General features: G+C 41.5%; 2 protein-coding genes across 4 annotated transcripts; both read right to left on the reverse strand.

Annotated features, from left to right (window-relative positions):
* Nucleotides 1–290: 290 nt before the first annotated feature.
* On the reverse strand, nt 291–19,280 carry LOC121685575 (cytosolic phospholipase A2 zeta-like). Its single transcript, XM_042066178.1, is given in 12 exon segments — nt 291–851; nt 853–944; nt 1,227–1,442; nt 2,012–2,132; nt 2,134–2,150; nt 2,324–2,446; nt 2,640–2,857; nt 3,389–3,522; nt 3,847–3,963; nt 4,217–4,358; nt 18,813–18,902; nt 19,003–19,280. Coding segments are annotated over 11 exon segments (1,371 nt in total). The 5' UTR covers nt 18,857–18,902; nt 19,003–19,280; the 3' UTR covers nt 291–704.
* Nucleotides 19,281–37,818: 18,538 nt separating this feature from the next.
* On the reverse strand, nt 37,819–46,997 carry pcgf5a (polycomb group ring finger 5a). 3 transcript variants are annotated; one of them, XM_042064842.1, is made up of 9 exons: nt 46,837–46,997; nt 45,292–45,549; nt 44,345–44,441; nt 42,945–43,000; nt 42,644–42,703; nt 42,334–42,491; nt 41,565–41,663; nt 40,730–40,819; nt 37,819–39,305 (listed from the first exon to the last, which is right to left on the reverse strand). In XM_042064842.1, exons 2-9 carry the CDS (start codon nt 45,401–45,403, stop codon nt 39,258–39,260), a joined length of 720 nt encoding a protein of 239 aa, XP_041920776.1. In that variant the 5' UTR covers nt 45,404–45,549; nt 46,837–46,997; the 3' UTR covers nt 37,819–39,257. The 3 variants fall into 3 exon arrangements, with proteins under 3 accessions (XP_041920776.1, XP_041920777.1, XP_041920778.1); XM_042064843.1 differs by having other exon boundaries at nt 46,798–46,997; XM_042064844.1 differs by lacking the exon at nt 46,837–46,997 and adding an exon at nt 46,199–46,618.
* Nucleotides 46,998–59,531: the final 12,534 nt, after the last annotated feature.

Raw genomic sequence — 59,531 nt, forward strand, 5'->3', positions numbered from 1 at the left:
TAGAGGACACTGCAACTTATGCGTTTCAATATCTCAACAACCGCTTCAGTGACAATTTTAAAATTTGGCATGCTTAGATCAAATTCCAGAATAACTCACATTTCCTAAATCTTAATTTGGCTCTGTCATCAAAATAGGCGCCAACGACCTGGCTGTGACCGATATCTTTTCACACAAAGGTTCAAACTTCATGAAATGCTGCATCATTACCACATTCTGGATAAACGGCAATTTCATGATATTCCATAGGGGTTGCTGTAACTTACACATTTCAATAGCTGCTTCTGTTCGAGGCTTTACAAAGATACTTTATTAATTTCATCACACAGGATTAACATATTTCTGGTTCCAAATTGTCCAAATGAAATTAGTTGCTATATTAATCAATGACTAAACAACAATTACTTAAGCTTAATATTTCCATGGTGTTTATCTTAATACATTTGCATTATTTTAATCCAATGAAGTGACTAATAGACCCTAAGAAAATGATTACCTGATGTACTGCAGTCAACAAATTTGGATGTTTTTGTTGTTGTTGTTGTGTGTGACCAGTCACAGGAAAATGTACAAATGGAATATGTTTCAACCAGTGTAGCCATACGGTTTGACATAAATTAAACATCTATGTATAAACTTCATCATCTATGCCTGTATGTATAATTTCTATTTCCTATCAAAAATACACAATTTGGAGGATCTGTTCAGGAGCAGGGGTGGTCCTTGCGTGCGTCCCCGTCCACATAGGTTCTCTCTCTGTGTAGCGCTCTGCGTAGAGCTGACCGCAGGATGTCGCGGTTGTTCAGGACGTTGTAGCAAGTAAGATCCATCAGCTTCTGGAAGTCCTCAGGCTGGTAGGCCAGTTTGGTAAGCGAGGTGAGGTATGGCGAGTCCTTGGTCCACCTCTCCCTGTTTCAATTCATCTTCCCCTTCTCGCTTGACTCCTTCAAATAACAAGCAGGAAGATGAGGTTATGATACAACTGGGCTGAAACATCCACTGGTTTGCTTTTCCAAAACACAAGTACACCCAAGAGCTTAACGAGGGGACGAGGGTGGACACTGAAAGATGCAGGGAATCTAATATATGAGAGTGGAGACCCTGGATCTTGCCAGTCAATGTAAATGTCTGATATTAAAACAATATGCCAGGGAGCCCAATATTTCTATGTTCATAGTCCAACTATCAACAACGTTAAGAATGTAGTTGGGCTGGTGTCCACTAACCTGGGGCTTTGAACTTTCTGAAGGTGAGGTTGACCATGGGGAAGTGAACCACAATGGGAGCTTTGGGATTGTTCTTGTCCTCAAACACATACACCTCCTTCATGGGCTCATTCTCCACACGGCTGAAATCGATGTGAGGGAACGGGATCCTGTGGTCAGTGCAGTGCTTCTGGGTTTTCTTCAGCACCTGAGAAGCAAACAGACAGGTTAACAAAACTGCGGTGTTAACAGAGTCGCAATTCTGCTCATTACAAGTTTGTGGATCATCAAAAGAGTTTGACATCATTATTTAAAGGTAAAATAACTACATTGTGTTGCTTTAATTCAAGCTTTAGGTTCAGGTATGTCCAATAGGACTGCTGAATATTCCATGGATGTCAAAAGCCTCTCGTATCAACAACAGCATCACAAAACCAGTGTTCCACACAGTGTGGCTGGAGATTTGAAAATTATTTCAGCATTTGTCATAGTCAGGGATGGATTACTGCACGGGCATTACCGGGCCCAGGTCCAGGGGCCCAAGGGGTCAGGGGGCCCTGAAGCCCAAGCCTTTGCATGGAATCATTGCCCCAATATCAAAAAATCAGGATGTAGGCTATAAATCTGATTGAATTTAGTATTGGCCATACCCAAAATGCACCAGAATACAGGAAATCACATCAAACTAATTAAAATAATTCTGGGGGTGCAAATCTAATCTCTCTCTCTCTCACTCACTCACTCACTCACACATACACACCCATCCTCCCTTGCTTCATTCATTCATTCATTCATGCTTCACTCACCTATCAGAAAAGGCAGACGATTCTCTGGAAGGTTGTTGAGCTGGTGACCCAGGAAGTACTCACTGCCAAAGCGCTTAGTAGGCACAAATGCACCGTACTTTGGAATACCCACTTCAAAAGGGGCTGAATTCACACCATTCTGCAATACAAAGACACAATGGTGGTACAGAGCCACACAGTTCCATAGATGAAGAACTACACCGTCTGTAAGATCTGCAAGCACATTTGGCTGTAGCTGTGGAATGGTCTTTCATGAGCCAAGTGAACATTTTCGTTAAAAATAGAAAACAGAGATTAAAACTAGAAACTTGCCGGCCTCTGCGTTGATGCCTTTCTGGCTACTCTTCATGTTCACAGCTGTGTAGATGGGCAGAGGATTCTGTCCCTCTGATACCGCCCTCTTCTGGTCAGAGAGGGTACTCTCCCATTTCTGCACTTGCAAGGAGCAGACACTTGGCTCTAGGATTTGCATTTCATCATTTACATGTCACATACGTGTGTGTGTGTGTGTGGCGTGTGTGTGTGTGTGTGTGTGTGTTATGTGTGTGTGTGTGTGTGTGTGTGTGTGTGTGTGTGTCTTAGTGTTTGTCCTCCTGTGTACACTCTGCCGTACCTTCCCATACCCTACCATAGATGAGGTGTTCGATAGCCAGACCCCACATGTCAATGTAGGACACTGGATGTCCCTCCTTTTCCTTCTGCTCCATCTCCTTTCTGTAGTAACCGATCTTCTCAGTGGACAGTATGTCCTTGTACCTCTGGATCATCTCAATCTTCATTGGCTCAGTGACCACACCCATGTCCTCTTTTGACCAATCAGAATTCTCATACAGAGTGGACATGGCCCTATGAGATGCCAATGTGTCATGTGATTAGGCATATAATGTTATATGGAATAATGAATGGTAAGAGGCAGGTTAGAGTGGTAATTAAGTAAGTATAAGTATAATACTCTTTTGATCCCATGAGGGAAATTTGGTCTCTGCATTTATCCCTACAACAGCGGCGCTCGGGGAGCAGTGAGGGGTTAGGTGCCTTGCTCAAGGGCACTTCAGCCGTTCCTGCTGGTCGGCAACCGGCAACCCTCCGGTTACAAGTCCGAAGCGCTAACCAGTAGGCCACGCTGCCCTCGTCTGGTAAGCGTCAAAGAAACTGATTTCTGATTGCAAAAGCAGTGTCAGCTACATCTAATTATCAATTTTCATTTATTTATGTAGATTTACTTATTTACTTACTGTATCATAAACCGCTACAAGGAAATGTCAAACACTGACTTTGAAAGTTGTTTCTTGAGTTAATTTAACGCCATTGAGAGATGTTACCTCACTTTTTTACCAACCGGATGAATGTTCTATAATGTTTCATGAGGAGACTCACCATGTGGACCCTGAAACGCCGGTGATGTAGCTGACAGCATCCAGGATCCCCAGAGTCTGGAGACCCCTCAGGCTACGTTTATACGGTGACGATGAAAAGAGAAGACGCAGAAGTGGCGTCTCGTCTTCATTTTTTTATTCACGTTTAGACGAGCATTCTCAGGGGGAAATCTTTATCTTTTGTTTATATGAAGACGCAAGAGTATGTGATATTCGATTGGATATGCATTCCAGACCGCTGGGTGGTGGTGTGATAGAACCCCCGGTACGTCACGCGCAGACATTCTAATTTGACAGTTTAGCCAGAGAGGTAATCAAGGATCTTTGGTTTCGCCGTTTAGACGGAGACGCAACCCGGGTCGTCTTCAAAACTCTACACTCTGGAAGGAGTCTTCAGATTTTTGCGTCTTCAAGCCCCGATGGCGGGGTCGCCGTGTAAACGAAAGGCACTTATGATAAAATATTTTGTCGTCTTCCTTCGCAATCGTCCTCGTATAAACGGCCCCTCAGACTCCCAAAGATGCCAGTCATCGCCCTGGTCCCTCCCCCTGAGCAAACCACACCCACTAGGGGGGCCTGGGCAGATATCTCTTGCAAAAAATCTCTTGTTGCAAAATTGTTCAAAACAGTAATAATATAGTGTTATGTCATGTAATAATATATTTAACAAAAAATATCAAATGGATGTTTCAATACATTGGTATACGAGCTGCAAGCAACTTCTCCTTTTGCGTTGTCATATTTGTATGTGTGGTAAATGCACCATGCACACACACACTGTACCTTATCTGTGTCTGGAGGAGAGCTGACACTGACACACACACAGTACCTTATCTGTGTCTGGAGGAGAGCTGAGCTCCAGCAGCTTCTGTAGAGCCCGACCCACCACCACCACCTTCCTCTTCTCCAGGAAGTGCTTCTCCGCTGACGGGATGTCAAAGTCCAGACGCAGCGCCAGCTCCTGCCTTTGCCTACAGGGTCACAGTCACAGAACAGCAGTCAGTAGAACATCATGAACTGAGTAGTTATACAATTAATCCAGACAGACAGACAGACAGACAGATAGATAGATAGATACTTTATTGATTCCCAAGGGGAAATTGAAGGTCTCAGTAGCATACAGACATCACACACAACATGCACTTACAGCAGAAAGAGTACATTCCAGGCTCCTCAGCACTGAAAACCAGCGACATGTTATGATTCATTTTACATGCATCTGATGTCCTGCAGTGTTTCCCATACATTGACTTATTTGTGGCGGCCCACCACAATATCAACATTGACCACCATTGACCACAATGATTTTCCAGGTTGTACTAAATTGTGCTTAAATCTGGTTAGCATCATAACCACGCTATGCTAATTTGTTAAAAACTGTTGTATTCAAGTTAATTCTGCAAACCAACCACCACAAATGGAATTCAATTCTGTGGGAAACACTGCCCTGGTTACATCTACTGAAAATTATGGCCTGTAGAGACTATCTAAAGAAATAAGCCATTGATCATGTCTAACGATCAAGGCAGTTAGTTGTTTGTGAAACTTTCTAACATCCTTGAGGGCTATGTATGTGGTAGCATAGTGGTTAAGGAGCTGAACTAGCATGTAGTAGCCAGAAAAGTTGTGGGTTCATTTCCAGATCTCCACCGTTGTGCCCTTCAGCAAGGCACTTAAAAAAAAAAATTCTTACTTTTTAAAAAAAATCCTTTATTTGATCCATTTTAAGTAAGAACAGTACTTTAAAACATTTTTTCAAAGTATAGGTGATAATTCATGCAATAGAGGGTTAACCCTGAGTTGCTCCAGGGACAATGGCCCTCGTAATATAATACATAAGTCACTTTGGATTAAAGTGTCTGCTAAAAATGAATAAATAATGTTAATGTCCATTCTGATTATTTCCTTCTCCACAGGGACAAAGAGCACATGCATGGCTTTAAAACAGCAGCAGGAAAACTATAAATAAAATCAGACTCAAAAGTGTTGTATGTGTTTATTACAACTTGAAACTAGATAGATATTTGTAACTGTGAAAATGATTTGTAGCCTACAAGTAATTGTCAATATTACAAATATGGGTAACATTTTACAATAATGGTACACTACTTAGCATTAGTTACTACCAGTCCATCACAGATTTTGCACTGGGGTGCTCTGATAACTACCTCCAACTCAACATTGACAAGACAAAAGAACTGGTCATTCATGCATCAAAATCACCCCCTGGACTCACTCACATCACCATCCATGGCCAACCAGTTGCACAGGTCAGCACTTTCAAATATCTTGGTCTCACCATTGACAATAAGCTTAACTTCAATGAACATGTCACCATCACACAGAAACGTGCACAACAGAGACTGTATGCAATACACAAACTAAGATCACTGTATGTTGCCCCCCCCCCCCCCATCTCTTTCTGCTACTCTACAAAAGCATCATCCAACCCCTTCTACTCTATTGCTCCCCCTGTTTCTTCACCATACTAAAGGCTCTGGTATGGTCCTGCGTCACATTTGCGCGTGTCCAAGACGTGCGTCATTTTTGACGCTTACACGAAGCATACTCCAGTTTTTGATCTCTTGAATGCGCGTTAGCCGATCAAGATTAGCGCATGCGCACTACGAGCTGATCTTAAAACTGTACTTCCAAAGCTACACCAGCATGTTGATTTTCCAACAAGAGGAGATAACATCCTGGACCTGGTCTACACTACACACAAAGGAGCATACAAAGCCACCCCCCTCCCCCACATTGGACTTTCAGACCATATCACTGTTATGCTAATGCCCGCATACAGACAAAGGGTAAAAGCGAACAAACCGGTTTGTAAGCAGGTAAAAGTGTGGCCTGAGGGAGCCTCCGATGCTCTTCAAGACTGCTTTGACACAACAGACTGGGAAATGTTTAAGCAGGCAGCCACTTACAACAACCGGACAGGCATAGAGGAGTATACAGACACTGTAACCTCTTACATCACCAAGTGCATCGATGATGTGACCCACACAAAAGACATCATCACTCGGGCTAACTGGAAGCCATGGCTGACAGGGGATGTCCTCAGGCTGCTGAGGGCCAGAGATAAAGCCTACAGAGCTGGGGATGAAGCTGGCATGAAAACAGCGAGAGCCAACCTGTCCCGTGGCATCAAGGAAGCAAAAAAGGAATACACTCACAAGATAACCACCCACTTCAAAGACAGCAGGAACTCACAAAGCCTATGGCAGGGCATTCAGGCCCTCACGGACTACAAGCCCGCGCCACAGAGCTGTGAGAGCAACATCCCTCTGCTCAACAACCTGAACCGCTTCTTTGCTCGCTTTGAAGCACAAAACAGCACCTGCCCACTGAAGACCCATCCCCCTCTACATGAGCAGCCCCTGTGCCTCTCTGCCGACAGCGTGAAGAGGACACTTGCTGCTATCAACACCCGTAAGGCAACAGGTCCAGACAACATCCCAGGTCGTGCGCTGAAGGACTGCGCAGGGGAGCTTAAGGATGTCTTCACAGACATCTTTAACACTTCCCTGAAGCAAGCCATCGTCCCATCATGTTTCAAAGCTGCCACCATCATACCTGTGCCGAAGAAAACTGCTCCATCCTGCTTCAATGACTACCGCCCTGTGGCACTGACACCCATCATCATGAAGTGCTTTGAGCGGCTTGTCATGTCACATATCAAAGCCATTCTCCCCCCCACCCTGGACCCCTTCCAGTTTGCATACCGAGCCAAGTGGTCTACAGAGGATGCAATCTGCTCTGCCCTCCACCCAGCCCTCACCCACCTGGAAAAAAGAGACTCATATGTGAGATTGCTGTTTATAGACTTCAGTTCTGCATTCAACACCATAATACCACAACAACTCATCTGCAAACTTGACAAACTGGGACTCAGTACCTACCTCTGCAACTGGCTACTGGACTTCCTCTGTCAGAGGCCTCAAGTAGTACGTGTTGGCAACAATACCTCAAGCAGCATCACACTGAGCACAGGGGCCCCCCAAGGCTGCGTGCTCAGTCCGCTGCTCTTCACCCTGCTGACGCATGACTGCACTGCAACATACAGCAACAATCACATAGTGAAATTTGCTGACGACACAACTCTGGTGGGTCTCATCACCAAGGGTGACGAGACTCAATACAGGTTGGAGGTCGACCATCTGACCACGTGGTGCAGGGACAACAACCTCCTGCTGAACGTCAGCAAGACCAAAGAGATTGTTGTTGACTTCCGGAGAGGTCACACCCAACACCTGCCACTGACCATCGACGGTGCTGTGGTGGAGAGAGCGAGCAGCACCAAATTCCTGGGGGTGCACATCAGTGAAGACCTCTCCTGAACCACCAACACTGCATCACTGGCGAAGAGAGCTCAGCGCCGCCTGTACTTCCTGCGGAAACTCAGGCGAGCAAGTGCTCCACCAGCCATCATGACCACATTCTACCGAGGCACCATTGAGAGCATCCTCTCTAGCTGTATCGCTGTGTGGGGCGGAAGCTGCACTGAATACAACAGGAAAGCCCTGCAGCGCATAGTGAACACAGCTGGAAGGATTATTGGTGCTTCACTCCCCTCCCTGAAGGACATTTACACCACCCACCTCACCCGCAAGGCGACCAAAATTGTGAGTGATGCAAGTCACCCCGCTCACAATCTGTTTGATCTACTGCCCTCTGGGAAGAGGTACAGAAGCCTGCGCTCCCGCACCACCAGACTCACCAACAGCTTCATACACCAAGCTGTAAGGATGCTGAACTCTCTCCCTCCTCTCCCCCCTCCACCCTCAGCTACATAACATCCTGGACATTGGACCCACAATGGCCGCCTGCACTACTCCACTTGCACACTTGCACACTTGTACACTTTACAACTTGTTGTTGTTGTCCTGAAAACACAACACTTCTGCTGCTCTTACATAACTTGCACCACTATGCCACTTTCTTTCTTACTTAGGTCAAACAGAACTACCCAAGCCTTTTATTGGCCTGACTTTGCACTAGTATTTTATTGACTGTCTATGCACAATTTCAACCAAATTTTGCTGCTCTTATTTTTTCATTAGTATATGTGCCCTCTTATTTACTATTTACTTACTTTTTTGTTTACTTGAATGTTATGTTTGTCTGTGGACTTAAATTGGTAAAATATGTCTTGTCTTCACCGTGGGATAGTGAGAAACGTAATTTCGATCTCTTTGTATGTCTGGAACATGTGAAGAAATTGACAATAAAGCTGACTTTGACTTTGACTTTGACAGATTGGAAACAACCTCTACATTCAAGACTCTCTCAAGCAGTAAGGTGTAATAGTAGCTTTTTCAATCAGTGTCTTAAATCATTCATGCATGTATGCGTGTATCATATTCTACATATTCCCCCATAGCTAGACTATGTGTTGGACATTGATGGCGACCCACATGAGCCCATTGTCCTATTCAACTCGGTGATGCTCAGAAGGTCAGACTTTTGGACTCTCGGTCTACAAAGAGATGTGGAAGCAACGGTAAGTATTAATCCAGTACAGTATCTTTTTTTTTATTATTATTTGTATTTTACTATTTCCTTATACTTGTTGACTGTTTCCTTTTTTTAGATTGCAAATTGTTGTTTCAACGTCATTGCAAACACTGCAAATGCACATGTAAGTCAGTGGTGCAGTCATTTTAATCTTAATTCTGTAAGAAGGGACCGGTTTTGTGTGGTTAACAGTTGAATTTTATGTAGTGTTGGCAAAGTCCTTTCTATCCTTTTTTTTTTATTAAAGGGGACAGCAACTATTGCTGTGGACGCCTATGTGGTGGTGACCTGGCTTCCTCCATTTTCTCTTTGCCCTGCTGATTCCATGCTCGTAAGTAGTCATGTAGTGAAAAGAATTAGCCTCTCAGCTTCCATGTCCTTCAAGTTCCTCTTTGATCTGTTTTTGTTTTCTCCAGTGTGACTTTGCATCCAAGGATGTTGTGCTTCTCCCAGCCTGGCACCCTGGACACTGGAGTTTGTGTGTGAGTAATCTTGTGTTGGCATGTATTTCTTGAATACACAGCACAATTTTTATACAACCCTCATGCTTATTTTCTATATGGTGCTGCAGATCGCAACATTGTCATCCACCATTAAAAATTGCTTAAAGTCCATTAGATATGAATGTAATGTGTGAAAAGCATATTTTTATCAGTTGCCTTGCCTAGTGTAAGTGGAGAGCTCAGTCAAGTACATAATTAAAACATCTGTGTTATGGGGCTGAGGAGGTAGATAGTGGCTGAGTGAGAAACATCAGCTAAAAGTGCTTTATGATTGCTATTGGGTTTGCAACCAACCCATGCCTTGCTATTCCATGAAATGAAACTTTTAACAAGTTCTCAAACCAAAACAGAGGACTATTCACTATTTTTACTCCCGTGATCCTAGTGGCTTTGGAGATGGCCGCTACCTAGATGTCTTCAGGTTTTTCCTAGAAATCTGATTGCTGGTTCTCCATGTTCATGGAAAACTCTGTCTTGAAGCATTGTTCATTTCAATCTCTAAACCTTTAAAAGAGCACTTGTAGTTTTATTTTTTATTATAATGAAGATGGTTTGAAACACCAGAAGTCATTCCTGCTTAAAAGGCCTTTCGAAACTTTGCTTCAAGAAGAGGTGTTTTTTTGTTGTTTGTTTGTTTGAGGAAGTATGGTAGTTTGGTTTTAAACCATAACTTCCTTTTATCCAGATTAAATTGTTTCCCCTGTTCATGCATTCCATATGTTCCATACATTCTTAAGTCTCTAAGGAATTGCCATCACTCCCAGGCCAGTTACTATCCGATATACAGTAGTTTAAAGCCGTGGTACCCAAACTTTCAGCTGTGTACACGCATGCATGTCAGGGCAGAGTACTGGCAATTCCTTATTGGGCATCAATATTACATTTGATAGAGATGAATTGCAATTAATACTACTTCAAAATAATTTTCAGTAACCTTGCACACCAGATGGCCAATGAGGAGTGGAAAGTCCTTTTTTTTTTTTGGCAGACCATGAGGTAAAACATTAACATGTGTATTTGGAGGCCTAATGCACTGTGGTTATTATTGCAACATAGACAATTATGCATTCCTATGTGACTGTTGTTGCTGTTAAAGGTAAAATGTATTACCTGTTAAATGACATTGGGGTAGAAGGAAAGGAATGGGTTTAAATTTGCCAATACATAGGGATTATGATCACTTACCATGCTCTTTTGTTATTTTTCTAGTGCGCATCCCATCAGTATCTCAGCAACAACTGTGGGGTGTTTATGTTGATGGTGAGTTGTAGCCTAATGTTTCTGAAATGTCTGTCTTGTTGACTTTTTCAAAATGAATAACTTTCTACCCCCACTTAATATCTTAATTTCAGTATGCAATGTGTGCTACCCTCGAAAGACCTCAGAACTTCAGTGAGGTGGGTTCTGTCTCTTCAATGCATTACATTCCTAGTCATTCACTCAGTCATCCTCACCCACCACAGCTATCATTTAAAACTTTACTTTTCAGGCTGACATGACCAGTCTTCGACGGTGGTGTTGTACTCGGCTGTTTACTGTCGAAAGGTACTACTTTGTGTCCTTAGTCTGTGATTTGCCTACATTTGGTGATGTAGGCCAATATGCTAAATTCACTCTCTCCATCTCTCAGCAATCCTGAAGGACCAGGGGCCACACCTACTACAAGAGAGGACCAACACCAGGAGCAGGAGCAGCCTTACCTCCCTATAGAGATTCTGCAGAAGATTGTGGGGATTACCCTGAGAATGGACATGTGCATGCTGCACACTCTCAATAGGGTATCAAAGGTTTTCCAAGACCTAACGCGGCCTTTCCGTCCCATGATTTATATCAATGAAAGTCTGGCAGAGGATCTTGGCATTGATGACAATCCAGTGCGTGTTAGCCTTGGAAAAATATACAAGACGGCAGGCCAGGCCAGTGGCGTTGTTTTATGGTTGGTGCATTTGTTTTCAGCAAAAAACAATTGGTTAAAAGCCTGCTTAGTACTGAGGCATACAGGGTATGGGAGGTATTTGGTTGAAGATGTACAGTTTCCAGAGTAGTAGTTTCCTGTCTTATTTCTTTGCCCTGCATGTCAGACTAGCCAAGTCTCTCTCTCTCTCTCTCTCTCTCTCTCTCTCTCTCTCTCTCTCTCATTGGCAATTTGTGGTCACTTTACCTGTGTTTGGTAAGGGTCAGTCTCTGTTTTCTATCTCTGAGAGATTCTGCTCATTTTTATTCTCTGTTTAGGGCAGGGCTGTAGTACTCGAGTCCGGTCTTGGACTCGAGTCCGGACTCGAGACCGTTTTTCTATGGTCTCGGACTTGTCTCGGACTCGCTAGTATTTGGACTTGGTCTTGTCTCGGTCTCGGCCACTGGTCTTGCCAAATATGGCTTTTGGTCTCGACCGAGTCCAGGTGTCTTTAGGGCCATCAAAATTAACGTGTTAATCGCCGCGATTCATTTTGAAATACATAATGCGTTACAAAATATTAACTCAATAGTGTTTACCTTTGTGGGGGGTTGATGTCACGTAACGGAAGCCGCAAAACCTAAAACCGCAAGCCTGAGAGTTTATTTTACTGTCTGTGGAGTTAGCTGAAGATAAAGAGGAACCAACATTTAGCCAAATAGTAGCTTTACTGCAAACTGCTTTTCACTCTTGTTAGATAACGTTTACAATGTCAAAATGCACCAACTGCAACAGTTACATAAAGATGATACTTTTCGGCTCCTCTCCATTAAGATCCAACTTGAACGTATGCTACTCCATTTAATTAAGAGCGCGTCTGAACGCACACGAGAAGGAGAGAAAACGATTGGCAGGCTCCAGCTGGCTTGTCGTTGTTGATGATAATTGATATCTCCTTTTTAATATAAGAAACTTATAAAAGGAAGGCAACAAAGACGAGGTTAGAGGAGATTGCGGATTTATCCGATTTCCACTACTGACCAGTTATAAACATGTATGTAGGCTGCACTCACTGTGATTTGAAAAATGGACAAAAATATGAAGAGTTGTCTTTGCCTTTGTGTAATGGAACTGGTGAGTCTTGAAGTCTTCAATAATTTGTTTACATGAAGCACATATTATGCCGATTGAAACACATTCCATTCAGATAGCTAGGTGACTGGCTCAGGCTCATCATTCACTTTTAATTGCAAACAGAAAATGTCTAGCTAGCATCATGTCATTACATGCTTCTATTTCCAAAGGAATGAAAACTGTTTATACCAACTTAATATCATGCTTATCATTGTTAATATTGTACAATACATGTGGTACAAACAATATTAGAGCTTGTGGACTAGCTATAGGCTATATTTCAATGGAGCTGGTAAAAAAAAGATCATTATGAGAACGTGGCCACAATGGGCTTAAAGTAACAGTGCACAATTTACAAATGAGTTAAACAGCATCATATGTGTAGTATTTCTTAAGAAATGAATACTTTAAAACACAATTACTGTGTCAGTATTATCATTTAAATAATATAAAAGTGTTTTACTTTTACCTTTGTGGTTACTCATTAATTTTGTGATTTATGTTGAAGCTTTAGTCTTTAGGAACTTTTTAATTGCGGTTAATCGAGATTAATTCATTTCAAAATATATATTTTGAATCGTTTGACAGCCCTATAATAATATTGGAGAAGGGGAATGGCTACACTTACAAATCCTGGGTGTGTTCACACTGTTTTTGCTTTTAGATAATAATAATAGTAACCCAAAATGATTGTCTTGATACTGTCATGCATAAGACTTTTTTTCCTATCCTGGACTCGGTCTTGACTCGGACTCGAACCTTTTTGGACTCGGTCTTGTCTTGGACTCGAACCTCTTTGGACTCGGTCTTGACTTGGTCTCGACTAGTCCTGGTCTTGGACTTGTCTTGGACTCGACAAAGGTGGTCTTGACTACAGCCCTGGTTTAGGGCCATTGTAACATTGTAATGTTTTTTAGTTTCTTTCCAATAGTCCAGATAAGCTTATTTACATTGGTTTATAATTTGGTTTACTCTGATTTTGTTTTTGGAAAACAGTGTTGTGAGACTGGTCCGGGTGTGTTTTGGGTGGGGTGGTTAGTCTCAACAACTGATGCACACAGGAGGGGACCTTTTTTTCCTGAGTTTTATTTTATAAAAATATTTTATAAAACGTTTATATTGTGTTAATTGAGTCCAAAAATAAAGTTTACTGAAGTTGTAAATGTTAAAGTATTTGTCTTTCTTGAAAATATTATTATGTAATAAGAGAGCCCTTGTGATATGCCATCTGGTAAGTGAAATGTATCAGACTATCAGTCTGCCTATGGACTATTGAGCATTGGGAGAGGGTGCCACAGGGGTAGGGGGTCATCTGTGTGTTAGTGAGGATGAATTGGGCAACAAAGGGTGAAAGGTTTGGTGCATTGTGCAGGTTAATGCTGTGTGTGTAAAGCAGTGATTGCCAGTAATGCTGAGCTGAGCTGAGACCATTGGGACAGGGAAACTAGCCTATTTTCTGCACTGGTACTGCAATATTTTCGTTTCCAAATTTTGCTTTATGCAGTATGATATAAGTGGACGAACACTATAGGACTAGTATTCGTTATGGATGTATTTTTTTTTTTCGTATCCAAGTCATTGCATTTACTGCAGTACTGATGGATCTACTGCTGCAGTAGCCTAGGCTACAACACAGCTTTTCGTAAGGAGATGAACTATTTGACAAGTTGAACTAAATAGCATAAAGCACAAACCAACATTTTCTACAGATACACCTAATGAACACCAGTACAATCGTAGCTGGCTAAACTATAAAGCAAACTGCAAAGTCCGGTGGTTGGCTTTCCTTACGGTAGGCTTGGTTGAACGTAAGTAAAAATGTATCTAACGCTAACGTCAAAACAACCCTGATTTTGAAATCCATGCTGGACCGGATGTTGACAGTTACACATCGGAAGAGGAGGAGGAAGAGAGGGGTGTTCCCGTTTAGCTCCAAAACCGCCCATTTATGGACGCAGTCCGACGATATTGTAGTTCCCAGACCCCATCTCAATGAGATGAGGTCTGACGTTAGCCAGGCTACTGTGCACATATGATAACAATCAACTGCAAATGCTCTGGAATGTTTTCCACACACAACAATGTTGGCCTACCAATGCCTAAAATCCCTTTCAAATGAATGCCTAGCGCCGAAACGTCAGTACATCTGCCAATAAAGTGGTGACTCTGTAAAGCAGCAGTGTTGCGTTTTTCCCTTACTTTTTTTAAAAGGCCTACCAATGCCTGCATTGACTTAACATAATCAAGTGCAGTGTTGTGTTGTGTTCTTTTTTGTCAAATGTCAAAAACTGTTTCTGTTTGGGTTAGCTGCCTGGTCTATAGCTACATTCAGTGCAATAACCAAACTGCGCATGTGATGAAGCGTATGGTTAAAGGAACACACCACCGTTTTATGAAAAGAATCAGATAATTGGGCAAAAGCATGTTTGTCTCCCTGCATGCATTGTCTTAGCACTGCTACTAGGGCACAGAGATTGTCCATGCTGTGGCGAGTGAGACAAGTTACTGTATGTGTTGCGTGATATCTCTGCGCCCTAGTAGCAGTGCTTCGTCTGTGCTTCGCAAGAGAGATTCCATTCACTATGCTAACATAAGCTAGCAGTGGCGCTGCCGGACTAAGACAATGCATGCACGAAGACAAAAATGCTTTTACATAAGGAATAATGTATAGAACGCCGGTCATTATAGGGAAAATAAGTCCCGACAGGGCGAACCAGACCCCGACGCATAGACGCCCTGAAGGGACTTATATTCCCAATAATGACCGGCGTTCTATACATTATTCCGCTTATAGACGTCTCCTGAATAAGTCCCGCCTCCGAAGCAGCCGTGTCCACCCAACTTCCGGGCGTCGAATGCCTATGGGAAATAACATGGCATTTCGAAATATCATACCTGTCAAACATCTGTAGGTGGCGAAGTAGAAAAAATGGTGGGCCGATTGGCCTACACACTTCTGCCATCTAGTTTCATAACCTAGCCTATTTGTTACCGTTCATCGTGGCATTTGCTGAGAAACAAATAGTTTGAATCAACACACGCTGAACGTGAATCAAACATTCTTTAGAACACAGCTGATTAACCGTCTGCTTTCACTTTTGAATGAAGTTCCAGTCCTTGCGTAGTGATATGAAAGACGTATCAGAAGCACAAAACCCATTGCCATTGACAGCGGTAATTATATGTTTGCAGCGGTATTACATGAAAATATTTTACCGTAGAACTTTGGGAAATCCAATTCAAGCCAATGGAGCGTTCTACTTGGCGTGTAAAGAGCCGTGCAATAATCACATCTAACTCTAGGGGAGGGTTAATTTTTTGGCTGTGTTCCAGTAATTTGTTGTTTTGTACTCTGTCTTTAATTATTCTATGTTGTCTTTTATGTGTTTTAACTATTCTATGTCCTTTTTTAAACATTTGCACTGCCCTTTTATACTTTTATGTACAGTAGTCTTTGTTTTTATTTATGTAAAGCAGGGGTTTTCAACTGATTGTGAACCAGTGACCACCATTCTGGCTAATTGCACCCCAGGACCACCACTGAATAAAAATACTGATTCCCACATTGCAACTACATTACTGAATCCATGGTCACGGACCACTAGCAAAGTCCTCATGGACCACTGGGACCACTGATTGAAAACCCCTGATGCAAAGCACATTGAATTACCCATGTGTATGAAATATGCTATATAAATAAACTTGCCTTGCCTAGGTTACTGTATATCAGGTAACGTGGTGGGCAGCCGTGGCCCACTGGTTAGCACTCTGGACTTGTAACCGGAGGGCTGCCGGTTCGAGCCCCGACCAGTGGGCCGTGGCTGAAGTGCCCTTGAGCAAGGCACCTAACCCCTCACTGTTCCCTGAGCGCCGCTGTTGATGCAGGCAGCTCACTGCACCAGGATTAGTGTGTGCTTCACGACACTGTGTGCTGTGTGTGCTGTGTGTGTTTCACTAATTCACGGATTGGGATAAATGCAGAGACCAAATTTCCCTCACGGGATCAAAAGAGTATATATACTTATACTTATACTAGGCCTATAGCCTACAGTCATACATCATACTATGTTTGGTGTCGTGCTCTCGTGTGCCCTTGCTGTTTTACAAAAACGGCTGTGTTTCCCCATTTAAAAAAGAGACATATTTCACTCGCTTGTAGGCCCTATAGGCCCTTTCAAGAGAGTTCCATTATCAGCATCATAGTTGGCCCCACAAGACTTCCTTTTTAACATTCCATATGTTATCTTAATGCAGAGGAAGTAGATTGGGGCCCAAATAGAACGTTCAAGCATTGTTTTTGTTGTTATTGTTGAAAGGGTCAATAGGCTAGTCATCAAAAGCTGTTCACTTGATGCTTTCTGCGTCATTTTCATTCCAACCGAATTCTTTTCAGGAAAGCCAAGAACGCGAATGTATCCTGAACTAATTAGGATTTGCCTGGCTTGACCAGATAATGACAAGTTTTGACAGGACTTAATAAGTCTGTTCAACAACATCAGTTTTACCTTCCTGAATGGGAGCTCTTGAATGATCTTTAAGTGAACTGCAACTGAAACATGTGTAGGCTACTGTGTTCTTGAGGATGGTAGGCTGTATATTTCACATTGCCGATGGATGTGCACATGGAATGAACAAATAAGAACTTTTTGACTTCTCATGAGCTAAGTCTTGGTTCAAATATAGGCTAATGAAGTTGAATTGCGAGGCAATGTCGTACGTGCCCAATACTTAGACTATTTTATGTTCTTTTATTTACGGTGCCCTTCGGTCCAAGGGGAAAATGTAATTATAAGTTGCTTTATACATAACATAACACCATCAAGCATCACGTCCCCCTAGCTTTAACTCAGCAAATGGGTAGCCATATTACAATAAGCACGCTGATTAAAGTTAAAAGAAAAAAACGTAAAAAAAACGTAAATTATTAGTAAGATTTAAATAATTTCACTGAGCTAAATTGCTAAATGTTGTTTCAGAGAACTTTGGCAGAAGTTAGTCTGTCGTTAATAGGGCACCAATCTTTGGCTAACTGTTCATGAGGATCCGATTTAAAATTAGACTGATCAATAATATCGATGATTAGATTCCCTGCATAGTCGAATACATATTTTACAGGCTCCCAATTCGTTCATACTTTGTTTGCGATTGCTTGTTGTCTGCTTACCTTGGGCATGACAATTTTTCGATGCTCCACCAGTCTCAAACTGAAGCGAAGCTACTACAGGCTAAAGGTGTTTAAGTCGTTAGACCGGTTACGTTATGTTGTTATGAGTGCGAGTCAGTCGAATCAGCCGGCTACATGAGTGGATCTGTAGACGAGCGAGTAGCCCAGTTTCTACTCGTGTCAAGGTGATAATAATAATAATAGGCCTAATGAGAATAGTAGTAGTAGTAGTAATAATAATAATAATAACAATAATAATAATTTATTCACTGCAGTGGGGTATTCCAGAAAGGAGGTTTAACAAACACTGAGATAAAACTTAACCTCTGGGTTGTCTGAACCAGTGGCGACTAAACTCGATCTGTCGGTTCCAAAACACCGGTTACCAGTTAGTTCAATCAACCCTGTGTTAGATAACCTCGAGTTGTGCGCGTTCACGGCGAACTTATAAAGGCATCATCTATTGAGAGTCGAAACCATGAGTGAAACCGGCGAAACGAAGAGCACCGTATTTTTCAGAGGCGGAGTAGCAAGTTCTCCTCGAGGCTTACGAGGAGAGAACTGTGATAACAAAAAAAGAGCAATACTTGAGCATCTGCCAAGGAACGAGACCTTGCTTGACAGAGAATAGCCTAACTGACCGTGTAAATGCGTACGTTTAGGATAGCCTATGTCAAAAGCACAATTAAATAATTTAGTGGACATTACGTATTGTATTGACTGCTTTGAATGATGCTTTCTTAAACTAGTCTACCTTGTCACAGATTGAGTGGGCCATTTACTCCTTGAGATTCACAAATGTAATTTTCTATTTTAACGCGGGTTCTGCAGCTGTGGGTCAAGTTAAAGGAACCGTATGTAAAAAATGTATTTTAATTAATCATAAAATTGCCCTGATATGTCACTAGACATTAAGAAATCATGTTCATTTCAAATACTTATATCACTGACAACAGTAGTCTGGCCAGGATATTGTCATTTAAAAAGTGAAGTTGCAGCCCTCAACTGATGTTGATGTTGTCATGTTGTGTTTTGGCCTAATGCGCCACCCTCCACCTATCTACTAATCACAAAGTCAGTAGTGTTTCGTCATCCGGTTGCCAACTCTGCCAGTCAGAGGGGAGGGGAAGGGGATACACCGCTCTACAGTAATTTGAAAGTGATTGTAGTACCCGTTTTGGCCACAATCTTACATACGGTTCCTTTAAACCTTTGCGCTCCAGCATCGGAAGGGTGATGAATGTCGGAAGGCATGGGTAGCCTATCCTCTATCCCCCAGTAGCATACCCATCAAGTTGTCCTGTAATTGCACATATAACATTAAGTTACAGCCTACACATTAATAAGTCTGTAGTGGATCTGATAATATTCTAGTAAGGTGAAGGCCTGCCCTAACGCACCCTGTTGAAATGTGTTGCTCAAATTAGCCTCCCGGATAGGCTACATCATTCCTGGCATCGTGTAGGTCTACTGGGCCCTGCCATTTCGCCTCCACGTTTGTGATAAGATGTGAAGCATAATCACATATAAAAAGAGAAGTGGCCTATGACCTATCCATTCGACCATAAGGACATTCTGAAAAAGCCAAAGCCCGTTAATTGAAGCTCACCAGCTAAGACAGCCTATCGTCGGTGCACATTAAGTGATGCCGACCTACCAGTTGGGTACTAATGATCCTCGTGGGTTTGTGTCCATGAAAACGAACTAACTGCTTTAGCGCAAGGCAAACTTTACGCACCGACCGACACTACAAAAACTCCCACTCGGAGAGAGCGTGTGTAGCCTATTAAAAACTATTTTATCCAAAATTCCATCAGCATTCTTAACCAAACTTAGTGACAACACGCACAGCCCTACCTGCATGACAGCTGTTATGCAGTCTTTATTTAAACGTATTTATTAATTTTCTATATGTTTTCCCTTTTTTGTAGGCTACTGTACTTGTTTTAATTATATCTTCAATGTGTCTGAGATGTTGTTTGTCCATCTGTCTGGTGGGCCAAAGACAAATAGGCTAGCTAGCACCATGTGTAATGTAGGGATGGAGAATGCTTTTCAAGCCTACAGCCTATATTTAGGATTCAGCTGAAAAACTCTATGTGACTCACTCTCTCATGTGATGTCGTGGTCTTATCGCCCTCTCACGGTGAATTGCACGGATGAATATTACATGATTTTGTGCTTCTTTGTCAATCGGACCTTCGTCAAAATGAAACGCCATTGTGTGACAAGTGTAAAAATAGCGGCCTGATTGAACATGCACTAAAATAACCGAACATAATTGAAGATAACCTGAACAAAACCTACCCCCTACCAGGTTAAGTTCAGAGCCTATGTTACCATAGTTACTCACACAGCCTGATCATTTTTGAGCTTTCTGGAACTGAAATCCCAGGTTTACCGCTAACTCTGGGTTAACATACCCAGCTAAGCCAGTAAACCTGCTTTCTGGAATACCCCTCTGGGCATTTCTACGTTCCTGTATCTATGTCTACATTGAAAGTCAATTGCTTAGGCTAGGTTAAGACAATAAATAAACAGTCTGGCTCAAACTGCTTTCTTTCCCGTGAGTGGGTGGAGGTTTTGATGCTATTATATTAGGCTATTTTATATAATATTATATTATATTATATGATATTATATTAGGCTACCTAACAGTATAGCCATGATTAATAGTAATATTAGTTGCCTAGTATTAGCAGCCTATAATACTTATTAGAATAGATTCCTAGTAGCCTACTATTAGACCTAGGCAAACTTTTCTATTGTTAACAAAACAACAACAAATAATTAATTATTATAATATAGGCTACCCTCTCTGTCAATAAGATCAAAGTTTCTGAACATGAGCACCAAAAAGATGAACAATGTGTGGATGCACTTTGACCAGGAGAGCAAAACTCTAAAGGCTAAATGCAAGTGCTGCAAAAACCTGGTTTCAAATCATGGAGGATCCACATCCAACATGAGAAGGCACTTAACGAAATGAAGCACCCCATGGCACTGCTTGAACGTAGGACTGAATTTCTTTGTGATTTAGCAATACTGACTCAAGTGACTCAAGTGACTCGTTCAACCCGGATCAGTTTAGTGAGTGACTCAGAATAACCCGGATCCTTAAAAGGAATCGAGTTTGACAGGCCTACTACAGGCGCCACCCTGTATCTCGAGGGGTTGCCCCCCACCATCACGCACTACTGTGTATAGGCAGAGAATGTCTAATAAGGTAACGGGCTCTGGTATAGGGCACCAAGGGACAGACGGGGAGCATCATTTAGCCAATGAATAGAAGTAGGCTAGCTTTACAGCAAGCTGAATTTCACTCTTCCTCAGAATCAGCTTTATTGGTCAGGTTTGCGTAAACACACTGAAAAAATAAATCGCTGGACTGGCTACTTGATTTTATCATGTAGGCTACATCAGTTGCACATGAATGAAATGTCTAGAATTAGGACAGCATTTCTCTTTAGGCCTACAAAATTGATTCATGTTGTGATAACCTAATTTGATCAAGTAATTCCAATTAAATTGATTAGGCTTACATGAAATATTCATGTAATTTTAACATGATTGTCTTGTACACGCTTCAGGTTAGCCTGACGAGCCAGACCTACATTAAAATGTAGGGTCTGGGCACTCACCGTTCGCAGTGCTCAGTCCGAGGGGCGGGATAATCAGTTGTCTTTCAAATTCCCTCTGCACGCAATAGGACAGCGGCAGCGCTATGAGTCCCATGCGTTTCCCACCAGCGGAGCTAGTTGGCTAGTTCAAACGTTTGCCAACTTAATAAAAGCTTAACTCGTGTCACACTGTTCGCCAGCAGCAACATCCATCTTATTTGTTTTCAAGTAGCAGGGAATTCAAGGCAAACCGTTGCAACTCTGCCATCAATCATTATGTTAAGCCCACCTAACGACTCTATACACGATTTCATTGGCCTGATTAAGTTTCGATTTCGGGAGCTCACAAGCCAACGGAGAGTTGCTAGACTAGCTAGGGGCGCGTCTAGATTTCTAGGCTAGCTTCAGGTGGCATGGACCCTGGAAATCCAGAGCTCTCGCGAGAGCACAATGGAATTGCCTCTGCGAGACACTCTGACAATGAGCAATGATGCACGTTACTTTTACCCCTTGCATCCCGTGGAACCAATCAAATCGGCGTCGAGCTATACTGGTGACGACAGCGCTCCAACGTTTGAGGTCAGTAAACGTTGATCGTAGTGTTATTCAATTACGTTACAATTCAGAGTAAACATTGGTCTAGTGTTATCCAATTGCGTGTAGTGAGATTTTCAAATGCATGCTTGGTGCCGCCCCTCGAGTTGGGCCATTACATTGTTCGTGGCCAGACCCTTAATCTTTCTAGAAGAATATATACTCTTTTGAGGGAAATTTGGTCTCTGCATTTATCCCAATCCGTGAATTAGTGAAACACACAGTAAGGTGAAGCACACACTAATCCAAGCGCAGTGAGCTGCCTGCAACAACAGCGGCGCTCGGGGAGCAGTGAGGGGTTAGGTGCCTTGCTCAAGGGTACTTCAGCCGTGCCTACTGGTCGGGGTTCGAACCAGCAACCCTCCGGTTACAAGTCCGAAGCGCTAACCAGTAGGCCACGGCTGTATTGAAAGTAGGCATTCAGATCGGCATAGTATTGCAACATGTTAAAGGAAGATATTAGTGATATTAAAGACACCTCTGTTCAGGAGAATGCAACTAGTGTCGCGACCACCAGCGCGAGTATTTAGGTTACTGCACATTGTCGCCCTACAGGTCGGGACTCAGGAATGGCGAGTACGTAGGCGCCTTTAGGCTTCCCCTAGAGGTGACATCAGTGTCTGTTTCACAGTTTACAAAATGCATGGTATGCATTTGTCCTGCTTTTAGTAGCAAAGTGGTGTTCAGAATACCATGTAGAGTTGAAAGACGTTGTTCGTTTCGCCATATGCAACTTGGTCTAGGGCAGCAACGGCATTCATTCAATCAATCACGAGGGGAGTTGTCGCATCGACTACTTTGCGAAAAGGAAATCTGTGGAGTTTTGTGATGTCCCGTGCTACGGTGATGGCGGAGGGTCAGAAATGATGACACGTAACAGCGGCGAGTAGCCTACAGAGGCCTTGAAATGAGGCATAGCCTATGTGCTCATGAAATGCGTAGATGTAGCCTAGAATGTAAAAAAAAAAAAAAAAAAACAGAACACCATGGGTGGGATAGAGTAGTGCAATTGCTCGTTGTGCAGTAGGGTAGTGCAAAATTCAGTTGTGCGGCCATTGATGTCCCTGTCAAGGTTGATATGTTCATGGACACCTCAACAAGCACAGGCAAGGTACAATATACAATGAAGTAAGGCTGAATTTTTTCGATTCTGAGATATAAATTGATATTTTTTCTCAAGGAAGTATCGATTTGTAAGCCGCGAGTTTCAATACAAGTCCCATTCAAATCCCCCGTGTTTATCCTCGTTCGCGTTGCAGGAAGAGCGATTTGGTCAGCCAGTCGCTAGTGTCGCTGTAGAGCAAGTTACCTGTACTAACTTTACACAGACGCCAACGTCTACCTCTTCCTGTTTAGGAGTCAGAGCGAGGAGATTCAAGAAAATGGTGGTGAATATAAATCCAGCACCTTCATGCTTAAAAGCAGATGTGTGGGAGCACTTTGGGTTTAAAAAGAAGAAGGAAATCGACGACTTCTATGGAGTTAATTTCTAGTTAATTTCTTATGGAGTTAATGTCTAATTTCTCAGTTTAAACCCAATGATAACTTTTCCAGCCGTCTTTCCTGCTACTGTATGTGTTACTGTCTTTGTGTTGCTGTCGTCCATGGCAACTGATAGCATGGGATGACAACATAGCGGACAAGCTCTGAAACCTCTCAAATCGCCACGTGACAGCAAGCTACCATGACATATCTCCTCATTCTCAATACATCATAGGAGTGATTAATCTAGACTGGAGTAACTCAACATTTGACACCTCAATATTTTTAGTATTCTAAAGATGTCACATAGCCCGTTATAGTTACCAAATTGATAACCAAGGAGCCAGAAGTGAACACACATGGATAGCTATAAAAACTGTGCTTTCATTATACAACTAAAATCGACAAAATACTTTTATAGTCTTACCCAGGGGTGTGGTGTCAAACTCATATTAGGCAGTGGGCCGGATTTGTTGGAATGAGACCTCGTGGGGGCCGTCAAGGTCATTTTCTTTTCTATGCATTGGTATCAGATTGTTGTTTGATGATATACTCCTCCACTTATGAGCAAACAAGTACAAATCATCTACATTACTGACATCATATCCATCTCTTTCTCTCTTGAAACACCCTACTTCCATGTCAGTGCTAGGTTTAATCAATTTATCACATACATTGCTCATTATAAATTATTTGAAGATAGCTGCATGTGAATATCTTTTCTTTCTAATTTTCCCTTCCTACCCAAAACATCTTGGGGGCCGTATGAAACCTGCTGGTGGGCCTGATCTGGCCCCCGGGCCTTATGTTTGACACCCCTGGTCTAACCCTTGAGCCAGCTCCTTACTATGTGATCTCAAAGGCGATGCAGTGCTTGTTTGCACCTCCAACAGCATGGAGTACCTGGTTACCTCCCCAAAACGCCCTCAGACACCCACAAATACCCGTATGTTTGTGTGAAAGAATATTCGGATCTACGGTTTCTAGAGCCACAGTTGTTTGTCATCACTCTAACCCTTTATCGGAGTCAGGAAACATTTTCATTAGAAGGGCAGAGATTACCGCAAAATTGGCAGCAAGAAAAGCGGAAACTGAAATGGAAGAAGAAATTGAGATACAACGGCAACAACTGAAAAAGCTTGAAAACCATAGAGACATCAAGGTTATGGAAGCCAAACTAGGAAGAGTCAAAAGCCAAAAGTTTGCAATGTAGTCAAGCATGCAGTGATATAATGGATTCCAGTCCACCTGTCAATAATAAATTATGTCTGCAAGAGCCTAAGGTTAAAAGTGCAAGGTTGTCAAGCACACGGTGATACAACTGTAATGTCTTTAACATGACTTGCTGTTCCAGAGCCCTCCATATTCTCTGGGGACCCACTTAAGTTTATTAAATGAAGTAAGCTTCAAGGCTCTTATACAGAGAGAGACTGTTCCATTTACAAAAATATATTAATGGCGATGCAAAATCTGCTCTGGAAGGCAGCTTTTACAGAAAAGATGATCAGGCCTATACCAACAAGCGTGGGTTAAGTTGAATGCAAGATATGGTCACTCTTGCCATCAGAGAGAGGCTTAATATATGGCCAAAATTTGGCACAAAGGAGTACTGTATATTAAGTTAAGAGAATTTAGTGACTTCTTGCAGTCATGTAGTGACGCCACAACTTTACATAGACGACATCTCCCACCTCCAGCAGTAGAGAGACTCCATCAGATCCTTCTTCAAAGCCGCTGATGACTGCAGGCAAGGACAACATGCTCTCCATTTTTATAAAGAGAATCTCCTGTAGGTCTAGATGCATGACCAGAGGGTAAACCCCTCTGACCTGATGGTAATTTTGATACCATAGATTTAATAGAGACCCAGTCAGACCAATAGTATGAAAAATCAGGAACAGAGTTTATTTACAATGATGCGCATCAAGGGAGAGACAGCATGACTTCACCTAAAGATCCATCAGCTGCTCTAACTAGACAAGGAAATAGTTAGGGTTTAAGTATCCTTCCAGGCTGACGGGAGATGGCGTTGGTCATCCCATCTCACGTGGACTACACTGAATCAGGCTCTGATTAGTGGCAACCTGGCAATCCGGAGCAGATAGCTACTGACGCAGCCATGCAGAACAGTGAAACACTGCAAAGTCATAATATTCCTGCTTATCTCTAAATACAGTCACACACAGATATACACAGGGACAGTACAGATATCATACAGTCATTACATAGAATCATACTTTTAGTATCAAAGTGACCCACTATTGAGAAATGCAGAACATTAAACCACATATTGGAATATTGGATATAATGTTCTATTCCACTTTCTCTCAGACTGGAGCTGAGAAAACACCTGTAAAAGAACAAACTCTTCCTTCCCCTCTGTGATCAGACTCCTGAACAGTTGACAAGAAACCCATGCCCTGACAATGTACTTTTTGTACTTTTACACCCACCCCCACTGCACCCACCTGCATTTTGCACAACATTCATTCATTGCACATGCACATCCGACACTTTTTGTACATATCAGATACTTTGATACTTTTGCCATTGCTCTTATTACTTATTGTATTGTATTTATTGTATGTATTTCTACTCTTTCATATATAACTCAGCATCAGTGTGGACAGCAATGAAAGAATTTCATTGCACAGGGAAAACTTGTTTTCCTTGCTGTATGACAATAAACACTTTGAATCTTGAATCTACAAGTTAACATTAATATAGCGCTTTTCTCAACACTCAAAGTGCTTCGCAGTGAAGGGGGGACCTCATTATCCACCACCAATGTGTGGCTCCCACTATGCGCCAGAACACTCACCACACATCAGCTTAAGGTGGAGAGTGGGGACTGAATGAGCCAATTGCACTGAGGGATGATTAGGGGGCCATTGAGTGAGCCAGGTTGGGAATTTAACCAGGACATCAGGGAACCGTCTACTCTTTTGGGATAAGTGCCATGGGATCTTTAATGACCACAGTGAGTCAGGACCTTGGTTTAACGTCTCATCCCAAGGACGTTTTTTTTTTTTCTTTTTTTTTTGGCCAGAGGGAGTAGTGCCATCTACTGGCCACCTACCAACACCACTTCCAGCAGCAACTTATTTTCCAAGTAGGTCTCCCACCCAAGTACTAAGCAAGCCCACACCAGCTTAGCTTCAGCAGAGGCTGAATATCTGTTGGTCGAGCTGCTGACAAGAAGTCACAATGACAGAGAGAAAGAGAAAAATGTTTGGGAACACCTTAAATTACAGCCTGTGATTAACAGGATAAGCACCTGGCAATATGGTGTTAAAAAATAACTAGGGCTGTCAAAATGAGCGTTAATCGCCATGATTCATTTTGAAATACATAACACGTTACAAAATATTAATGCATTGTGAACCTATTTCCTTTCTGTGTGCAATCACTATCTACAGGCTGTGTGGTCTGTACTTAAATTGTACAGTGTCAAAAAGCAATTTTAGGAGGGTTTGGGGGTATGCTCCACCAGAGAACATTTTGAAAAAAATGACCCCTCAAATGATGTCATCTAGTGAGTTTTGAGGGAATATGGACAAATTTAGTCATCAATAGATGTAGGTTATCTGGATTGAAACAAGATTCTAATGCAATTCTAACTTGCCTGTCCTTTCCTCTTTTTGTTTCTCTATCTTATTTCCAGTCTCTTGGTTTCTCTCCCTGTCTTCTCCACCTGTGTCCAGTTCCCCCTTTTGTCTTTGGTTGGAAAAACTTGGCTATTCCAAACCTTTTCATTTCTCATCCTAAATCTGACCTGCCGTTTGTCAAACATAAAAATAGCATGTTGGTTAAAATCATGTCATACAATTCCAATTCATCTATTCATGTCAATCTATCCATGTCTTACAAAAGATGTGTTTCCTGATCAAGTGTGGTCTGTCGATGACACCAGGAGGTCAGCTATCATAGCATGTTTGTTTGTTTATTTGGTGAAATCAGCAAAAACAACAGTAATGCAGTCTTACTGCACTAAAGGCACATTTAGGCATTGCAACTAGTGTTTGTTTGTCTGTATGTGTGTACATGTGCTTATTGTGTGTTTGTTATATTGTTATATTATTGTGTGTGTGTGTGTGTGTGTGTGTGTGTGTGTGTGTGTGTGTGCGTGTTTGTGTGTGCATGCAGAACACATGGAGTCACATTTGGTTCCACCTGCTGTTAAATCACAGCAACTGCATGTGTGTACATGTAGAGTTCAGAGGAATAAAAACGTATATGAATAAATAGCCTACTGAGGACATCAGGGGGGTATTCCAAGTACATGGTTTAGTGACAAACCTGGGTAAGTTAACTCAGAGTAGGTGGTAAACCTCCTAATAGAGGAGCTGTATGGCTACATTTGCTTAACAAAACAATGCCATAGGGCTCTTGTTGTTGTTGGAGGTTTACCACTTACTCTGATTTAACTTACCCAGGTTTATAACTAAACCACATACTTGGAATACCCCCCAGGACATTTGAATGCTATGAAAATAAAAACAAAACAAAAAACACATTGTGACAAATGTGACAAATCATAACTTTCAAATCATATTTGTTCCCCTTCAATTACTTATGTGACCACCAGGGTTGGAGAATGGAACACCAATTTGTTAGCATTCAGAAATGACAGTGAACAATGATGTGAATTCAGATAAAAGTCCCCTGATCTGCAGAGCCGTCTTTTTGTTTTCTATGTATGTATTGTAAGTACAGAAGGATGTGAAGGATTGTACAGCCATATTGAATTAAATTGAATTGAATTGAAATAAATTCAGAATAGTTCAGTCTCGTCCTTATAATGCATTATCCAGTTGTGGAGAGTTGAAGCAGTGTGAAGCCATTGCTCCATGATTGAACACACAGACCTAGACACATACATGACTTCATTGTGGATACTCCTCATACCATAACTCAGCCCAAGAACAGTCTTCCATCTGCTACTGTCATAGACTCCACCAAACATGATACACATTGGCAGTTTTATGTGTCAGATAAAAACAAAAACTACCCTTTCTTAATAAAATGTGTTTATTACTTAAACAATATGACACGAGTGGGAGTGGGGATATCGCCACGGCTGTAATTCGGCCATAGGTAGCCTATAATCTTTGGAGAAACTTCCCTGTATGTCAAAACGCCGGTTGTTAGTGATTGGTTCAAAGGAACTCCAATGATTTTAAACTTCATACAACTGTTCAGTGTCCACCCACCAGGAAGAAGACGTTTGCCAATGAAGCTAGGCCAGACTCTTTGCCAAAGAGGATCGTACCAAAATGTAGTCAAGATTCACAAGGCTAGACACCTCCCTGAAAGGAGATCTAGGTGGTCGTGGCCAAGCTATCATCCACTAAATTTATCAGCAGGAAACCTTTACACCATTAAAACTGTTTTATTGTCCACCACTCTGCTTCTTCTGCAGATTTACCGTCAGGCGCTCCTGGGTGGGTTAGTTGTTACAACAATATTTGAGTTGGTTCCATTTCACGTCGTTGAAAGTTAGCAATGAATCTGCAACCTACCATTTCGACAGGAGGATTTAGAATAGTCTACCTGAAAAAAAAAAAAGCAAAATGGGCCAATGCAACAGGCTGTATCCACTATTTTAATTAATCAGCAATAATTGCAATGTCTCCAAACTGTTAATTAGCTTTACACTATCAACCTTAAACTATTGGCATATGAGCTGCTAGAGTGTGCGGCCTCCTTCTGTTCAGAATATGTATGCCGTGACCAGCACCTCAAAAAAACTCCTATAGTATACTTTCGGTGTGCGCTTGCTTTTTCTACTCAAATAGCTTTACACCACCTGAGTTTTACAGCAACTGTACAGCCACACTAATTATGGCTTGTACACAGATAATTAATTAATAGGGAAAAGACTGGGCAGGTGTAATGTTCTTACAACAACAAAACACACCACCACTACAGTTGCACTTAACATCACAGCCAGAGGGAGCCAGTGAGCATCCACTACATGACTGTCAGAATTTCCCACAGTATCTATTGAGATTCAGCCGACAGCCTGTTGCATACGTGCATTTTCATTGTGGTGCAGTTGGCATCGTCGGAGTTGGAATCAATCACTCCATTGTCCTGATTTAACCCCAATTGAACCCCAAGTCACCCTTTAGGCTAAACATAATTGTTGGTAGTAGGGAGAATCTATAACTAGTGCTATAGCAATAAAGAAGATGGTGTTTGGATTGTTTGCATGCATCGTCAATAAGCACGAAATGGAATTAAATGGTATCCCACAGTATGTACTATTTATTTCAAATGATGACGAAAAAGGCCTTGCTTATGGGAAAGGATGATCAGGATTGCTAACAGAGGGCACTGTTTTATTCAACATTGTTATTAAGGCTCACACGGCCATGCACTCAGTGTTAATGATATGAGACCCAAGCCATTTTCAGCTCAGGTCTGACTGACTGTGGGAATGTTCTGAGAGGAGAGTTCTACTTGGTGAAATGTTCTAAGAGGAGAGTTCCACTCGGGGAATGTATTGTATTGAATTTTATACAAAATGTATTGCTAATTTTATAAAACAAGATGATGGAACCTGTTGGATTATATGGAACCATAACTAACCACTGTACATGAAGACATAGTTCCCCCATAACTGTTGTGTCCAGACATTTCATATCATTAATTTATGATGCATGTCCAAGAGAGAGGTTTGTCGTCAACAGATTTGAAACCTAATTTTAGAGCATTGTAATGGCAAGGGAAATACAATTTTCTGACTGTAGAGGAGAAAAATAACTAGAAGTAGAACATGCAGACGGAGCTGTTAATGCTTAACTTCTTTTAATGTGAATGAATACTAAAAAACAAAACAAAAGAACTTTGTTTTTGGTTTCTGTGGTGGTACACACACAAGACCAAACCAGATAGAAATCTTTGGTCGTTGGTTCTCTTCTATTTGTTTTCTATGCTCCTTTCATGCTCATCTATATTTTAGTTTATTAGCTCAGAGAGAATTGGTGTGCGTCAGCATAAAGATTTGGAGCAGGTAGCAGCTAAGGAGTACGGTCACAGAGACCTCACTGATTTGGAACTGTTGTCGCCAAAGTGATTAATGGGAGAGCCATTGCCCTACTGCCAGACATAGCTCGTATGCATCTGCAATGAGTGAAGTCATGGCGACACCATCACTGGTGAAGCATCATCGCCATGCCAAACTCTTCTGTTGAACATTCAGGATTGACAGGTTGACCTTTGGCCTTCGACCTTCTGCTGTGGGTGGATGTCATCGCTAAAGCAGTGCAGTGCAGGGCAGGATTGGATGATGTCATGTGCAAAGAGGGAGGCAATGGACCCGTGACAGGGTTAGAGTGTGTGTGTGTGTGTGTGTGTGTGTGTGTGTGTGTGTGTGTGTGTGTGTGTGTGTGTGTGTGTGTGTGTGTCAGCACTAAAGATGGACAGGTGAGTGAAAGGCATGCAGCGCTCTGCTGGGCTGGGGTGATGTCATTGCCAATTGGGGACAGTTAAAGAGATGACTGACATTGAGTTCAGTGTCAAGTGTCTCTTTTAACACAAATACTTGTGTGCGCACACAGGCATAAAAACACACGTGCACACACATGTAGACAAACAAAGAGACGTAATCAATTTCATCACAACAGGCACTACATACATAAACACAGACACACTCACACACACACACCCACACGAATAAAAAAACATGCCTGTGAGCTCCGCACCATTTGAAGTAGTCATACTATCATGTTGTTTCGCTCTCTTTTTCTCTCTTTCTTATTCTCCCACCACACACACACACACACACACACACACACACACGAACTCACACACAAACTCACACACACACACATACAATCACACAATCACAATGAAAAACATGCCTGTGAACACAGTACCATTTGAAGCAGTCACACTATCATGCTGTTTTTCTCTCTCTTTTTCTTATTCTCCCAGTACACACACACACACACACAAACACACTGTTATGGGGAGAGCAAGAATCTCATTAGATAGAATGGTTCTAAATGAGAGTGACAGTGAATCAGCGCCTGGCCACTGGGGAGAGATCTCATTGGGAAAGAGATGAGTGATCTGCCTTGGTATCACTAACAAAGCCACGCTCTGCCTCTGAAGCCCGGACACAGAGTTGGAGATCCATGATGCAACATGCAGTCAACATGTTTGTGTTGGAAAAGGAGTGTGTGTGTGTGTGTTTGTGTATGTGTGTGTGTGTGTGTGTGTGTGTGTTTGTCTGTGTGTGTCTCTGTCTCTCTCTCCCTCTCTCTCTCTCTCTCTTTGTGTGTGTGTGTGTGTGTTTGTGTGTGTGTGGGGGGGGGGACGTATGAATCAAAGGGTTTGCAGCCAATACCAACACAAACAGAGAGACAACCCTTAAAGGAGAATTCCGGTGTGATATTGACCTAAAGTGTGTTGAAACATGATACCGAGTGTGAACGTATGTCTCATAGCCCATCTCGGCTTGTCCCCTGCACTCCAAAATCTGGCGCTAGTTAGCCGATGCTACCAACAGCTTTTTCAATGGTGGTGCTTCGGCATCGGGCTAGCCATGCAAATAAATCACTGTTTTACACCATTTACGAGGCTCAATGTATCTCCACACTTCATTGGTAGACTTCCGAGGGCCCTGACATTTAAAACGAGACATTGAGAACTTTGAAAAAGCACTGATAGTTTACTTACAAGACGATTTATGCAGACAGTATCTTCACGAAGTTTAGCGTTTGCAGCCATCTTGAATTTAGTCACGATAAAATTCAGTGGAAATGCATGGATTCTAGTTTCTTCCTGTAGCAGCAACTGGAATCCATGCATTTCCACGGAATTATTTTTGGAATCTGATTCCTTATCATACCTGTTCATTCTTACTCGTCGCTCGACTTATCGTGACTAAATTCAAGATGGCTGCAAACGCTAAACTTCGTGAAGATACTGTCTGTATAAATCCTCTTGTAAGTAAACTACCAGTGCTTTTTCAAAGGTCTCAATGTCTCGTTTTAAATGTCAGGGCCCTCGGAAGTCTACCAATGAAGTGTGGAGATACATTGAGCCTCGTAAATGGTGCAAAATAGTGATTTATTTGCATGGCTAGCCCGATGCCGAAGCACCACCATTGAAAAAGCTGTTGGTAGCATCAGCTAACTAGCGCCAGATTTTGGAGTGCAGGGGAAAAGCCGAGATGGGCTATGAGAAATGCGTTCACACTCGGTATCATGTTTCAACACACTTTAGGTCAATATCACACCGGAATTCTCCTTTAAGTCCAACATTACACAGTATCCACTGGAAACACTTTATTGGATTATTTACAAACAGAGCTCTCTCTCTATCTATCTGTATGTGTGTGTGTGTGTGTGTGTGTGTGTGTGTTTGTGCATGCACACGCCATGCCATGATATTTACATGTTGGCAAACCGCTCCGGCTTCTGTGGGGCCAATCTGTTAGCCAGATTTATTTAGCCTAATGAGTGTGTGATGGTTTGGATCAGAATTAGGTTCTCTGTTGTCAGCGTCTAGCTGTGACTGACGGAGAGGCTGTGGACAGCTACACTCATCCGCATTAAAATAGACCCATAATGGAGTGCCCTGCATGTACACTCTAAAAAACAAATGTGTTGAAAACAACACAACTTGCATTTTTTTTTTTTAAGATAGGGACAACACAGTTTGTGTTGGTTCCTTTTTTCATTTGTTACACAATATGTGTTGAAATAACACAACTTGCGTGAAAACAACACAACTTGCATTTTTTTTTTTAAGGTAGGGACAACACAGTTTGTGTTGCTTCCTTTTTTCATTTGTTACACAATATGTGTTGAAATAACACAACTTGCGTGAAAACAACACAACTTGCGTAAAAAACAACACAACTTGCGTTGTTTTTTTAAAACATCAGTCTGTCTTCTAAGAGGGAAGCTACACCAGGCACGTATCTGAAGCGCTCCGTTCGCGTTCCATCCAGGGATGGATTACTGCACGGGCCTACCGGTCAGGGTAGTGTATTTTCTACTGCACGAGGCGTGATCAACGGGCATAGTTCAAATAACTCTGTACGCAATTGGATAGTCCTTCAACCAATCAGACCATCGATCTGGGTGCGCCAGGTGGATAAGCCAGTTTGTGATTGGTCCCCACAGATTTGTAACGGAAGTAGGATAGAAAAATGTGGAGGTTTCCAGCCTGAGCTGCAGGGCGAAATCAAATCGCTGGCAGATCGGGCTGGGTTTACCCATGCAGTCTAAAAGGAGATGGCAGCAGAAGGAGTCTTAAAGAGAACTCTTAACAGATACCTCTCACAGATGAGTCCAACAGACAACTCTCAATAAACAACTCCAACAGACGACTCTCACAAACAACTCAAACAGATAACTCCCAAAAATAACTCCAACAGATTACTCTATCTCTTTGGTCTTGGAGGTGTTTAGCTGCAGATGGTTTGACCTACTTGACAAAGACCTCCCAACAGGTTCCTTTAATCCCTCTTGTCCATCCCTAATACATTCTGGACCTCAGAAAGACCTCAGTGAAATTCTGGACCTCAGAAAGACCTCAGCCACCTGATGGCTCATCCATGATCAAGGATATCTTTATTATCCCCAAGACTCAATTTGTCTCTTATTTGATACCCAAGATGGACTTTGGTATATATATACAAAAAAAGAATATATATTATATAAAAAAATATATAAATATATACCAAATAATATATATATATATATATATATATATATATATATATATATATATATATATATATATATATATATAATAGAGACAAATGGATTTCCTGAATACAGATTTAGACACGAAAGTTCATTATTCAACTTTCTACAAGGACAAAAAAGCTTGAAACAAGCAGAAATAGTCCAGTATGACTAGAACAGAGTTGGAAAAAAAACATGCATCTATTTCCTTAGTTTAGAATTTAATCTTAGATTTCACTCTTTGCAGTACATAATGGGGCTTCAGAGCTAGAGAATGGCCAAACTTACCATGTCAGCAAATTATTCTTGAATGACTTCAGCAACACATCAACACTTTTTGTGTCTATGTATGGTTGATTGCTTGGCTCACGTGTCAAGATAAATACATATGTGTATATGTGTATTTGAATGTCTCATTGGCACGTGTTTATTGCTTACTGGTGATTCTGCCCTACTTACCATTGACCTTCATACCTTTTAAATGTGCCTTGAGGGCAGAGAGACAGCTGTGCCAAGGATGTTGTAGATGCTAAACGCTAAAGCTAGCTGCATTCCAAACTCTCTTTTTCTATGTGTGTGTCTGTGTGTGTGTGTGTGTGTATGTGTGTGCGGTGGTCACATTCTTGCTTCTGTTTTTCTCAGGCCGACTGGTTCAAGCTAACAGAAACTTAATCCACTCCTCAACCCACTCTCTCTCTCTCTTTCACACACACACAGTGATATCACATGTAAAGCATGGCAAGGCAACAGTAGGCTGCAGGGAGGATGAGGGGGATTAAGAGTTTACCCAAATCAAAGACCAAGTTTGGGTGTACGGGTGGGCTGCCAAGAGCTTCACTCAATTATGGATTTATATTTAAATACACCTATATTCAGACACAAGTCCACACTGAGGCAGATTGAATTACCCTACTCTCAACGGCCTGTCAATAAACTGTTAAGTTAAGCCGTTAGTGGCTGACATGGTGTCCAGTATCCCCAGAAAGTGTCACATTTTAGCTTACAAACAAAACATCATTCAATGCTAACATTAGATTTGAAGAAAAAAAATGTCCCCACTGCTCCAACCTCTGTTTGCAACATCTTTACTGTTAGAATAATTCCCTTCCTACAAAGTATAAATAAATAAGCATTGCATACTTTCTCTACTGGATAGGGTTTTGTGAGGATCTCCGAAGAATAAGTGTAGGAATATGAAACAAATAACATTGGTGTGGAGAAAAAGTCCTTTAATATTTAACAGTGATAACCTGGGCCACTAGCAGAAAGAAAACATATCAAACTAACATTTCTAAAGACAGAATGCACAAACTCTATCTCCAGGACATATACAGTATAGTACATTTAAAAATAGAATAATAAATTACTGTATTCTAAGCAGCATTTTATACACACACACAATCTCATGGATGACCATACAAAAATACATATTTGTGATTCGGCACGCAGAGGACAAAAAGTCAGTTTTATTCTACCTAGTTTTCCTGGGAGAGAATTGAGCTTTGAAGAATAACTGTTGACCTACAGAAAGGCTCTCAAGGACAAAGTGGCAAGCTGCAGCAAATTTTCACTGGGTTTCACTCTAATCTAACAAGCAGACAGCATGTACTGTAAATGCACAGGTGACACAGGTATTAAGTACAGAATATCAGGTTATAATGATGTCAACTGTACCTGTCCATCAATGTACCAGGCTGTATTTGAATTGCCTTAATCTCTTAGATAGATATATATATATATATATATATATATATATATATATATATATATACTGTATTCTCATTATATATATATATATATATATAGAGAGAGAGAGAGATAGATAGATAGATAGATAGATAGATAGATAGATAGAGAGAGAGAGAGAGAGAGAGAGAGAGAGAGAGAGAGAGAGAGAGAGAGAGATGTGACATAAGATCACTCATTATAAACCAGTTTCACTTCTTCTTGTCTGCTATAATAATGCCTTCTGGGCCTAGCCAGTCAAAACCCTCAGCTTGACCACCCATCAGTAGCCAGTTTGCCTCTTTCATGCCTGTTATCTGGGACCGTGCCAGTGATATCCACAGAGACAGCATGGTTGTCTGTTTGTATTCCAGGCAGAGCACACCTGACTCTCGAAGCTCAAACATTCACATGCTAGCCCAGTCAGGGGCACTATAAGTCTTTCATTGATGGCAACATTTCTAGTGGCACTCCTGAGCATAGTGTCCATGCTTCATTGACCATGACAGGTGTACTTGTGGTCGGCTGGACTACAACCCGACAGGATACCACTGTTTTGAGAGTACAGTTGGGACACCCCCAATGGATGTTGTCTCTGTTTAACACAACTGTAGTCCTCTAAGCAGTGTGGTGCAGTGCTGTCCTCTAAGCAGTGTGGTGCAGTGCTACCCTTAAAGTCCTGGCTTTTATAACAGTCCAACCTCAAACCACTAAATCTCATTATTATACGGCTCTTCGCAATGCTAGTAGAACGCTCCATTGACTTGAATGGGATTTCCCAACGTTCTACGGTAAAATAAATTAATGTAATTACCGCTGCAAACATATAATTACCGCTGTCAATGGCAACGGGTTTTGCGCTTCTGATACGTCTTTCATATCACTACGCAAGGACTGGAACTTCATTCAAACCTGAAAGCAGACGGTTGATCAGCTGTGTTCTAAAGAATGTTTGATTCAAGTTCAGCAGCCTGTGTTGTTGCGAACTATTTGTTTTTTTCAGCAAATGCCACGATGAACGGTAACAAATAGGCTAGGCTATGTAGGCTAAAGTCATATAGTGGGGACTTTATTATTTCGTGTGGGCAAGTAGCCGTATAATAAGCGGGATAATGTATAGAACGCCGGTCATTATGGGAAAATAAGTCCCTTCAGGGCGAAACAAGACCCCTCCGCTGGCGCGTCGGGGTCCGGTTCGCCCTGTCGGGACTTATTTTCCCAATAATGGCCGGCGTTCTATACATTATCCCTTACTTATCACAGGATGTCCCATTCTTCTCAGAAATGTTCAAGGTTCTACATGAAAAGCAAAGATTCTAGAATCTTTGATTAAAAGTACAAAGCTTTTGCTTTCTTGGCTTCTTGTGGTCCTAAAGCTGTTTGATCAGTGTGTGCACAAACTCTGGTGGTGGTGCGCTATCCTAGCTCTGTAAATGGGAATCAAACATATTGGCTTGGATGGAGCCATCTACAATTCTGCCAATCAAGACTCTGCTTCACAAGTATAAAAGGGAGAGGGATAATTTGATTGGCTGTTGAGCTTAAATATCAAACTTTTGCCAAAATTCACAGACTCTACCTTTAATGGTCTCGTGGTTATTAAAAGAGGCTCTTTAGCTGTCAGTATTTATCATGATTTTAGATATGAAAAGCCCTTTTTTTATCCCAGAAATACCCTGTGACCAACCAAAGGTATGTCTTTGTATGGAAAAGTTCTACATGAAATGTTTAGCTTTTCAAAAAGCTTAGAGAGAATGTTTAGTAAGTTGACACAAATGTATTATTACATAATCAATAGACTTGTCATCATACCACATATTCCTTACGTTCTCAAAATCAAACCATCATTGATTTGACACACCTGATTCAGTATTCAGTAGACAGGACAGAACAAGTCTGCATCAGTCAAATAATTATTATTTATGCATTTAGCTGACAGTGTTATCCAGGGCAACTTAGAGCCAACTAGTTACAGGGGCATTGGAAGTCCAGTTAAATAACCGCTTGGCCACCTCTGCCCCATATATAGATAATGCCTATTAAAGCCAAGCCCAAACAATTATAATCACGTCGACACCCTTTCAAATACTTTCAGTTTTGTGATTTCTTTATAAAACTACATCAATTGCAGATTCATACAATCTACTATAAGTTTAACGTACCAGTGCAATTCAAATCCTATGCAATCCCACAGATTCCAAATAATGTATGATGTATTCTGTAATATGTACCATGAAGTTTGTAATATTTAAAAATGAAATCTTATCATCTGAATGAATAACTATGGAAGATGTTCTAAGGAACAATGCAGACAATACTAAATAAATTCGGCAATGGCGTCAATATCATGTCTCTTGAATCTACACTGAGACAGACATTAGGGAACATAATAAAACACCATATTGGTCTGATTAGTTATTCCAAATCATTGCGTAGTTATTTGGATTATCTGTAGTAAGAAAATAGACATGTTTGTTCAGACTGTGACAAAAGACGAATTAAATAGAGGAATCCTCAAACTAAACGCCGCTAAAGATGAAATAGAATATGTAAATCACCATCCCCCAACTCTGCAGTTGATGGGAAAGCCTTTTGCGAAGCACGTGCCATCCGATGCAGTTTTGAGAAAGACACATTCACGTCCTCTTGTGTCATCAGCAGTGACTAGAAACCATCCGTCGTCTCAGCTGTCAGCCAGAGCCATCAGGACCACACAACTCTGCCAAAAAACACCATTACAGATGCAACAGGCACAGAAACGCACTAACAGAGGGATGACAAAGGGAGAGACAGAGACAGAGAGAGAGAGAGAGAGAGAGAGAGAGAGAGAGAGAGAGAGAGAGAGAGCAAGAAAGAGTGAAAAACAGAGAGAAGTATATAGAGAAATGGCAGGAAACTGAAGAGGCTAATTTGACCAAGTGATGGAGTGGAAGCGTTAAAAGAGAAGAGTCCAAGGGGCATAAACTTTCATCTCATCTTCCTTGGTGTAATCACTGCAGAGTGAACTGGACTCTGGAGAGCAGGGTTTCGTCACCACCGGGACTCCCAGCCTGAATGTACAAGTGATGCTTCAGGGCTGAGTCGCCTGTTCTTTTATGTGTCAGGAAGTTTGCAGGACACACACACACAAACACACACACACACACACACACACACACACACACACACCTGTCCTTACTTACTTTAAAGAAAACATTGGGTTATCATGGCAAAGTGGGTCGTTGATGTGCTGCTGCCATCATGTCAGGCTCTGTCAGTGCTCTATGTCTGCATGTTGAGTAGGTAAAACCAGTGTTCTAGCTTTACCAGGCGAGTAAGTAAAAACTATCCTACTCAAGTAGGATTTTTACTACTCAAGAGTCATGTATGGGCGTCTACCAGAGCAGCTCTTGTGACAAAAAAAACAAAACAGACAGGAATGGTATGGGTGACATGAAGTCAGCTTGTCAGTGTGAACTTTCTTGTGTCCGCCTGGGAGTCCTTGTCCTTACAGCATCAGTTCTGTTAAGTTGTGACACTGTTCTCTTAGCCAAAGTCGATTCGTGGGCGATACTCCAGAACCATGGGATATGCCTATTGAGTAAAGTTGAGACAGAGAGGCAGACCAAACATTAATCAATCAAGATGTTAGTTTGTTTTTTAATTAGAAAGTATTACAGCACTAATCTGCAAATGCAATCTGTAAATATTTAATGAAACATTTCTATTAAATCCCATTTAATTTAAATAGTAACATTGAAAATTATAAATATATTTGGCAAAATCATACTGTAAAAGCTTTTTAAAAAAAAAAAATAGTGAACAGTCTGGGTGACTAGTGGTAATGACAGGTAAGTTCAATTCAATTCAAAACACTTTATTTATCCCCAAAGGACAACATGCACAGCCACGTCAAGCAGTGAACAGATATAAATAATATAAAATATACCAATACACATAAGTGTAAAAAATAAATAGTAAAAAAAAACAGTTACCGGTAGTTATAAAGTGCTGTTAAAGTGCTATTACATGTACTAGTCAGCAAAATAGTCCCTATATGCCTGTGGTACTGGCTGAGAGAGAGTCTAGACAGAGTGGACAAGCACGGCCTATTGGAGAAAGGTAGTTTGGAGTTGAGAAGTTGAACAGCTAAAGTCACATAGACTGCCTGCCTGCTCTTGGTTCTGCAGCAGAGCATACTGCAGGCTGCAGAGTTGTCGCCAGGAAGGGATCCACTCAAAGGAAAGGAACAGGGCATGTGGGAGGTGTCATTTAAAATGCTGCCAACCAGCCTGACCATCTATGTGTACCTCCAAAAGGATTTTAAGATATTATAAACCATCAAACCTACAAAACCATCACTTAAACAAACCTGCAAACCTGCACAATGTGCCTTCACAAAGTACTTTCAGGGATTTGTATGGCCTACAAACCACAGCAAAAACCCATAGCAAGTGAGTGAGTCCATCACTAGTCTACGCTGGCCTGACCTACGACCCTGACTGGGGTTGCACCACACTGTGAGGTACTGTAAGGACAAGGTCACTGTAGCAATGACACCATGGATCAGCCACGAGTGTCTCGGCTTGTCCGCCCCCCTCACCCCATGTGTCCTGGGGCAGACTGGGGCAGGAGGCACTGGGGTAACTGGAGATGTGAGTCATACCTCCGTAAGGTGTGTGTGTGTGTGTGTGTGTGTGTGTGTGTGTGTGTGTGTGTGTGTGTGTGTGTGTGTGTGTGTGTGTGTGTGTTTGTGTGTTTGTGTGTGTGTGTGTTTGTGTGTTTGTGTGTCAGTGTATGGGACTGAAGAACTGATAGCAGCTGTTCACACTCCTCAGGAGATCTCCTCCCACCCCCAACCCCCCCCGACACACACACCTTAAATATGAGATCTGAACATCACAGAGCCTATAGCTTTTCATTACCTACTCCATCATTCACGCGAATGAATGGTGATATCTGTGTGTGTGTGTGTGTGTGTGTGTGTGTGTGTGTGTGTGTGTGTGTGCATGACTCACGCTCTCTTCTTGTAGTCTCCAACGTGTGCGGTAAATGAACTCAAGGGTGTGGTCTTTGCCCATGATCTCTCCATTACACAGTACATCCAGCTTCTCACACACACAACCACACACACACACACACACACACGCACACGCACACGCACACACAAAGAGTAAATAGAAAAAAGATTCTTGCATTACAATCATTAAGGACACTTTCTTAACCACTTCCAACCAGAAAAGAATAGAATTAGGCTAATATATGACCATGGTCATGGTCACTTTCTAATGATTCAGTCCAAAATAAATCTATTCATAGATGAAAATAGGTGCACTCCCACACATGCATGTGCTACAGCTTCATGTGTGGGAGTGCTTCACACAGTGCATACATCCATTACCACAATACAGTGAGAAGCAGTACAGTGTGCATGTAAATGTAAACTAAAAGGGATAAATGGTTTATGTAAACACCGTGGAGAAGACTGCATTTGGAGCTTCAGTGCTGTAGCTTTGGAAAAATCTTAGAGCTATATGTGACAAACAGCAAGAATGTCCTCTAGTCGTAACAATAATAATAATTAATTAGGACTATTTCCTGCAAAAACATTAAATAAGTTCAATGTACAGTGCGAGACATGTAAAAAAAGACAATAACAATGTCACAAATTCACAATCAGGAATTATTTGAATGAAACGGTAGTTTCACATAGATAAGTCCTTCATTTTTGCACTCTCTGGCTGACAGTCTTTAAAGTACCCTGCATATGCGTTTTACATTTGCAAAACAAAAATATGTGTAACAAAAAAGAGAGGTTTTCTTAAATTGGAATAGATGAACTTGGATGTTTACCTCATAAGAACTTGGTAACTTAAGTTTCAGGCAGAGAAACTTCTTAATGGTTCCCACGGTAACCCGAGTGGAACAGCGGATGAATTTCTTCATTAAGCTCTGGGAGGTGAGGAGTGGTCAAATAAACAAACAAGGAAATTCACATAGGCGCAAACACACATACACACAAACATGTGTGCACAGTTAATGTAATATTGAAATTCTGGTAGTACTGAACCTAATGCTTGAGTAATGTGAACATGAGGGTTGTTATTTCTCTGTTTGTAAAGACCGTTTTATTTATATTTCCAGCACACACACACACACACACACACACACACACACACAGCCTTTGAGCAGAGACATAAACAAACAAACATGTATACAGTAAATAACTCATGAGGCCACAAGGTGCAATTACAACCACACACACAGCTATGGTCAAATACAGACAGACAGAAATGCGCGCGCGCACACACACACACACACACACACACACACACACATCCATAGTCAAATACAGAGAGACAGACATTCACACACACACAGATATCCACAGCCAAATACAGACAGACATTTGCGGACGCCAGCACACACACACACACACACACACACACACAAAGACACAAACATCCATAGCCACATACAGACATGATGCACACACACACAAACACACTAACACATTCACAGACATACAGGCATCCATAGTCAAATACATATATATACAGACAGACAGACAGACAGACAAACCCAAATATGCATAGCCATGACCAAATAGACACACACTCACCTTTACTGTACTTTCTCCTGACTGTCCGTTGTTTCGCAAGCAGTCCAGACAGATGGCAATCTGAGGATCACTCCTATGATAGTCTCCATCTCGTCCACCGCCATCTTCATCACAGTCATCATCATCACCCAGTCTTGCCTTCTTGAGCAGAGGACCATCTCCAAAGAAGAAAAACAGAAATTGTATTCACTCCCGTGAATCAGGGATGCCTTCAGTCAGACAGTATTTTGCACAGACTTTGTTTTTAATTGGCCAATTAAACCCAAACAGATGAAAGTGTGATGTTCTGATGCAGAGTAAGGATGTTTACCTTCACCGTTCCCTTTTGACTTTGTTTTCCTCCAGAAGTCAACCTCCCGCTGTTCTTCCTCTGAAAAGCAGATAGCGTGAGACAGGAGAGAGCAGACGCAGACACACACACACACGCGCGCACACACACACACACACACACACACACACACACACACACACACACACACACACACACACACACACACACACACACAAACACACACACACACACACACACACACACACACACACACACCTACACCTACACCATTAACACATAGCTAATGTGGAAAAATACAAACAGCTAATGCTTTGCTCACTCTCTCTCAGGTCAGGCACAAGTTTGAATATTATTTCCTCAAGTGTTTTATCCAGCCTATGGAGGAAAAGCAGAAAGATACATCAATAGAGACATTACATTACATTACATTACATGCTTCCAACAAGGGAAACAATCAAGGTAAAGTGCTGGTAAATTAACGCACAAGATAAATTACCCATTGGTGGAATGAGCTGGTCGTGCATTCCACCAATGGGCAACAACAGATGATAAGAAATTTGGATTGCCCCGGGTGGCAGTTGACGTTGTTCATCTGAGGAGCACAATGGTCGGTCGGTAACATATGTCTGTGTGAGAATGGTCGGTCGGTAACATACAGTATGCCTGTGTGAGAGCATGGTAGTGAGTGGGTGCAGAACCAGACAACTTTGTAGACATAGAGTGAGACTGAGAGAACGAGTACCAGTATAGTGATGATGGAATGATTTGAGTGTGTGTGTGTGTGTGTGTGTGTGTGTGTGTGTGTGTATGTGTGTGTGTCTGTGTGTGTGTTTTTGTATGAGTGTGTGTGTGTGTGTGTGTGTGTGTGTGTGTGTGTACACTAGGGATGTAACAATTACCGGTATAATGGTAAACCGCGATAAAATGTTGATGATAACAATTACCGTTTTCTTTTCAAATATCATAATTATCACGGTTGATTACCGCGGTGTGGAAACTGTGTGTTTAATCCTTCCCAGCTTCATCCGAGCCTGCTTTTAACATACAGTAGGCCTGGTACAATGAAACAGGTTCTTGAATTTCCCCTGGGGATCAATAAAGTATCTATCTATCTATCAAAACTGGTACCCTACTGATCCTGTTGTCTAATTGATGGTTTTAAGGCTACACCTGATTTTAAAAGGCGTAACATTTTCACCGCAAAACGTGCACTGTATCATGTAGCCACTCTACGTCTTTTTATGTTCATATCCACATTAAATCCATTCCACTCACGTTATCAGGAGAATACAGTAGCCTGAAGTTTTATTTCAAATGCTTACTTTGGTCTCATTCATTTGATCCAAATAACAGAAATGGCAAATTCCAAGTTATGGTAGGGTAAGCTAAGCTATAAGCACATAGCCAATTAAACATGAAGAAAAAAGTGAACAGGACACTTTTTGAAACTATTTCAGCTTGTGTAGGCCTATCAGTACTTTCTGAACATATTGAACACACTTTTAGAAATACCGTGATAATACCGAAAACCGTGATAATTTTGGTCACTATAACCGTGAGGTTAAATTTTCATACCGTTACATCCCTAGTGTGCACACATGTATATGTGTGTGTGTGTATGTGCATGTATGTGTGCGTGTGTGTATGTGTATGTATGTGTGCATGTGTGTATGCACATGTCTGTGTGTCTGTGTGTGTGTGAGTGAGTGCCTTTCCTACCTTAGCATCTCTAATGGGTTGGTTTCATGCACTTGAATGCCACACTGTGGGCATTCATTGCTCTCCTCAAAGTGCTGAACAATACAGCTCTTACAAACTGAAAGAGATCGGTAAGATGGACAGGAGACGAGAAAGGAGAATCAGATTGGTATACACCATCACACATCTTACAACTGTACCAAACCAACACCACCTGCCTTCTCAATGCCGACAGGAAACCAGAGACAGCAACTACTATACACACATGAAATGATATAGCAGAAGGTTATTAATTGCAGTGCATGCATGCATTTTCAACTTTGATTCGTGTGTAAGGTATGATGATGACAAGGACTTATTTTAGTTGTCTTTATTTGTTTGTTTGTGTGTGTGTGGGGGGGGGGGGGGGGGGGGGTCTGTGGACATTATGTAAGCACTTGAGTGACACACAAGTAAAACTGAGGCAAAGGAGAGATCACAAACACAAAAGCCTTACAGCCACACACACATTCCTCAGGGTGACCATCCAGCCTGTGTGTTAACAGTGTGTGCTCAACCTCTCATGCTTCTCTTGTAAAACTTCAGTCTCATAAAGAACTTAGAGAAGAGCATCAGCCTGTGATCATGACACTACACACATGGCTTATCAGGGGAACTGAAAACATCAACCAAGACATCAGTAATACCAACAGGTACTCATGCTGAGACAAGGGTGACAAAAGCAGGGCAAAGTTAAGACCACTGCAAGGGATCTACATGGACATGGGGCCCTCATAGGTCATTATGACCATCATACCGAGAGAATACCAGTGTACTGAAAGCACACCTCTCGCATACACACCATTGGGTTCATGAGCCATGAAGCTCATGCAGAAGCAGTGAGCTACAACTACAGCTGTGTCTTTTGTTTTGATGCACTGTGGACGGCACAGAGCTTAGTGTTCCTGACCAGAAGAGCGGGTACTCACAGGTATGCAGGCATTCGGTGACGGTGGTGGGCTTGATCAGATAACCTCTGCACAGGAAGCAGGTGATATAGCGGTTAAAGTCTCGGACCAAGTATTTCCTCGGAGCGGCCATGATGGGTGGCAGCAGAGGTCATCGGGTGGGGAGAGACGTGGAGCAGAGGTCACAGCTGTGTGTGTGTGGTCCAGCATTGCCATGGTAACCACCGCATCCTTTTGCACTCTTGCCTGTGCGGGCTCTTCATTCTGAATAGATTCCACCTTTATAGAAGAAAAACTGTTTGTGAATATAGCCACCAAACTAGGTGCCTGTTGTAAATAAAAACTTGACTTAGGATGCCCCCTAGATCTTGAATGTCAACATAGTAAAAGATTACCAGTAGCCTGAGTATATTTTCGAACATATTTTAAGGTTGCTGGGGAAATCCCTGTCAGTAAGCAAATAAAAGATTCAGATGGGTGTGCCTTCAAACAAGTTTTGGTTGGCACCATACAAAACTGCAGTGATGTAAACCTCCTGATATGTCAGAGACCCACTGTCTGTGCTTTAGAACCATGTAGAAACTTGAAACCAAATTAACTCATTAGTTTTTTCCAGTAGCAGGTTAGCAACACACAAAAGCACATATTTTCTGTCATTAATTATAAGATGATACAGTAATTCGACATCTATTATTGAAACTTCCTCGTCGTATGTGAATGCAGAACATGTGATTTCAGGGGACAGCTAATGATGTTGATGTAACACGCTGTTACAATGTTGCAGGTGCACATCCGTAACATGACAGTCAGTAAACTTTACACAGCTCTCAAACATCATGAGAAATCTCATGTGATGTTATGGCATTATCTTTATCTTAACATGTTTGTATTTGATGCAATAGGCTATCAAACAGATATTTCACTTAACATTTTAAGGAGACGCTAGTGGCGAACAAGCGGTATTACACAGCATGATGTTAAAGACAAGACGTCATACAAATGATACTGAAAATGCTAGAAGAAAACAGTTGCTATAGATGCGTAACAGTAGTAGGCTAGGTATTTTGTTCCATCTCGGCGTCTCTCTCATACACATGGGCCGCACAGTATCACCGTTATCTCATTGCTTAAGTCTGAACGTATCGCGTCAGGGTTTGCGTCCCCTGCCTTTAAACGGCAAGAAATTCCGTAACATATGGCAACTTCGACACATTTGCTGGGATATTTCAGATATAAATTCGCTTGTGCTGTGGGTTATGCTGGATAAAAAGACTGCTAGTGTTACGACGCAATAGTTGTTCACACTACGTAAACTAAGCTAGCTTGCCCACACGCTAACTAACGGGCACATGCCATGCTGTTTGATAGCTACAACACATGACATGATACCGTCTCTGTCCCTCCCCAAACTTTACCCACACATTCAGCGCCCGTTCGGAACACGCAGGTTCACACACACGCGCGCGCGCACGCACACACAGACAGAGACACACACGCACTCACACACATACACACACACACACTCACCTAGTAAATTAATCATCCTGAACATACTACAAGGCTTACCGTCAGACACCACGAGAAAGTGACGACTGTGGGAATACAGAGCGACGAGAGATTCACATCGCGGTTCCCGTCCGAACGGGGAATTTTAGGGAGGGTGAACGGCGTATGTAGTAAACTAGCTGAGAGAATACGGAACTAGCACACGCATTTACACTACGGAGCGCAGAACGGGAGATAGGGGGCGGGGGAGTTTTCGGTGCTTGTTTACGAGGGCGACTTATTCTGCCGCCGCAGATGTGCTACCATACCCTGCAATGATTACGCGTCAGCTGGGACAAAATTGTTACATTTTAATAAAGTATATAGGGTTGTGGGGTTGGATTGTGTATCACTGAAACGCAATACATTAATTAGTAATATGCTATAGTCATTCATATATTTCAGGTCAGTGACTGGGCTACAATAACAAGACTTGATCAGAAGATTCTGTGGGATGTGTGAGATGCGTGCGTATATGCTACAGAACGTGCGTGTGTGTGTGTGTTGAAGGGGTTGGTGTTAGGATAGCCTATGCTACCTGTTGGATTTCATAATCAGTATGGTCTGAATGTGAAAAATATTTGATGATTTAACAGCTTGAAATAGGCTACAACCAACTGAGTCAATCATATTTTAATTTTACCTTCAGCAACAGCGCCCCATGTGAGACTAATCTGGCCATTAGAACTTTGCAATGCTCATGCCAGCCATCCTCTGTGTGTTAGGATGTTAATGCCATTAATCATAAAAGCTCCATGATTCTTATGCACGTCATACCACACTGCAGGCTACAGAGGTGTACCATGTCATCATGGCTTGTGACCATGGTGTGTGTGGCTTGGCGGTGTGTGTCTCAAACACTATTTCAGAGGACACTGTGGCAAGTGAGTGACCTCTACATACATGGCTGGCTTTCTCTAAGCCGCTAATATTGCCACTACAAAGATATATTTACTACCTATTTCTGAACTAAGATTGAGCAAATTAGGGGAAAAAGAGCAAAAACCCACCATACAGTACAACTTCCATTCCGGACTCACATGCATCTTCATATCATTACCACTATAACTGAAACCTGAGGCGTTCACTGAGAATTATGACAATCAGCATTTCTATTCCAAATCTCAATGCACAATCGAATTAACCTGACTCTCGCCAGATACATTTCGTTCCGCCTATAGCTCCAGTCATCCATCTGGGATCAATCCATTGAAGTGTTGCTTCTGAAGGCTGGGCCTAATCAAAAAATGCTTGCATATGATTGGATAAGCCACTTGTCCGTCATCTATTGACATGCTACTTCAACCACTCACGTACAGAAGCCTGCGCTCCCGCACTACCAGACTCACCAACAGCTTCATACACCAAGCTGTAAGGATGCTGAACTCTCTCCCTCCTCTCCCCCCTCCACCCTCAGCTACATAACATCCTGGACATTGGACCCACAATGGCCGCGTGCACTACTCCACTTGCACACTTGCACACTTGTACACTTTACAACTTGTTGTTGTCCTGAAAACACAACACATCTGCTGCTCTTACATAACTTGCACCACTATGTCACTTTCTTTCTTACTTAGGTCAAACAGAACTACACAAGCCTTTTATTGGCCTGACTTTGCACTAGTATTTTATTGACTGTCTATGCACAATTTCAACCAAATTTTGCTGCTCTTATTTTTTTCATTATTATATGTGCCCTCTTATTTACTTACTTTTTTGTTTACTTGAATGTTATGTTTGTCTGTGGACTTAAATTGGTAAAATATGTCTTGTCTTCACCGTGGGATAGTGAGAAACGTAATTTCGATCTCTTTGTATGTCTGGAACATGTGAAGAAATTGACAATAAAGCTGACTTTGACTTTGACTTTGACTTTGACATCGAAGCCAACCCGTGACGCTGATAACAGTCTCACAGTCGCTTCTACGCTATATCACATCTATGAAACTCCTGCCCTGCGTCCTGATTGGCTCTACCATAAAAATCTGGTGCAGAAATCACTCTCAACGGAAGAGGTCCCAGATGGATGTGAGTGAAGCTAGGCGGAGCTAAGCGGAACGAAATTCATCTGGCAAGAGTCAGGTTACAATCGAATGTGGATTACCACTTGTAAAACTCACACACACACACACACACACACACACACACACATTACCACTTATAAAACTCTAATTTTGTTCTGAGTGTAAATCACATCACAGTATGTGTGTATGTGCGTGTGTGTACAGTATATATATACATACTATGAGTTCAGATGCAAACTCTCTAAGCGCCACTTCCGTCAAACATGAGATAACGATGGTGAGTGAATATTCTCCACACAGATAGTATACACTAATCGATTTGTAGGCAAATACCTTTTAAATTTAAAAAATGGTAATTTAATAGAAAAGTGGACTGACGGATTTATAGGGTTTGAGGGTTCATCTGAACTCTTCAACCCCAAATCAGAAAAAGTTGTGACGTTGTGTAAAATGCAAAGAAAAACAGAATGTGATAATATACAAGTCTTGTAAACCCATATATAGCAGCAATAAGGACATAGACAACATATCAAATGTTGAAAATTAAAAATCTCAGGGACAGGGAATGTTTACCACTGTGCTGCTTCACCTCTTCATTTAAGACAATTCTGTAAATGTTTAGGAACTGAGAAGGGCTAGAGTTTTGAGAATGGAATGTTGTCCCATTCCTGCCCGATATAGGATTTCAGTTGCTCAACACTACAGGGTTTTCTTAATCATGTTTTTCATTCCATGATGCACCTAATTTGACAGGTCTGGACTGCAGACAGGCCATTTCAGCACCTGGACTCTTCCTCTATGAAGAAATACTGTTTAAATATGTGTAGAATTAATTTTGGCATTGTTATTTTCTGAAATGTCTTCTCTGGAAAAAAGCGCCTGGATGGCAGTATATGTTGCTCAAAACCTGTATAATTCAGAATTGATTGTGCCTTGCCAGATGTGCAAGATGCCCATGCTAGGCACTAATGCACCTCCACACTGTCATAGATGTTGGGTTTTGAATTGAGGACCAAAACAAGTTGGAAAGGTTGGATGCTTGGTCTAACCACAAGACCTTTTTCCATGTTAGTCCATTTTAAACAAGCTTAGGCCCAGATAAGACGTTGGTATTTCTGTATCATGTCTAAATACAATTTTGGCTGTTGCATGGTAAAGTTTACTCTAGCATTTCTGAATTGAGTATCAAACTGTGCCCACAGACAATGGTTATCAGAGGTTTTCCTGAGCCCATACAATGATTTTCTTTACAGAAACAGGTCTGGTTTTAATGCAGTGCCTGAGGTATCAGTAATAGTATATATACAGTACTCTTTTGATCCCGTGAGGGAAATTTGGTCTCTGCATTTATCCCAATCCGTGAATTAGTGAAACACACACAGCACACAGTATACACACAGTGAGGTGAAGCACACACTAATCCCGGCAACAGCGGCGCTCGGGGAGCAGTGAGGGGTTAGGTGCCTTGCTCAAGGGCACTTCAGCCGTGCCTACTGGTCGGGGTTCGAACCGGCAACCCTCCGGTTACAGGTCCGAAGTGCTAACCAGTAGGCCACGGCTGCCCAAAAGACCACAGCCATCCAATATTGTTTTTCAGCTCTGTAGTTTGCAAAGATTTCTCTGGATTCTCTGAATATTGTTATAATATTATGTACAGTGTCTATAGAAAATCATCATACCCCTTTGAATAGTTACTTTATTTGTCATACAGCCTGAAATCAAAACCCATTTAAAAAAAATATTTTTCCAGTTTTATTTACAAATTTAGCTGTACAACATCAAAACAATGGGAAAAAGGCAACAGTTCTGAAAATTAAAAAAAAATTAAAAACTAGAATAACAGGGTTGGAGAAGTCATCAACCCCCTGATTTAATACTTCATAGAGCTTCCTTTTGCTTTACAGTTTTTTTCAATCGCTAACAAGCGCTTACCCATACTTCAGATACTTTTTCTAAACTCTTAACACAGACTCACACCTAGAAAACAGAATTGGCCAAATGGATAATTTTTTTCTCAAAAACACATTTTGTTAAATATATTACTAACACATATTTCTCTGCACACACTAACTTTACCAAATCTGACTCAAAATGAAATTATTCTGTCAAAGAATGACACTTGTTTTCACTTCACAAGGTACACGCATTCAATCAAAGTAGACCAGGTTTCAAAATACTGGCTATTGTTGACATTACAAAAACTGCATAGACTTTTATGTTTCAGTTTTACAGGTATTTGCATGCAATTTTTACACTAGATGTCTTGGTTGGGAACTGTATGTCCACATGTTATGTTCACATTCAAAAGCATTCCAGTAAAAAGCAAATCAGTTTATTTTTTCCTTTACTGTTTACTACAGGAGGTACAGTAGAAGTACTGTTTACAGTATGATAGAACAGAAAAAGTTTTACAGTATTGCTTTCAGTAAACAACAAAATATCCATGAAACACACAAGATCATTCCGAACAAAAAAACAACCGCAAAAAGCCCAGATAAAAAGGGGGGGGGGGACTAAAAAAAGCACAAAATTACTGCATCTAATCTCTGCGATCTTCAGGATCTTCAGGGTTAGGCCACATGTTTTCATCAACATCGCATTGATTACATGGTCAATGATAGTGGCACGAATTTCATCACTTGCAACCTTTGGAATGCCACCACCACGCATTCTTACACCTCTACCTTGCCCTCTCTTTGGGCCTGCTCTTTTCCCTGGCCCTGCTCCTCTCACTGCTCCTGCATCTCTCACTGCTCCTGCTCTTCTCCCTGGGCCCCTTGTTCTTACTCTTCCTCATCCAGACATTACAGTGTTTGTCTTTTTCTGTTTCTAAAAACATCACTCCTCAAAGTCCTCCTTTTACTGTGTATGTGTCAATGTAATAGAAAAAAAATAACCCCTGCCACTGAGTCTAAGCCAGACTGGAATCAGCTATGGTTGGCCCAATTTACCCAACATAAATCAATTGTGTGTCAATTATTTAATTGTTTGTTTATTATCAGCTGAGATATATTGTTTTGAACTGATATCATTGCAGAAGCAGACGTTTTTATACTGTATCTAAAGTTTGGAATATTGTTTTTGCTATTGTGGGATGTTGTGTGTTAACATTCGTAAATACTGCAAAAACAATCCATAATTTTGTTGGGAGGTATAGCTTGTCTGTTAAGAAAATGTAAGCATTGTGGAAATGTGTTCACTGACTGCATATCGTGTAAAAACGACATGAAATGTGTGAATGGTATGGCCACAAAAGACCGGTGCGGTAACTGTATTTAGAGTTTTGAAAATGTGACAACTGGTTGGACAAACGCTTGTTAGCGACTGAAAAAAACTGTAACTACAGCCATCAATCTGTTTGGATATGTCTCTGTTAGCTTTGCACTAGATTGGGGAATATTTGCCCATTCTTCCTTGCAGTATGTTTAGGATCATTGTCATGTTGGAAGGTGAATGACCTGCCCATCCTCAGCTGTCTAGCAGAGGGATGCAGGTTTTCCTCAAGAATTTGGGTGCACTTGGCAGCATCTATTACCCCTTCTATCCTGACCAATTGCCCAGTCCCCGCTGAAGAGAAACATACCCACAACATAATGTTGCCCCCACCATGCTTCATAGTAGGTATGGTGTGTTTTGGGTGGTGTGCTGTGTTTGGTTTTCACCAAACATAGCACTTGGAGTACAGTCCAAAAAGTTCCATCTTAGTGTCATCTGACCATAAAACCTTTTTCCACATAGGTAGCAGAATATTCCAGATGTGTTTTTGCATAGTGCAGACAAGACTATGATTGAACTTTTTGGACTGAAATCCAAGCACTATGTTTGGTGAAAACCAAACACAGCACACCACCAAAATCATACCATACCAGATGCATGAAGCATGGTGGTTTGTAAATAAAACTGGAAAAAGATTTTTTAAAAATGTGTTTTGATTTCAGGCTGTATGACAGATAAAGTAACTATTTCAAATGATGATTTTCTAAAGGGCACTGTACTGTAGATGATGAACTCCCCAAATACTTCACAATTTCATGTTAAGAAGAATTAAAAAGACATTGTTTCATCGTTTGTCCACAGAGTGATGAATACCCCTACATCTTTATTTCTAAGAGACTCTGCCTCTGGGATGCTCTTTGTCATACCCAATCCTGTTGCCAGTTACCCTAATTAGTTGTGAAGCATTCCTTGTTTTGTTTTCTTTATCATTACACAACTTTTCCAGGATTTTGTTACCCCCGTCCCAACTTTTTTTTAAACGTGTTGCTGGTATCAAATTCAAAATGAACATAATATTTTCCATGAAATAGTCAAATTTGTCATTTTCAACATTTGATATGTTGTCTGTCCTTTTGGTAACTAAAAGTTTACGAGATTTTGAAATTATTACATTCTGTTTTTATTCGCATATTACACAACGTCCCAACTTATTCTGATTTGGGGTTGTATATATATATATATATATATGATATCACCAAAAGGGTGACAAACACAGACACACACACACACACACACACACACAGTTTCTTTCTTTGTCTGTCACTTCCCCTCTCTCTCTCTCTCTCTTTCTCTATCTCTCTCTCTCACACACACATGCACACACACACACACACACACACACACACACACACACACACACACACTCGCACTCACACTCACACTCAAACGGTCGTTTTCTCAGATTAAGATGTCTGGTTTGGTTGTCAAGGCAGCCTGTGTGTCCACATTGTTTCTGTTTGTGGCCATGCAGCTTATCAAAGCCTCCGGCCCAAGAACAGAGCACAGCATTTGCATAGCAATGGGCCTAAGAAGCACAAACCTGGCAGCAAGAAAGGGCTTGGCCGCTCGAGATATTTGCGCTCAAAAGACTTGTGACTGATGTGACTATTAATAGCCTTCTCTTAGGCATGAAACATCGAAAGACATCAGAGAAAGTATTGCTGTTAAATAAATTACTGACACACTGACACTGTGACAGTGTGTGTTCATTTCTACTAACTAAACTCTATCTCTGTCTGTTTAAAACAAAGAGAGTATCATGATAATTTCATATGCAATATATGTGATGTTTAACGTGAAAAGGGAAGGTCGGGGGAGGAGAGAGAGAGAGTAAAAGAGAGAGGGTGAATGAGGGAGAGAGAATGAGAGAGAGAGAGAGAGAGAGAGAGGGAGAATGAGAGAGAGACTGAGCTTTTATCAGTTATGTAACAATCCTATTTCTAAATTTATATCACTTCTGTTCTCTCATTGTTTTCGATGAAGGTTGGGAAGACCTATCCTCCAACATGAAGGAGTGGATAAAGGGTAGGGGGAATGGTAAGGCATTTTCCTCAATGTGGTCTCTCTCTCTCTCTCTCTCTCTCTTTTACAACCCCGTCTCTCATTCTCTATCTCTCTCTCTCTATCTCTGTCACTCAGCTGTCTCAGCTCTGCTTATGTCCCTGTGTGTGTGTGTGTGTGTGTGTGTGTGTGTGTGTGAATGTGTCTGCTCTGGCTTTGATAAGGCAGTGGTCATTTCAATAAAGTCGGGGTGTCTTCAAGGGGAGAATAAAGGTCTGTCAGACATGTCACAGCTGGAGCATGTAGCAGGAGGATTCTATTACTGTGTGTTGAGCCTAATGGGAGCCTTATGCACTAACACACTTCTATGTTATTCTATTTTATTCTGCTGTCTCCATCTAGGTGTGTTCTTTGCCTTCATGTACTGATGAAAAACCTTACGAATGGATCAGTGGTATAAGAGTCTGCTAAAACCCCCACTGACACATGTGTGAGACACCAAGAGTTAAGCTTCTGCACCATCTCAACTGTTAACATGTGATTGTGCGCCTGGCATGTATCGTTTCATATCAACCTTTGCATTTGTATTGGCACAAGACTGAAGAGTCAGTGCAGTTATCCAGTGTGGTGGTGTGACTCATGTTCATGGTCATGCGTGTGTGTGTGTGTGTATGTGTGTGCGTGTGTGTGCAACTCATAAATAAAGACATGTATATGCAACCTAAATCGCCTCAGCTGCTGCAGATCATTGGCCATAAAAATGATATACACATTGCTATACCACCATACCAGCCATGCTCTTACGTGTGTGTAATACACACACACACACACACACACACACACACACACACACACACACACACATATATACACACATACACATACACACACACACACAAACACACACTCACACACACACAGACACACACACACACACACACATACACACACACACACACACACACACTGACACACACACACACACTGACACACACACACACACACACACAGCTCTCCTGCTTCTCTCATCCCTGGCATGTGCGGATAGATCAGGGCTAACCAATCCTTCACTGCCAGTCAGGCTGAACATGTGAAGCTTTATTTCACCACACCCATCACACAGCACTGGGCTGGGCATCATCCTCTGATATATTGGATTATAATGTGTCCCCTGTTGCGCCGGCAACAATGTGTTTCCTTTTATTGTAACAATGCTTTGCTGTGCTGTGCTGTGCCCTCCTTGGGCTTTTTATAAGTGAAGTGCTGGGCAAATGTTCAGCTATTTCTGAAGAGCACGACATAGGGGCTATTTATGAGAAAATAAACAGATGTAATAGCTAGTGTATAAATACACCACTTCATGCTGTTACTACATCCCAGTCATTTAGTTGTGTTAGTTCCATCTGAAGACTAATCAGTGAGACAATGTTTTTTTTTTTTTAGGGGGTGAATATTGCAAAGTTTAACTGACTTAAAATAAATTATTTAAATTGGTTATTAAAGTCAAGGCAATTGCTTAAAACAAGAAGGAATTCTACTTGTTACTGGAAAATAAGTCCTTGTGTTACTGCCACTGCGACCTGCCCTCTCATGCCACTGTCACATGCCAGTACTCATACATAACAACTTAGTTTACAGTTTTTTTCAACTGCTTACACACTAAATATTTTCTTGTCACACAATTTTCTAAACATGTTTTCTAAACATCATAACCCCACACCAAATCTGCAAAACCATACACTAATTCTCAGTGTTTGACTCTATTGACTATAACACATTTTGCAAAACACCACACACAATTTTTTTACCTAACACACAAAAATCTAACAAGAAGTAACTTGATTTTGTTTTTTAAACACAACCCATCAAAATGCCACACTAAATCATCAGCGCTTCACTCTCTCTCTTCACATGTGTAAACACTCTTTACTTTACTGAACACCATCCAATCATTGCCTTAGTATACACGGGTTTCCCGTTTACCAACAAAACTAGATGCGCGCGCAGCCGTGAGGCAGAAGACGCTTGGTGGCTGTCCACAACGTTATAAACTTAACCTAAATAGTCGGCTGCTGTAAGCTACAATCGGATTTTATTGTATACCCCTGTTGTCTCAATGATAATAACATCTCATTTCAGACTATATTTCAAAGTTTGACGTTCATTTGGATTATTAATATAACATCGTATTTTGTCATTTTTGGCGAAGACATGCATTCCGTTAGGGATATTGAACATATTTAACATTCTCTAACCATCGTGATTTCGATTGGGTGCAGTTTTCAGCACAAAAACTCATTTTATTCTTTTGCTCTTTTGCATTGCTCTATGCTGTTCTATGGTGCTTTCTGCCTCTTGGTTGCGCATGCATGTTTTCGTGACGTTGCATAGAAATCCATGTATAGGTCTATGAATAGATACTGTCTATCTGCTCCCAGAGGATTTCCGGTTGAACTATTCAGAACCAATGCAGATACTTTGAAAGGAAAATTACAGTAATCAGACTTACAGTAGCTTATACAGTAATGTTCCACAAAAAGTTGACTTTATGTAAAATTTGTCTTTTTACTCTATTTTTGTTTGCCCAGTACCATTAGCTCAATACATTTTTCTGTGCCTCCAGAAATGCCTTAGGAACGCATAGGATTGTTTGTTTCTGCCGTTGAAAGTGTCTATAGGCCTATGAATACATACTGTACACGACCCCCCCCCCCCCCCCCTCCCACACACACACACACACACACACACTTGTCTTTGGAAAAAGCAAAGCAATTTGATAGTTTAGTCAGTCATTTCCGTCTTACAGTAGGCAGTGTTTTCAAAACTCCATGTACATCTGGTGGTCACTGTATTCTGCTTTGCTTTATTTCTTGTTAGCTGTAAAATACTGTATTCGCAAATTATTTGGGAAAAATCACTATTTTTGGTTTCAATATTGCTTGCATTTTTACTGTGTATTTCAACTTCTCTGTGTTGATATCGTAACTTTCGCTCTTGTATGGAAATACATATAGAAAGCCTAAGACAGAAGAGCTTTAGGTTTTGAGCAACAGTGTGTACATGATGTATCCAAAATGTCATATTATGACAAAGGTGTTTGTAATGTGAGGCGAATGTTTGATTTAAAGATGTGTTTATGACATTTTGAATGTTGTGTGTCATTTTGCTGGAGATTTGAGGCATTTTGCATTTTGTGTCAGCAATTGTTGGTTTTGTGTGTGGAGTTTTGAAAAATAGACAGAGTTTTGAAAACGTGTGTAAACAGTTGTAAAAAACTGTAAGTAGCACGACGAGATATACTACAGCCATCATATGCCTTCATGAGCACCCTGTTCAAAGCAGGATATGTTCTGTGCCTGAATGCATCAGAAACTTTTGATGCTGTTAGTAAGTAAGTAATTATAGATACTCTTTTGATCTGCATTTATCCCATCCGTGAATTAGTGAAACATTCAGAGCACACAGTGAACACACAGTGAGGTGAAGCACACATTAACCCGGAGCAGTGAGCTGCCTGCTATGGCGCTCGGGGAGCAGTGAGGGGTTAGGTGCCTTGCTCACTTCAGCTGTGGATGTGGGCGTGGGAGAGCAGCCCTCAACCACTTCCCCCGCCCACATTTTTTCCTACTGGTCCAGGATCGAACCGGCAACCATTCGGTTTCAAGCCCGAAGCCATAACCAGTAGGCCACGGCTGCCCAAAAATGATCTGTTTTCAAATCTTAAACGACCCAGCCCACATCTGAATTAAGGTACAATGCCTGAGAACTTTAAGCCCTGTGAGTATTTCACTGGGGTTGTTGAGTGTATGCATCTTTGTAAGTGTTTCTTCTTAAAGGCTCAAAAGTGTCTGGTGTAAATTCACATTAGTTTGGGATGCAGAGATAACTACAGATACACCTCAAGATATATCTAAAAAGAAACTTGACCATAACTGTTGAAGCAAATGGCAGACACCTTGTCAAAGTCAAAGTGAATTTTATTGTCAATCAGACCATACAACACTGATGTGCTGATTTGTAACAAACAACATTTAAAGCTGCAGTTGGCAAGATTTTTTTGATCATATTCACTGAAACCGACACTATGCTCCGACAGAACAACATCAATCAGCCGGTTTTAGAAGAAAAAAAAAATGCACTTCTACCTCCACCTAGAGCCTGTTATTTGTTTTGCAAAAATCCACAGCTCCCGGTTCTTCTGGTCCAATCAGCAGGGCTGTATGAGATCTGACTGTCAATCGAAGTCTGGTGCAGTCTGGTGCGCACTGACGAGCAAAAAACTCGATGAGAGGGTGCTCGGTGGTAGTGGGGCATGAGAATTGTAAACATTAAACATTTTAGCTAAGTCCCCTCAATCTGTCAGACTTGCCAACTGCAGCTTTAACATAAAAAAGTAGTGCACACAGACAGCAACAGGTACACCTAAAACACAACAGACAGACAGTAGGTATTACGGCATACACACAGACAAGTAGGTAGAGACAGACAAGACAAAGTATTGCACAAGTTTTTGCAAGTATTGCATTTTTTTAAAAATTGCACAGTGTGCCAGAGATATAAACAATGATAAGGTATGTTAATGAAGGCAAAGTGCAAAGTCCTAAATAGCAGCATAGAAACTACGTTGTTGTGTAAAGTGCATAGTAGTGACCTGAGTTTAAATAGTTAAACAGTCCAGTCAGTCACTGTGGGTGTATGTGGCGCAGGAGTAACTTATTTTCTTGAGTGAGTTGAGTAGTCTGATGGCCTGTGGGGAAAAGCTGTTGCTGAGTCTGGCAGTCTTGTACAGCATGCTGCGGTAGTGCTTGTCAGATCGCAGAAGGGTGAACAGTTTGTGTGCTGGGTGGGTGGGGTCTTTGATTATATTGGTAGCTCTGCTGCTGCAGCGGGATGGGTACAAATCCTGGATGGATGGTTGGGCTGTCCTCACCACTCTCTGCAAGGCCTTCTGGGCGGCAACAGAGCAACTGCCATACCAGACTGAGAGGCTGCTGGTTAGGATGCTCTCAATGGCACCCCTGTAAAAAGAGGTGAGGGCAGAAGGGGAAAGGTCATGTCCTCTCATCCGGCGCAGGAAGGGGAAGTGTTGTTGTGCCCTCTTGACAATTAAGGGAGGTATAGTTTATGTACGAAATGAGACAAGGTAAAAACCTAAAAACCCCTAGAAAAAAATATATCCAACTTTAAAGCAACTCTTACTTTGCTGGTCCTCCACTGACAAACTGGAATTAGGGTACATTTTTTTTTTTTAATGTCACATTTGTACACACCAGGAAACACTATACAAATATACTGTACTAGTATTGTAAATATGAAACGTTGTTGTGCACTCTGGTCATGGAACCTTACACATTACTGTATAGACTTGATCCAGTATATTTAATCAATATTCTGAACTATTTGGTCCATGAG

This window comes from Alosa sapidissima, chromosome 16 (assembly GCF_018492685.1).
Source record: "Alosa sapidissima isolate fAloSap1 chromosome 16, fAloSap1.pri, whole genome shotgun sequence".
Classification (NCBI taxonomy): Eukaryota; Metazoa; Chordata; class Actinopteri; order Clupeiformes; family Clupeidae; genus Alosa; species Alosa sapidissima.

Coding starts and splice junctions, on each gene's coding strand:
- pcgf5a (XM_042064842.1), bottom strand. CDS start 45,403: ATGGCCGCTCCGAGGAAATACTTGGTCCGAGACTTTAACCGCTATATC. Junction 40,820..41,564: donor AGTTACCAAGTTCTTATGAG/GTAAACATCCAA, acceptor GTGTGTGAGAAG/CTGGATGTACTGTGTAATGG. Junction 39,306..40,729: donor GGAGACTACAAGAAGAGAGC/GTGAGTCATGCA, acceptor TTTACTCAATAG/GCATATCCCATGGTTCTGGA.